The 72,089-nt window shown below is 39.2% G+C and overlaps 1 pseudogene; it reads right to left on the bottom strand.

Moving 5' to 3' along the window:
- Nucleotides 1-31,718: 31,718 nt before the first annotated feature.
- LOC145095870 (uncharacterized) lies at nt 31,719-52,484 on the bottom strand (annotated as a pseudogene).
- Between the last annotated feature and the right edge of the window lie 19,605 nt (nt 52,485-72,089).

The following is a 72,089-nucleotide window of genomic DNA, read 5'->3' as shown; positions in this document are numbered from 1 at the left end:
ACCTTCGTTTTGATATTTGATGAGTTAAGTTGTTATGTGATTTTCTTGTATGGTGACTTGGAAAACTGCGAGACAATACTTGGGACGAGTATGAGTAGGTGTGAATGGTAGTAGAGGCCTATACTACCGGAAGCACAGGAATCACACTTGGATCAAGGAAAGTCACAAGGTTACCAAGAAGCTAGTAATTGATTTCGTTTTATTCAAGTATGAAGTTACCATTGTTTTGGTAATGACTAAGAAAAATTGTTGTTATCCCGACCCTAGTGGTCATATCACACTAAGTCCGACTACGGTGAGTAGGTTACGTGGTTTAGAGAACCAAATTTGATGTAGCGTCCGACTTAAACCAAACGATTGAAATCAAAGCGATCAACAGAAGTATCGCGTTCGTTGTTAAAGAAGTTGGTAGCTAGAAATGCTACATGTTAAAGTGTGATTATATCACATTAGACCATGAAGGAAGGCATAGTTTGTTTTAGAAATTAACTCTAAGAGACCGGAGTCTAAATGTGCATCACATGATGATAGGTCATAATTTGGAGTCTAACCTGAGGTAGAGAGCAGGTGCACGATCGAGTACTGCTTACAGTCAATAAGTCTAAGAGATAGACTTGAAGGAATATAGAAGTTATAATTATCACCTAGGAGGAAGAGATGACGTATGGAGTCATTATACGAACCCTGTTTCGTTGATGATTCTGGGACGTAATCATCCTAAGGGGGAGATAATTCTAACGCCCGCAGATCTGGGCTAGTTACTTTAGAGGCAATAGGGGTCGAAAACGAATTTTTGACAAAAGATTATTTAGAATAAATAATCTTAACCAAGTTGTAGAATATGTCACAAGGTTTCCATACATATAAGGAACGCCGAAATCCGAGTTATAACGAAGAAGTTATGTAATCTAAGTTTCGCGACGGAACCGGCACGATACCGGGAAGCGTAAATAGTGAATTTATGATAGAGTGAGATTTGGCCTTAGCACCCTAAACAAAAGTCATAGAATATGTTCAACTAAGAACATCGATAAAAGAACACCCAAATCTGACTTCGTATGACGAAGTTGTGATTTTTTGAAGTTTCGGATTAGCATTGTACAGCCCAAAATTTGAATATTAGATTGAGCGGTTTTTAGCCGACCCGACCTGAACGAGAATCGATGATCTCGTTAAGAGTAGCGTAACGAGAAAAAAAGATGGGCGAAAACGGACGTTGGATGAAGAAATTATGAGAATTTAACGGACCAATCCTGTCCGGGCCTGTTAATAATATAAATTTTAAAATCGAGTCAACATTAGCCGACGGAGTCTAAACGAATGTTGTAGAGTACGTTCCCACCTTCGCGTGGATATAAAAAAACGTCGAAAACGGAGCTCGTATGCGAAAGTTATGATTTTTAGAAGTCGAGAATACAATTTGCGAAATCTGTTGCTCGATCGATGACGTGGCTCAATCCTGACCGTCGCTTGCTGATCACAGCTCGCTTCAGATGAAGGACATGTCGCCTCGCATTACCCCTAGCGTCCGAAATCTATACGCCACACGTACCCTCTCCCTTATACGTCCGAGACCGAGTGCGAGCCAGCTAGATCCACCTGTAGCCTTATCCGAACTACGCCCTGCGTAGTGTTGCTGTACGCCCAACGTATGACCGAGGGCTCGCACCTATAAATAGGCTGCGAGGGCTGCCGAAGAAAAACGCACAAAATCCTTTCTCTCTCTAGTTTATTTCTCTCTCTAGCCCCTTTTAAGTCCCCTAAACCCTAGATAAATCCCCTAGCACCCGAGGGATGCCCCGAGGCTCCCGGAGTCTCGACAAAAAGAGTCTTTCGGTTTCGAAACGCTGCTCCAAATAAAGTTCCGGTTTTCGTAAAAATCTGCTGTAAGTGAGCTACACTTACGCAATTTTTAATATAGCTTTCAAATAATTATAGTAATGTTATTAGGTCCTTAAAATAATTATTTGCGCTATTATTATGAGTTATATTGAGTGTTATTTAACGCTTATATAATAATAATAATAGTCAGACTATTAATTTGTCGCGGTTATCGTTAGACTAAACCCTAGTGGTATTGGTCCTAGGTTTGATCGAAGGAAATTGTTTTGAGAGTATCGAAGCACTGTCCGAGTGCTGAGTCACCACCTTTCAGGTGAGTGCATGGTCCCTTTCACCTTACACATAGATAGGAAGTATTTTGTATAAATTACGTGCTATGTGTGCATATTATCTGAATACTTGTTATCTATGTTGGAAGAATGATTTTATACACGTTTTAAATGATTTAAACTGTATAAGTATTTTATATCTATGAAAATGTTGGGATAAGACATGGATAGATGTAATAGATGAAATATGAGTTGGATGATGAGTTGAGAGGTGAAATAGACCGTGAGGTGAGGGTAAGAGGTGGACGACGTGAGAAGCCTTTTTCCCAAATGATGGCCCCGTCATTCAGCAGAGTATGGATGACAACCACGGACTATTCTAGACAGTCCAGTGGAACACTAGCAGGCTCTTAACCTGTAGGTGTTGTGAACGACGTGTTCACCTGTGTACTCTAAAAACCCATTAATATGTATTGCGAGTGGACTCTCGAAAACGATACTGTCAATAAAACCCGGCAGATGTGCCTAAAAGACTCTACCGGTAGAAGCGCCTAATAGAAAACCTCATAACCCCGACATATACGCCTAAAGGACTATTTCGGCAGATGCGCCCCATAAAGAATGTCATAATTTTGGCAGCTACGCCCTAGTGACAGAACTAGCAGTTGTGCTTGACAGATGCGTCATTCACAACGATGGAATTTGTACCTATTCCTTAGGAATAAATGAACAAGGAATAGCTGATTCTTAGGGCAGATTCTTAAGAATAAAGAAGATAATGGGGATGGGTAATTGGGATGATTGTTTAACTGTTTAAACATAATAATTATATTATTGTGGGTTGAAAACCCTATGTACTCACCAGGTTTCCCAACCTGACCCACTCAGTTTATTTATATCACAGGTGTCGATATGAAGTCACATTACACTGAGAGATTAAAGAGATGCAGATGACTAGTGTAAATAAATGTAAGTTCCGTTTATGCTTATGTTCCTGTATTGACAATGATATCCCAAACGTTTTAAAATGAATAAAATACGTTTCTTCGAAAATGTTTTGATAACGTATTTATCATATTTTTCTGGGAACAAATTCCGCAACATTTTAATTTAAAGAAGTACTCTGATTTTTATAAAGCATAAACAAAATCGGTCTTCTCTGGGCATGAAAATGGGGATGTCACAACATCTTCTAGAATACATCTATATAAATTAGCCTGGAGGTTTTCTTAATCCATGTTAACCTAACAAAATGTGTAGTAATTAAGATCTACTTGTGGATATAAAGCATACATCTCAATGTTGTAATCATTATTTTAATATGAAGCCATAAGGTATGCTTTTATATCAAAATGAATATAATATGTATGTTTACTAAGAACTAGTGGGAGCATAGTGACATTCCAACTCATGTATGAGTGAGACATACTTAATCATACGAAATTACATTCTGTCCATGCCAGGCTTTTTCACCTTGACTCGAAATGTATTTCTAAAATGAAAGACTTAGGAAGGATAACATACATTCTTGGAATCTAAAATCTATAGAGATAGATAAAATGAATGTAAAAAGTTTTATATCCTTTTGCATATACTGACAAAATCTTGAAAGAGATCAATATGGAAGATTCCTTTGGAGGAACCTTTACATTGTCACATGGCACCAATTTTGAGCCAACCGCAAAAGGAAGTAGCTCATAGGTTTAAACTAGCTGAAATAATTTATATTCGATTTACTTGGAAAATGAATCCATCATTTATGCCATATTATGCATAAGACCTAGTGTACAAACATGTTATGAACATATCATAATCCACCAATTGATTTGGATTTATTATTTGGATATTGGAATATTGTAAGAACAACTATTATATAATGTTTTGATATACTGGCATATGATCATAACATCGATACATGTTGTGTTTTATATTAACATGTTTAATCCATGAATAATCTTATTATTCTAAAGGTTCGTAGTCAGTTATAATTGTGGGAACACTTATGAAGTAAGACTAATATGAAATGGATTGGTTGACTTTCTTCGGATGAAGGTAGGCAATGGGTTGTAACCTAGTTTCATAGGTACTTGTTAGAGAACTGGTACTAAACTGGCCCGCATCAAGATCATCTCATGGATCGTTATCGTGAATGATACTTGATTAAAAGGTACTATCTTTGTATCCTTAACACCTGAGATACATAGTGGGACTTAAGTGTAAGGAGTGATATGCTTAGATATGGTCAAACGCTGGTCCTTAATCGGGCAGTTATAAAAGGCATTTTCAGGTATGGTATGAACTATGCAAGAGGCTTATGTAGTCAAGATCGGATTTGTTCCTCTTATATGTTGAGAGTTAGACATCTAAGGCGCCTTACCAAAATTTGAACACCATATGAGATTGATTGCGATCTATATCTCATGTTTGACATGATGTCTGCGACAAATGGATAGCTGATAAACATACATTATATACACCAATTGTAGCTTTAAGCTTTTTGGGAATTGGGCATTGACAGAATGGCATAAAGTTGTATGTTGATGGGGGAAGTGAAATGTTGCTAGACGTTCACCATTGTCTATATCAGTCTAATATGAATCTTGCACAAGTGGGAGATTGAAAGATCTAGTGTGCTCAAGAATCATATTAAAATGATATTGCTAATTAACATATGATACTAAATGGTCACACTAACAACAAATTGATATGATTGACTATTTATTAGAAATTGATTTTACTAAGTATTCAAGAAACTCTTATAATTAAATTATAAATTATTTATTTCTAGCAAATAATGGTATTCATTAGCAGGTAACATTATATATACTTCATATGGTATGAATGAATAAGTCATACACAACATTTTGGACTAGATAAGTTTTTTATCTTTTACCAAAAAGTTAAAGTTTATATCTCATAAACTTGATTTATAAAATATAAAAGGTTTTTGTCTTATTTTTCCTTCATATTTAGAAATATGTCTAGAAAAAAGAGAGTATGAGTTTTTCATTTGTTAAGGGAAAAGAACACTCCTCAAAAAGGACAAGCATGGAAAATATGATGAAAATAAGAAGTGGTGGTCTTTTGATTAATTTATTCAAATGAAAGGCATGGCATGAAGCATAGGGAACACATAGGCTTTAGGGGCATGGGTTCTTAAAGTGTTAAGAACTTATGCAGGGCCGGTCCAAAGCTATGGTGGGCCCAGGGTGAAGAGAAAAAATGGGCCCCTTGTAGTCGTAAATACAATAAAAATTATTTCGAAATAGAATGTTATAAAATTCACTATTAATATTAAAATTAACAAATATGGTCACAACATTACAAAAAAAAACTAATTTAAAGGAAAATACTTCTCCTAGCCTTTCTAGATGCAAAATCATTAATAATACTATCCAAATCAATTTTAGCTAACATGTCTTTCTCTATACATAACATTGCCAATCCGTTCAACCTTTCTTGCGACATTGACAATCTTAGATAATTATGACATACACGTTTTGAAATCATGTTTTAAGTAAATAATATTATGAAATATTATGTGAATTTGAATGTTGAGTTCTAACAGATAGTTTTTACTAGAATTGAAGTAAAACTATGCTTAGAATCATTCAGAAAGTATTGGAAGTCTTATGAGATTCCAGTCAAGTGTCAAATAGTTAAATTTAACGAAAATATAAAATTTGGGATAAGTAAAATTTTATTATTGAAAGTTGTAGATAATCTCGTTAGAAACATTTAGGCGAAAACCTCGTCGAAATCCGAGTTATAACGAAGAAGTTATGACCAATCGAAGATCCGCAACAAAACCGGCACGTCATCAAATGACGTAAAAAGTGAGTTTTTGATAAATTACTTTTTAGCCTTAGTAATGTAAATGAAATTCGTAGTATTCGGTAAACCGAGAAGTTCGATAAAAAGAACGCCAAAATCTGACTTCATATGAGGAAGTTCTGATTTTTCGAAGTTTCAGCTTAGCAGTAGACAACTAAAAACTCGAATTTTAGATCGAGTGATTTTTAGCCGACACAACCTCAATGAGAATTGAAGGTCTCGTCATTGGTAGTACAACGGTAAAAAGTCTGACGAAAACGAATGTTGGATGAAGAAGTTATGAATTTTTAACAGATTTTCCTGTCTCGGTCTATTAAAATAATAATATTAAAAATAAAGTCAAAATTAGCCAACGAAATCTTAACGAAAGTTGTAGAATATAATCCCGCCTACGCGTGCATATAAAGAACGTCAAAAATGGATTCCATATGCGGAAATTATGAATTTCGGAAGATTTTGGTTCAATTTCCGAGGAATTTCGCATAAATAGTAGTCATCTCATCCGGAAGCGCCACGTGTCGCGACCTGATTTGACTGAACCGCTGTCCACTAGCAGTCCGACGTGCCTCGCACTGTAGCTCCGTGTCACGCGTCCGAGCTCGACCCGTGTCCTCTTCTAATTAGACCGAACCTCGCATCGCGGCTTCCAACCTCGGCTCCGTGGCCCTCGCAGCTGCTGCCACCGAGCTGCTTCGCTGCTGACTCACCCTCCCCCTTCGTGTGTCTCTCTCCCTCGCTGCCATCTGTCTCACTGATTCCTCCTTCTCGGACCGACCCTCGCATTCTCGGCCTATAAATGGGAGGCCTACGAGCCTTCCCAAGTAGTTTTGAGATTTTGACACTTTTTCACCCTAAATTCATATTTTAGCTATTTTGACTTCCCCTGAAGCCCCGGTATCAATTTTAGAAACCGAAACACATCTCTAAGTTCCCGATAAGCCCGGAAAATTTATCTTTTCAGTTTTGAAGCCCAACCTTCGCAGAGCCCGGTTTTCAATTAAGCTGTCACACCCCAAAACCTAGAACGGCGGAAACGTTATGGGGCGGAGGACATCATGTAGAGTATCACAACACAATAAAAGTAAACAAGCAAAAAACATCATCCATTGCATTAAATATATAATTTTAATACAAGCGTGTTCTGTACAGTTATAGACACCAAATATATAATGTGAATCAAAATAATAAGATGAGTCCTGGATGCGCTCCATCTTCTCAAAAGCTGGCCTCGGTACCTGTCTACTGATGACCTGAGAATACAAGTTATTTTGAAAGAGTTTATCAGCATTAAGCTGGTGAGTTCATAAGTATTTTAGTGTCGATGTTTGTTATCAAAACGTTTGAACATGTCTCAATTGTAAGTTTGTAAAATGTATGTAAAAGTTTGTAAATGTTTGCAAAAGTTTGAATCTCTCAAAAAAACCTATATTTTCTATTAAAGTAGCCTTTTACCAAGGCTTAACTGTTTTGTATGATCGTTTGTTGTAAAAGTGTGTAATTTCCCAAGTGTAACTATTACTTAGCAAAATATAGTTGGTACCTTAATGTTTAAGTGAAATAATCACTAAATATATGTAATGGGTAAATTATTGTAGTACTGTAGTGTTGTATTATAGGAACTACTGCTGTACTAACTACCTTAAACCGGATTTATATTAAGGTATCATGTGATTAATTGCACCATACTATCGACTGGTAACAACGACATACGAATGGTCGTAAAAACGGAATGACGTTTGGCACCCGCAGACCTGCAGGTCCGGCTATAGCTAGCAGCAAGGTGTAGGATAGTCAATCCAGTATAGATCTATACGCAAACTCACGCTCTCCTTCCTAGAGAGTTCTGGCTACAACTCGGGCAATGACATTTAAGGCATGCTCCGATACAATGGATCACAATTGTTAACGTATTCATGTATATGTAATGTAATGTTATTTGTTCTAGTATCGTTGTGTACGTTCTCTTCCTAGTATAGTTGTATATGTTCTTCTTCTAGTATAGTTGTATATGTACTCTTTCTAGTATAGTTCTATATGTACTCATAGTAATGTAACGTATATGTTCTCATAGTAATAAGTATTGACTCATGAATGAACTGACTCATTGATCTAGAAATTTTAGTAGTATGATCCTGTGTTACCCTAATGGTGACTTACTAATGATGTAACTAATATGCATGAATATGGGAGTCTTTTATGTCTATATATGCATATATGATATATAATTAATATTGAAACGACCCTCGGATGGCTACCCGACATCCCACCAGACCACATCCAAATCGAGGAAAAGGAAATAGGGCGGATGGCCTTCCTAGGCCCTTTAAACATTTCTTATATATCTATACATATACGGGCATGCAATTTATAAGAAGTATAACAAAGTTTAAATAAAAGTATTTGGTAAGAAAAGAGTTTGTAAAACATTTTGAAGTAAAGCAGTTTGATAAACAGTTTGAACAGTAATAAAATCATTGGTTTTGTAGTTATTAATCACATGTGATTGATGTAATAACTATAAGTATTTAACTTGTATTCCCCCCCCCCCCACATAAAAGCATTTAAAACATTAAAAGTATTTCAAAGGTTAATTAAAGGGGTATGAACTCACTTGTGGTGAGTGGATTAGATTGAAGTGTCAGATACTGTGCTAGGTGGCAAACGGAGACTTGTTCACACGCACTAGCCTAGTTATCATATAATGAGCATATATATAACTAATTAGCCAAATAATAACTAATGAAATAAGTTGGGACACTCTAGAACATGTAAACGCTTTGCATAAGTGTTATAGGTCCTAATGGTTGCATCTAAGTTGTTGTGGGACAAGGCTAAAGGGGTTTAATGTACCAAAGGGCCTTATATATGTGTTAACATTCAATAAACTCCCCACAAGGAGTGTACGGTCGTAAACCCTTGAGTTTACGGCCGTGAACTCCCAACTTGGTGGTACATGGTGTTTTGAAGTGCTATTTGATTTCTAGAATAAGTCTTACTTCGTGGTTTAATCCTTTGGGTAGTTTAGGGCATTAATACACTCCTTTAAGGAGTTTTCGGCCAAAAGACCATTTCTTTTGGAGTTTACAACTGTAAACTGTCATGGGATGGGTATTTTTATTCTTTCAAGTCCCAAGCACAAGTAGGATAATTTATAGGCATTTGTTTAAGGCTAATGAGGACCCTAGGCACACTTTGGTGCCCTTGTTTGGTGTTTACGACCTATGAGTATTCCCTTGGAATAAATGGGGGTTAATGTCTAAAGCTTTAGGAGTGATTAGGGCACATTTTGGCCCTTGAATTTGGAGTTCACGGTCCAAGAAGTTCTTGGGTCGTGAAAACCCTAAGCTTGGTGTTTTTGATTGTTTTCTAGTCTCAGATTTACATACCTATAATCCTAAGCTAGTTACTTAACAAGGAAATGGGACTAGGAAGCATTTATGCCTCATTTTGGAGTTTACTCCCCAAGAACATTCTTGGGCGGTAGACTCCCGAATCTCACATATTTGACATGTAATCTCTATTATTAAGCATATAATAAGCATTATAAAACAACTAGAGAAGTGTACTCACTATTTAGGATGAAAACTCGAAGATCCGTGAGAGAGAAAATGGCTTTTCTCTAGTTGGAATTGCGAATAATCAATGAATTTGGTTCAGAAATCTATTTATAGTCCTGAGATATTTTCGACAGAAAATATTTTTATTCCTGAAATGATCTCTAATATAACAGAGTGTTGGAATAACAGTGTTGCAAAAAACCAAGATGCATCCACTCTCCTGATATTTACTGAAGTGCAAATCCCGAATTACTCAAACTTATACGAAAAAGTCTGAAAATTGACTATGATTGTTATAACTTGTATCGAAGAGATATTGTTTGTACATAATGGAAATTTCGGATTGTCACATCATCCCCCCGTTAGAAGGAATTTCGTCCCGAAATTAGAATTTAAGCAATTAAGAAGTTACAAATAACTAAGCGAAAAGATGAGGGTATTTCAGTTTCATCTGATCCTTGCGTTCCCAAGTGAATTCCAATCCTCGCTTGGCGTTCCAGCAAACCTTCACGATCGGGATACGGCTTTGCTTCGTCTGCTTGACCTCACGGTCCATGATCTCTACCGGTTCTTCCACGAAGTTGAGGCTCTCGTTGATCTCGATCTCGTCGAGTGGGATTACAAGAGTCTCGTCGGACAGACACTTTTTCAAGTTAGATACGTGGAATGTAGAATGTACGTTACGAAGTGTGTCGGGTAGGTCGAGTTTGTAAGCTACGGGGCCGACTCTTGCGAGAATCTCGAAAGGCCCTATGTACCTCGGATTAAGCTTCCCACGCTTTCCGAAGCGTATCAAGCCTTTCCAGGGTGAGACTTTGAGAAGGACTCGGTCTCCCACCTGAAATTCCAAAGGTTTTCTTCGTTTATCAGCGTAGCTCTTCTGTCGGTCTCTAGAGGCTTTCAATCGTTCACGGATCTGAACTTCCCGATTGATCTCCGGACCGGTGAGAGTACTATCGGAAGCTTGCCCCCTGGCTAATTGGGTATCACCCACCTCATCCCAGCACAGAGGGGATCTGCACTTTCAGCCGTAGAGGGATTCAAATGGAGCAGCCTTGATGCTCGTGTGATAACTGTTATTATAGGAAAACTCGATAAGGGGTAAATGAGTATCCCATGCCTTTCCAAAGTCAATCACACAGGCTCTCAACATATCTTCCACCCGTTTTCTTGGTCAATCTATCGACGATGACCCATATGGTATCAACTCCACCCGTTTTCTTGGGCAACTTGGTTATGAAATCCATAGTGATCCGCTCCCACTTCCATTCTGGAATCTCTGGTTGTTGTAGTAAACCAGAGGGCTTCTGGTACTCGACCTTAACCTTTGCGCAAGTAAGGCATTTACTTACGAAGGTAGCAATCTCTGCTTTCATATTAGGCCACCAGTATAGCTTTTTAAGATCCAAATACATCTTATCTGAACCTGGGTGAACGGAATACCGAGTGTTGTGCGCCTCGGTCATGACCAAGTCTCGGAAACCACCATGTTTCGTTGTCAAGATCCGGTTCATGAAAAATAAGGCTCCGTAACCCTTGGCTTCTAAATTCTTGTCCATTCCTCTAAGGGATTCACTCGTCACATTTTCAGGTTTCATGGCTTCCAGTTGGGCTGCCTGAATTTGCTTAGACAAGTATGAATGGATGGTTATTGATAATGAATTGACTCTGCGACCAGAATATTCCTTCCGACTTAGGGCGTCTGCTACTACGTTGGCTTTACCTGGATGATAACGAATATCGCATTCGTAGTCACTGAGTAGCTCGACCCACCGTCGTTGTCTCATGTTGAGCTCCTTCTGATCGAAAATGTGTTGTAAACTCTTGTGGTCAGTAAAGATAGTGCTTTTCGTTCCGTACAAGTAATGTCTCCAGATCTTCAGAGCAAATACCACGGCTCCTAGTTCAAGATCGTGGGTCGTGTAGTTAACTTCGTGTGTCTTCAACTGTCTGGAGGCGTAGGCGATGACCTTTCCTCGCTGCATCAGAACACACCCGAGCCCTTGATTCGATGCATCGCAATAGACTACGAAGTCTTCTATTCCTTCGGGGAGGGATAGTATTGGCGCGGTGCACAAGGCTCGCTTGAGCGTTTGGAATGCTCTCTCTTGTTTCTCTTCCCAGTCAAAGGCCATGCCTTTCTGGGTCAGGGTTGTAAGAGGTTTTGCTATTCGGGAGAAGTTTTGTATGAACCTGCGATAGTAGCCAGCGAGACCTAGAAATTGACGAATTTCTGTAGGCGTCTTCGGTGCTGACCAGTTCTCAATGGCTTTAATTTTGGAGGGGTCCACGTGGATTCCCTCTTCGCTTACCACGTGTCCTAAGAATTCGACTCTTCGGATCCAAAATTCACATTTAGAGAACTTTGCATAGAGCTTCTCCGCTCGTAAAGTTCCTAGAACTTGTCGTAGATGATCGCCATACTCTTCCTTACTTCTGGAGTAGATCAGGATGTCATCAATGAATACAATGACAAACTGATCCAAGTAAGGTCGGCATACTCTATTCATCAGATCCATGAAGACTGCGGGCGCATTTTTCAATCCGAATGGCATCACCACGAACTCGTAGTGTCCGTAACGAGTTCGAAAGGCTGTCTTCGGAACATCCTCCTCCAGCACTCGTAACTGGTGATATCCGGATCTCAGATCAATTTTGGAGAAGTAGTTCGCCCCTTGTAGTTGGTCAAATAGATCGTCTATGCAAGGCAGAGGGTAACGATTCTTGACCGTCAGTTTGTTGAGTTCTCTGTAGTCGATACACATACGGAATGATCCGTCTTTCTTCTTAACGAACAAGACTGGTGCTCCCCAAGGTGAGAAACTTGGTCTTATAAAGCCCTTGCTGAGCAGTTCGTTAAGTTGACCAGAGAGTTCCTGCATCTCAGCTGGTGCTAAACGGTAGGGTGACTTGGATACTGGGGTAGCTCCTGGGACTAAGTCGATTCTGAACTCGACCTGTCGTTGTGGAGGTTATCCAGGTAGCTCTTCTGGGAAAATGTCGAGGAAGTCGCTCACTACTGGAATGCTCTTTAGTTCCTTCATCTCGAGGCTCGTATCGGCGACGTGAGCAAGGAATGCATGGTATTCTTTATGCATATACTTATGTGCTTGAATACTTGATATAATACGAAGACTCGCACCGGGTTTGTCATCGTAGATGATAAGAGTTTTGTTAGACGGAAGGTTTAGACGGACTTCTTTCTCATAGCACATGATGTCGGCGCGATGAAGACCTAACCGATCCATGCCAATGATAACGTCGAAGCTTTTTATTGAGACCGACATGAGGTCGATTGGGAATGAATGGTTATCTAGAGTTAGGGTACAACCTAAGTATATGCTATTCGTACTTTCAGTTTTTCCATTAGCCATTTCTACTGTGAATTGTTCCTTAAGTGTGTGTGGTTGTTGCTTAAGCATGCGAGCAAATTTATGGTTCACGAAGCTTCGCTCCGCTCCACTATCGAATAGAATGCATGCATAGGAGTTATCGAGGACGAACATACCAGTCACCACTGTCGGGTTAGCAACCGCTTCCCCATGGCCTATTGCTAGTACCCTCCCTGCTCCTCCAGCATTCTTCGCTTTGGGGCAGTCCCTCTTATAGTGGCCTGCTTCACCACATCCATAGCAGGTCGGGCTCGCGCCAGAGCCGGGGACTTGGGTGATCAGCCTTGCCAGGGATTTACAAAAACGGACGGTGTGTCCTTTCCTGTTGCAGTTAGAGCACTGCATTTCACGGCAGGGGCCGTTGTGGTGGAAGTTGCATTTGTTGCACTTAGGCAAACTTCCAGCATACTGTCTCACCGGAGCAGTATCAACAGCAGGGGTTATCGCGGCATGTACAGCCACAACTTGCTGCTTTTTAGCAGCTCGCTGTTTCTTCTTGTCTTCCCAGAACTTCCGCTTAGTGTCAGCGGGTTTGGAGGGTTCCGGGATGGCTAGGGTGGTTGTTGTTGCAGGGGTTTTGACTCCATGGTCAATGAGTCGCTGTGCCAGTAGCTTGGCACTGTCGAAGGTAGCGGGGTTTGATGATAGGACATTCCCCTGATACGGAGGCACTAGCCCCCATATGTACCTTTTGATCTTTTTCCCCTCAGTGGGAACCATATTGGGGCAAAGGGCCACCAGTTCGCTGAATCTGGTGGTATAAGCGACCACGTTGGTGCCCTTCATGGTCAGGCTCCAAAGCTCCTGTTCTAATTTCTGGATTTCGCCCCTTGGACAGTATTCCTCAATCATGAGGTCTTTCATCGTTTCCCAGCCCATGTCGTTGGCTACGAAGAGGGTTAGAGCTTTAACGTGGCCGTTCCACCACGTCATGGCCTTTCCTTCAAAGGTGCATGCGGCATATTTGACTTTGCTCGCAGCAAGGCATGAATAGATTTCGAAGACTGATTCAGTCTTCTCGAACCATTGCGAGAGGGAAATGACTCCACCGGTCCCATGAAAGGACTTCGGCTTGCAGTTGGTGAAATCCTTGTAGGAGCACTCTCTCGAGCGCACAGGGGTTTCAACCGGAATTGATTCAACATGGGTTCCACCTCTGCTGGCATCAGAAGAGTGATACTGAGCCATGGCAGTTGCCACTGCTGCAGCTACGACAACATTCAGGGCTGCAATATCGATGGCAGGAGGCGGAGGAGGCGGTGGAGGTGCAGGATTATTCCGGGGAGATTTGCGAGGAGGCATCTTTCAGCTATAAGTTTATAAAGATAAGCAAAGTGGTAAGAATCAATTTATAAGTAAGGTGAGAGTGACACATGGACTAACTAACCATAGCCCCATAGTTTGAATGAGTGTTTGAGATCACAACAAAGAATATTAGTAGGAAAACACAAGTGTACAGATTTTTCCCACAGATTAGATAGACGTCAATAATACTGGTATTACCGATGTAATAAGTTCATGGAAAATCGACCTAACAGTAGGTCTTACATCATACCATACGGAAAAGTTTGACAGTTCTTAGATTCCTAAATAGAGTACTGAAAGTTAGGAATATTTACAGACAAGTGCTACTTAGAGCACAGATGTTAAAGGCTATTCCTTAACCAAAAGACAGAGATGTACTAGACATCATCTAACGGCGATGGGAATTCCTCGGGCGAGCCCTGAGGTTTGACACTTGACAAAACACCTCTTGAAGGTGTCGCTCCTAAGCCCTCTGGCGGGCTCGAAGTTCCAAGACTTTAGCTCGGGAGGTAGCCAGCTGTTGCTGCAAGGTTTCATTGGTTCTCCGGGTCCGTTCCATGTCTTCTTCAAGACGGCGGATGCGGACTGTGTTGACACCAGAGTTGGCATCAATCTCCATGACCCGGTCGATGGCTGCTCGACCTTGCTCAAGATTACGAGCTATTCTGCGGGTAATGACGGGCAGAGCTCGGTCAGCAGATCCACCTTCACTGACGTTGTAAAAGCTTCGGTCCCCAAAGTAAGGTAAGGGTTGACCCTGTTCGTCACTCTAGCGATTCAAGTTGGTTGCCCACAAGGGAGTAGGACCTGGAAAAGCTGGTCCGGGGTTGTTGTTCGGGGCTTGACCTACTAGCGGTAGGTTGTTGACTTCAGGCTCGGAGTCGGATCCATCAAAAAAGCCTTCTGCGAGGTGATCATCCAAAGGGATTGGATGCTCATCTTCGGGCTCTTCTTCGATCCACCATGCATTTCCTTCATTTGGAAAGTACGGGTCGCCGTGATGGAATCCAGCCATTTAAATCTATGCGAGAAGAGAGGTATAAGAATATAGTATATATGTAGCTAGTAGTACAAAATACACCTATAGTATTTTAAGTTTAGGTTCTACTGATCTTCTTGTGGTATTGTTGGTAAGTTTTTAGACTTGTTAACATATCATAACCATTCTAGGGCATATGCTAATCACTCCTCGGACCAGCATAGTTGATCAGGCTATGCCATTCCCAGGACTGACCATACATCCCCGAGCTCACTTGTGATATTTAACAATCGTAATACTTTTGTTCTTGTCATTGTGACACTGATTTTAGTATGAATGCAGACTAGTATACTTAATTAAATATTTTAATATTTAAAGTACAGACTCTTGGTCAGAGTGCTTTAATCCATAATGGGTTTATAGTTTAGTATATCTTTTATGGGTTGATATACTTGATTCACTATAAACAATGCTCTGATACCAATCTTTCACACCCCAAAACCTAGAACGGCGGAAACGTTCTGGGGCGGAGGACGTCATGTAGAGTATCACAACACAGTAAAAGTAAACAAGCAAACAACATCATCCATTGCATTAAATATATAATTTTAATACAAGCGTGTTCTGTACAGTTATAGACACCAAAAATATAATGTGAATCAAAATAATAAGATGAGTCCTGGATGCGCTCCATCTTCTCAAAAGCTGGCCTCGGTACCTGTCTACTGATGACCTGAGAATACAAGTTATTTTGAAAGAGTTTATCAGCATTAAGCTGGTGAGTTCATAAGTATTTTAGTGTCGATGTTTGTTATCAAAACGTTTGAACATGTCTCAATTGTAAGTTTGTAAAATGTATGTAAAAGTTTGTTAGTGTTTGCAAAAGTTTGAATCTCTCAGAAAAACCTATATTTTCTATTAAAGTAGCCTTCTACCAAGGCTTAACTGTTTTGTATGATCGTTTGTTGTAAAATTGTGTAATTTCCCAAGTGTAACTATTATTTAACAAAATATAGTTGGTACCTTACTGTTTAAGTGAAATAATCACTAAATATATGCAATGGGTAAATTATTGTAGTACTGTAGTGTTGTATTATAGGAACTACTGCTGTACTAACTACCTTAAACCGGATTTATATTAAGGTATCATGTGATTAATTGCACCATACTATCGACTGGTAACAACGACATACGAATGGTCGTAAAAACAGAATGACGTTTGGCACCCACAGACTTGCAGGTCCGGCTGTAGCTAGCAGCAAGGTCTAGGATAGTCAATCCAGTATAGATCTATATGCAAACTCACGCTCTCCCTCCAAGAGAATTCTGGCTACAACTCGGGCCATGACATTTAAGGCATGCTCCGATACAGTGGATCATAATTGTTAACGTATTCATGTATATGTAATGTAATGTTACTTCTTCTAGTATCATTGTATACGTTCTCTTCCTAGTATAGTTGTATATGTTCTTCTTCTAGTATAGTTGTATATGTACTCTTTCTAGTATAGTTCTATATGTACTCATAGTAATGTAATGTATATGTTCTCATAGTAATAAGTATTGACTCATGAATGAACTGACTCATTGATCTAGAAATTTTAGTAGTATGATCTTGTGTTACCCCGATGGTAACTTACTAATGATGTAACTAATACGCATGAATATGGGAGACTTTTATGTCTATATATGCATATATGATATATAATTAATATTGAAACGACCCTCGGACGGCTACCCGACATCCCACCAGACCACATCCAAATCGAGGAAAAGGAAATAGGGCGGATGGCCTTCCTAAGCCCTTTAAACATTTCTTATATATCTATACATATACGGGCATGCAATTTATAAGAAGTATAACAAAGTTTAAAGAAAAGTACTTGGTAAGAAAAGAGTTTGTAAAACATTTTGAAGTAAAGCAATTTGATAAACAATTTGAACAGTAATAAAATCATTGGTTTTGTAGTTATTAATCACATGTGATTGATGTAATAACTATAAGTATTTAACTTGTATTCCCCCCCCCCATAAAAGCATTTAAAACATTAAAAGTATTTCAAAGGTTAATTAAAGGGGTATGAACTCACTTGTGGTGAGTGGATTGGATTGAAGTGTCAGATATTGTGCTAGGTGGCAAACGGAGACTTGTTCACACGCACAAGCCTAGTTATCATATAATGAGCATATATATATATATATATATATATATATATATATATATAACTAATTAGCCAAATAATAACTAATGAAATAAGTTGGGACACTCTAGAACATGTAAGAACTTTGCATAAGTGTTATAGGCCCTAATGGTTGCATCTAAGTTGTTGTGGGACAAGGCTAAAGGGGTTTAATGTACCAAAGTGTCACAACCCAAAACCGGAACGGCGGAAACGTTCTGGGGTGGATGACGTCATGTCAAGTATCACAACACATGCATATAGTAATCAAAGTACAACAAAACATTGCATTAATAATAATAGTTTTACATGGTTACATTACAATACATCAAAGTAATACAGACAAATGTAATAAGTACAGCATGGTACTAAGCTATCTTCATCAACAGCTCTTGGGATGTACCTGTCTAATGCTAACCTGAGAATACAAGTTATTTGAAAAGCAAGTATCAACATTTTTACAAATGTTGGTGAGTTCATAAGCATTTAGTGTCATTTAGTCAAATAACTTTATAAAGTAGTAGTTTAAGTGTTTACAGTGCATTAGAGTTCTTTCCAGAAAATCCTATATTTTCTTTAATTAAAGCAGCCTTCTACCAAGACTGGTCAGTGTTATGTGGAAAAAAAGTAGTTTCTCTTAATTGCTATCATTATCAAAATACTGAATTTTGATTATTAAATAAGCAAGAGACAACAGGGAAATAACATATGCCTCAGCAGTGAGGACTGCTGACTAAGGCAAAGGAATCATAGACTCCAGGAGAGTATTGAACAAACAACATGCCTGGTTCAGTCTAACAAACAGAGACACATACCCCAGAAGGTACCAAATGAAAGGTACAGCTGATAAGGTCCAAAATAGTGAATACAGACCGCAGACAATATCAAATGAAAGATACGTCTAGCAAGGTCTAAAATAGTGACTACTGTGAATACAATGGATACTGTGAATACAGACACCAGACAGCCTCAAATCAGAGATACATCTTGTAAGGTCAAAACAGAGGAGACAGAACCCAGACAGTATCAAATGAAAGATACGTCTTGTAAGGTCAAAACAGAGTGACTCTGAAAATGAATTACCAGCATACAGTGTAAATTGCTGGCGAAATACCGTTACCTCAAAGCCATGAATTATAAAGTAACCCAGGATACTCGTAACCATATTGACTAGAGTTCCAGACGCCCTACAAGCGTCTATAAGATGTGACTTTGTCACCCGTTGGCTTGGTAGGTCGGGACTGTAGCTAGCAGTCTGGGTGCGGGGTTGTCAGTCCCGTATAGATCTATACACACAATGTCCGCTCTCCCTACAGGAGACTTTGGTTACAAACTAGACGACGGAGAAGGCCGTGTCCTGAAGATGCATCCCAAATAGTGGGTAGAGACTTCCAACTAGTGGGTTTCTAATGTAAGTGTTGAACTAGAGGTAGAGACTCTTAACTGAATTGACTGAAGTAAACCCGTATGTCTATGCTTGTGTACATAATATATAACTAATGAATCAAACGACCTTCGGATGGATATCCGATCCCACCAGACCACATCTCAACGAAGAAAAGGAAATACGGCGGACAAGCCTTCCTAAGTCCTTCAATCATTATTTATATGCATCTATACAAGCACAAACATACATCTAACTACGCTTGAGTGTGTATCAAGTGGAATCATATTGTAAAGTATAAGTGTACATTGTGGAATAACCGACTTGTGAAGTATAAGCGTACAGTGAAATATCAGAGTCGTGAAGTATAATCGTATAGTGGAATATCCGATTCATGAAGTATAAGCGTACAGAGTGGGATAATCGAATCGTGAAGTATAAGTGTACCAAGTATAAGTGTATCACGAGGTAGAGACGACAATAAGTGAAGTAAGAGCGTCTATCAGGTATAAGCGACTACTAGTATAAGTGAAATAGAGACAATAACAGGTATAAACGCATCACGAAGTAAAAGCGTTATCGAGTAGGAGTTTAAAATGAATGAAAGCGAAGCGGCAGTAACTAACAAGTAAAAGTATACATGAAAACCTTGGAACAAAACCTTTATACTTAGGAAAATCGCATTTTGTATTCTTTGGTAAAATGAGTGTGAAAGCCTTTAGAAATCTTTGGAACCTTTATAAACCAGTTTGAAATGTTTTTGAATAAAACAGCATAAGTAAGAGTTTGAAACAGTTTGAAAACCTTTTTGAAAGTCATCATAGTATCCTACTCGGTAAAACAGTGTAACGTGTGGTAAAATCTTATGCATGCGGGCTATCAATCACATGTTATTGATATGATAACTAGCATGTTTAACTTGTATTCCCCCCTATAAAACATGTAAAAACATTTAAAAGGTTCATTCAGGGGTATGAACTCACCTGGTGTAAGTAGGCCCGACGAAGGTGCCGTTTGGGCGTTCGGTGTCACGCAAGGACTTGAACACACACAGTGACCTATTTAACATATGATAACATATGTTCACATACAATTAGTATATTTAATACTAATGAAACAAATATACGCGCTCAAAGGAGGAGAAAACACTTTGGATAAGTGTTTGGGTGACTCGGGTAGCGTCTAAAGGTGTGTATGGCTAAGGAATGGAGTTTACTCTCTGAGAGTAAACCCCCTTATATGATGTTTACGGCCCAGGGACTACTCACCATGAGTTTACGGCTGTAAACTCATGGTGGAGGGTTCTATGGTGTTTAAGGCTTCTAGCTTGTTCATGGGATTTTTCTAAGTACTTTTCCAAAAAGGCATGAGTGAGTTTAAGGCTTCTAAGGGCTTCATTAGGGAGTTTACGGCCTAGGGACTCTCCTAAGGGAGTTTACGGCCGTAAACTCTCATTCTTTGAGTTTTGTGACGTTTAAAGCCCCTAATACCTTGCTAGCAATTTATAATGAAGTGTTATGCCATTTTGGGGGATTAAAACCATCATATTGGCACATTTAGAGGTGTTTACGGCCTTGGTACCTACCTGGGCCGTAAACTCCTTTTTCCCCTTCATTTTGATGTGTTTAATTGATCCAAACCCAAAGGACAAGCCCCAAATTTATGTCTTAATCCTTGGTATGAATTTAGGGCACCCTTTAACATGTTTTTATGAGTTTACGGCCGTGGAACTATTTCTTGGGAAGCTTTGGCCGTAAACTCCTAAATGGAGGGTATTTGACATGTTTAAGGTCCCCAAACTATTTTTAGATGATCCTAGGATTTATTCCAAGGCTATTGGTGGAGTTATATGGCTTTTAGACATGTAAAAGTGAGTTTACACCCCATGTTTGAGGGGTTTACGGCCCAAGCACATTCCTTGGCTGTAAACTCCTATTTGCTCCTCAAAATTTATGATTAGGGTGTTCTAAGTCCGGATTTGCAAGCCATAAGGTTGTATCTAAGTCCCAATGTTGGTTTGGAGGGGTTAAATTGCTTTAAAACCCAATAATTAAGTGTTTACGGCCCAAGCATGCTCCTTGGCCGTAAACACATGTTCTAAGTCCAATTCTATGCTATAAACACGAATCATAATGTTTAGAGTAGGCTAAGGTAAGCGGACTTACAATTTGGAAGCGTTTGGTTGCGGATTCGGGGCGAAAACGAGTCTAGAGAGAGAGTATAGAGAGAGAGTGTTTAGGGAGTGTAAAAAGTCTCCAATGGACTCCACTCACCTTTATATAGGGGTTCGATTCGGGGCTCAGTGGAATTCTACCCGATACTGCCGTCAAACGGGGCTTTTGGTCACACCCGATTTAGGGGTCGTAATAATAAAACTTAACACTTTCCAAATAAATTGAAATGTGTGATGTGTGCTTTTATTCCCTTTTATCGCGACTTAACGGCCTATTAAATAATAAACAAATGAAATGTTTATTTAATTGACGACCTCTAATTAACGGAACCTTTATAAACTGGAATATTCCGTTAACGGTAACGGGGAAAATGTAACGGGACAACTTGGGTTGTCACATCATCCCCCCGTTAGAGGGAATTTCGTCCCGAAATTCAGGTCTAGGCAAGGAAGTAGGTATGAATGGCCAAGTAGAGGTAAGAGAGTACTTCCTATACGGTTGTCCTCGCATTCCTAAGTGAACTCTAGTCTGTGTTTGTCATTCCAACGGACCCTCACGTACGGGATGCGGATTCCGTCTTGTGTAGCTAGTGGGTTCCGACTGGTGTATCTATGAAGTCAGGGTTCTCAATGGTTCCTATCAAGATGATTGAGGTACGAAGAGTAATGTTTGGAGATCACATATTAAGTCTAAGAAGTGGATCGATCGGATGTGAATCTTGTGGTATATCCGAAGGTAGTAGCGGCCTGAAAAGGGTTGGACCAAGTCTCCATGGGGATTCCCATATGGTCCTTAGCTCTCAGAATGGTAGAGCTTTTCAGTACTCAGAACGTAGTGTACTTCTATGGCAAGATCATCACTGACGTGATCGCCACTCCGAAGTTCCTATCATTCTCTCCCGTACTGGTAGTGTACTCCTTCAGGTTGGTTCTTAGAAATCTCGAGTGGTCTTTGGTTTCATGTTTTCTGTCAACTGGCTGATAGAGACTTTCTAGGTCGTCGAGTGGGTTGCGTGACTATGGTTATCGGTTTGCTGTAGAGTGTCTATCTCAAGCTTGTGCGAAATGAATCTGCACTTAAAGGCTCTCGAGATACAGAAACCCTGAGGGTCGGGGAGATAGGGTTTCACCAGACGAGTGTTGGACTATCTCAGGAGGTGGTTCTACTATCTCTGCGTGAGATGGTATTCGTGGAACACCTAATAGTCCAATGAATCTCTAAGACTTTGGTTGGATCTAGTGTGGAAAGCGCATGATCTTGCATAATCCCTCGACTAACACCAAGGCTAGTGTCAAGTCTTATAATCTCTTCGGAATCCGGGACATGAGGCTTAGCGCAACTACTTTTGCACTTTGATCGAGTATTCTTGGCTGCGGAGGTTATCCTGTGGTTCTCGGTATCCTAGTGTTCACTTCGGAGAATGTAATTCATCGTCTAAAGGGCGACGACGATTTCCTCCTTGCGAGAGGGTGAAGGATGATAAGCACCACTTGTCTATAACTGGGTGGACGAGGTGCCTGAGTAATGCGAGCACCTACTGCAACTACTCTTCCAAAGGTTCTGAGTTTCCTCGGTCTAGGTCAAATCTAGTGAGTATAGAGTTTCATCACTCGGTACTTTGATAGCTCAACCCGTAGTGATTCTCTTGACTCCGGCTCCTATGTTATGGAATAGGGTGAAGGGCTTTTCTAAGAAGTTCGTGGTAGAGGTCATGTCTAGTCTAACCTCAATACTGGGTGTATGCAGGCAGTATACAATTAAGGTCGGCAGGATGTTCAGCTGTGCGACTCCACCTCACCCACAACCCAACGAGGAACAGGGAATAGGGAGGAAACACACACCTTAAATCTTTTTTATCACAATTATATGCCACCTTTATGCATATATCTAGTTATAGTGGTTAGTCTCATGAGTTCGTTTCTCTGGGTTCACGAACCGGATGTGCGAGGTGCGAAGGGTCTTTCCGGGGAATCTACGAAGTATGCTTCGGTTGGTTGTCGTCTACTGGAGTTTCTATAGTGTCCTTCGTTTCGGTGTTCATCTGGCTACGAGGGGTCGGTCGACGGCGCGTGGTACCCTCTCTTGGGTACTTCGGAAGGTTTGAGATAAGAGGGACGACTGTCGGATCGCATTAGGTTTGATTATTTGTGTTAGGTTTAGGTTCGGGAGAACCTTTATTTGCCGACATGGCTATGGAGAAAGTTCTTTTACACAGCACTAAAGATGAACACATGGTTGAACGAAGTCAAACCATGATCGATAGGGTCGTCGAAGTTGGCACACTCTGACATGATATAAAGTGAAGATCGATAGAGTCATGTGCCGAACAGGCACACCAGTTCTAGGCATCTCGGGTTTCGTCCTATGTATCACTACCACGGATACTTGGACCGATAGAGTCGACGCGTAACTATAGAGAGTTCTAAGTGTTTCTGAGTAGAGTATCTTTTCATGAATGGATTCTCACAAGGCATTTCTATAATCGCCTCACATATACTAGTCATGTATATTTAAGGTGGGGAGGACTGTTGACTGAGCGACCCCGCCCTAAATCCACAACCAAACGAGGAACAAGAAATGAGGCGGCATTCGCTCACTCTCGGTCTGTCCATCTTAAATATACATGGCCGTAATGTATATGTTTAGCCATTATAGTTTTACCTGATGAATTTTTAAATCTTATAACAGTGCTGCGACTTTCGCCTTACTGGGAAGAATTTACATTTTGAATTAATCTTTTATTGTTTTCAGTTTAGTTATCCGAGATCTAGAGATGTACCAAAAATTTACCTAGTGTCTTGGTGCTTCTTCCTAAGCAGTAGAGTTAGACTCCTTTTGTGTCTTTGTTGTTTCCTTCAGTTGGGCAATCCCTCTTGAAGTGTCCCATTTCACCACATAGGTGGCAAACTGTACGGGTCGCCACATTGGTGGTTGATGTAATGAACTCAACCGGGGTTCTGCAGACGCGAGAAGTATGCCCCAATATGTGGCACCTAGCACAATAGAGCTCCCGACAGGCACCATGATGATGGTAGCTGCACTTGCTTCAATAGGGAAGGTCTCCTAGGTATGGTCTTCTTGAGATCGGGAGGGAAGGATTTACAGGAGCATTGGCCGTCTCAGCCCATTGCCCTTCGGAAGGTCCTTGAGCCGAGGTACTTCCCTCCTCAATCGTGAGTTTTCTCTTTAGTGGGTTCAGTGGAGGTTCTTGGGTGGCTGAGCATGAAAGTGTTGGTTGCTGCTGTCCATCGCCAGGATTAGAAATCCCGATAGGGCCCTTGCTAACATTGGCGGTGTTAGCATTCAGATGAGCCATGACAGCTGCTACGGCTGCTGAGACTGCAGCTTGGAACGTAGCTTCATTGAATAAGAGAGCAGGTTTCTTGCTTGTGGACTGGTTATGCTTCTTCGGTGGAATGGTTTTCCTACACGGACAGGAATACAAGGTAATGAGAGACGATGGTTAACCCTGGACATTTCTGTCCCGAACGTATTAGGCATAAATTTTCCCGTGCCTTGGGTACTGGTCGTCTGAGTGTCGACCTACATCCCTATGATGTAGTCCGGGAAATCAAGGTAGGAGTGTGTGATTATCGGAAAAAGGCCATAGGATGTGAGTCATTCCTACTAAGTTACCTTGATACTGGGAAAGGTTTCACCCTCCGACCTGGAGAGATTTGAGAACAGTTCGGAATGAAACTGTAGAAAGAGAGGCTCACAAGGGCAAATGACTAAATTCTCTCAATAGAGATGTGGGGATCCGCCCTAATCGTGTATCTGGCAACGGGAAACGACGATTTACCTAACACATAGCATGAGTAGTGTAACCACTAATTCACTAAATTGTATTATTTTAAGGGTGTATTAGCATGACGAACACGAGGAAAAGACAATTCCCGGGTTCCATGTACTGGCTCCCTCGGTCTGCCTCGTATCTTTGACTGGAATCGGCGTTGGTTTCCTTCGGGTAGTTTCCTAGGGTTCTCTTCTCGTATGGACATATTGAATTTCTACTCCGCCTTCCTTCTGATTCCGACTATGGGTGTCACCACTTCATGATGGATGACTGGGAATCTCCTAAGTTTAGGCAAATTTCTCACCGATGTCCCTAAAAGATATGGGCACTTGGTGAATTCAATAGTCTCGACCTAGTTCATTCGTTTCCTGGCTGGAAATCATCTCAATGAACCTTTTCTGAGTCTGCGTCAACTCATATGCCGAGCACTGAAGTGGTTAGGGTTGTCTACAGGGTTCGTGTGAGAATGGAAATGTCTAAAGAATCCTAAGAGATTATTAACATTTCACTGGATGATCCATATCGAGTCCTGCTACGATTACACAGGGTATACAAATCATATATAGCTTAGATCCTATAGGGCTTCGAATATGTGATACTACTCTATATCCACATCCCAACGAGGAAAAGGAAGTAGAGCGAAACCACACATTCTTAGCCTATGGGATCCTTATTATATATAACCTTGGGAGTATACCCTCTGTAGTTGTAGGTATATCAATAAGGATCTTTTTAGTTCTTCACACAAGGTTAGTTATGGATCCTAAAATACCCCTATGGTATTTTAATTTCTTGTTTAGTTCTTATCTTCTGAGTATGATTCTGGGATTAGTGTGAATCTTTTAGCGTTCTAAAATACTCCTATAGTATTTTAACTTTATGTTTGGCTCTAACAATCCTAGTTGGTAAGTTTCAGACCTGTTGCAACACCACTATCACTCCCAAGCACACGTTCATCGCATCTCGAATAAATGTAGTTGATCAGGTTACATTTATTCCAGCTTACGATTACATAACTGCCCAAGTTTGACTGTAGTGCTCAACATCCGAAGACTTTTATTATTGTTCTTCTTGTGATACTTTTGTTCGAGTGTTTAGATTCAGGATGTTATTATACTTTGGTAAAATATGGTTATATTTTAAAGTATAATTCTTGGTCAGAGTGTTTTATCCCATTGTGTTTATAGGTTGTATATCTTTTATGAATTGATATACTTAGCTCACTATAAACAATGCTCTGATACCAATCTGTCACACCCCAAAACCGGAACGGCGGAAACGTTCTGGGGTGGATGACGTCATGTCAACTATCACAACACATGCATATAGTAATCAAAGTACAACAAAACATTGCATTAATAATAATAGTTTTACATGGTTACATTACAATACATCAAAGTAATATAGAAAAATGTAATAAGTACAACATGGTACTAAGCTATCTTCATCAACAGCTCATGGGATGCACCTGCCTAATGCCAACCTAAGAATACAAGTTATTTGAAAAGCGAGTATCAGCATTTTTACAAATGCTAGTGAGTTCATAAGCATTTAGTGTCATTTAGTCAAATAACTTTATAAAGTAGTAGTTTAAGTGTTTACAGTGCATTAGAGTTCTTTCCAGAAAATCCTATATTTTCTTTAATTAAAGCAACCTTCTACCAAGACTGGTCAGTGTTATGTGGAAAAAAAAAGTAGTTTCTCTTAATTGCTATCATTATCAAAATACTGAATTTGATTATTAAAGAAGCAAGAGACAATAGGGAAATAACATATGCCTCAGCAGTGAGGACTGCTGACTAAGGCAAAGGAATCATAGACTCCAGGAGAGTATCGAACGAACGACATGCCTGGTTCAGTCTAACAAATAGAGACATAGACCCTAGAAGGTACCAAATGAAAGGTACAACTGATAAGGTCCAAAATAGTGAATACAGACCGCAAACAATATCAAATGAAAGATACGTCTAGCAAGGTCTAAAACAGTGAATACAGTGAATATAGTGGATACTGTGAATACAGTGAATACAGACCCCAGACAGCCTCAAATGAGAGATACGTCTTGTAAGGCCAAAACAGAGGAGACAGACCCCATACAGTATCAAATGAAAGATATGTCTTGTAAGGTCAAAACAAAGTGACTCTGAAAATGAATTACCAGCATACAGTGTAAATTGCTGGCGAAATACCGTTACCTCAAAGCCATGAATTATAAGGTAACCTGGGGTACTTGTAACCATACTGACTAGAGTTCCAGACGCCCTACAAGCTTCTATAAGATATGACATTTGTCACCCATTGGCCTGGTAGGCCGGGACTGTAGCTAGCAGTCTGGGTGCGGGGTTGTCAATCCCATATAGATCTATACACACAATGCCCGCTCTCCCTACAGGAGACTCTGGTTACCAACTAGACGACGGAGAAGGTCGTGTCCTGAAGATGCATCCCAAATAGTGGGTAGAGACTTCCAACTAGTGGGTTTCTAATGTAAGTGCTAAACTAGAGGTAGACACTCTTAACTGAACTGACTGAAGTAAACCCGTATGTATATGCTTGTGTACATAATATATAACTAATGAATCAAACGACCTTCGGATGGACATCCGATCCCACCAGACCACATCTCATCGAAGAAAAGGAAATAGGGTGGACAAGCCTTCCTAAGTCCTTCAATCATTATTTATATGCATCTATACAAGCACAGACATACATCTAACTACGCTTGAGTGTGTATCAAGTGGAATCATATTGTAAAGTATAAGTGTACAGTGTGGAATAACCGACTTGTGAAGTATAAGCGTACAGTGAAATATCCGAGTCGTGAAGTATAAGCGTACAGTGGAATATCCGAGTCGTGAAGTATAAGCGTACAGAGTGGGATAATCGAATCGTGAAGTATAAGTGTATCACGAGGTAGAGACGAAAATAAGTGAAGTAAGAGCGTCTATCAGGTATAAGCGACTACATGTATAAGTGAAATAGAGACAATAACAGATATAAACGCATCACGAAGTGCAAGCGTTATCGAGTAGGAGTTTAAAATGAATGAAAACGAAGCGGCAGTAACTAACAAGTAAAAGTATACATGAAAACCTTGGAAAAAAACCTTTATACTTAGGAAAATCGCATTTTGTATTCTTTGGTAAAATGAGTGTGAAAGCCTTTAGAAATCTTTGGAACCTTTATAAACCAGTTTGAAATGTTTTTGAATAAAACAACATAAGTAAGAGTTGGAAACAGTTTGAAAACCTTTTTGAAAGTCATCATAGTATCCTACTCGGTAAAACAGTGTAAAGTGTGGTAAAATCTTATGCATGCGGGTTATCAATCACATGTGATTGATATGATAACTGGGATGTTTAACTTGTATTCCCCCCCTATAAAACATGTAAAAACATTTAAAAGGTTCATTCAAGGGTATGAACTCACCTGGTGTAAGTAGGCCCGACGAAGGTGCCGTTTGGGCGTTCGGTGTCACGCAAGGACTTGAACACACACAATGACCTATTTAACATATGATAACATATGTTCACATACAATTAGTATATTTAATAATAATTAAACAAATATACACGCTCAAAGGAGCGGAAAACACTTTGGATAAGTGTTTGGGTGACCCGGGTAGCGTCTAAAGGTGTGTATGGATAAGGAATGGAGTTTACTCTCCGAGAGTAAACCCCCTTATATGATGTTTACGGCCCAGGGACTATTCACCATGAGTTTACGGCCCAGGGATTTTTCTAAGTACTTTACCAAAAAGGCATGAGTGAGTTTAAGGCTTCTAAGGCCTTCATTAGGGAGTTTACGGCCTAGGGACTCTCCTAATGGAGTTTACAGCCGTAAACTCTCATTCTTTGATTTTTGTGACGTTTAAAGCCCCTAATACCTTGCTAGCAATTTATAATGAAGTGTTATGCCATTTTGGGGGATTAAAACCATCATATTGGCACATTTAGAGGTGTTTACGGCCTTGGTACCTACTTTGGCCGTAAACTCCTTTTTCCCCTTCATTTTGATGTGTTTAATTGATCCAAACCCAAAGGACAAGCTCGTAATTTATGTCTTAAGCCTTGGTATGAATTTAGGGCACCCTTTAACATGTTTTTATGAGTTTACGGCCCTGGAACTATTTCTTGGGAAGCTTTGGCCGTAAACTCCTAAATGGAGGGTATTTGACATGTTTAAGGTCCCCAAACTATTTTTAGATGATCCTAGGATTTATTCCAAGGCTATTGGTGGAGTTATATGGCTTTTAGACATGTAAAAGTGAGTTTACACCCCATGTTTGAGGGGTTTACGGCCCAAGCACATTCCTTGGCTGTAAACTCCTATTTTCTCCTCAAAATTTATGATTAGGGTGTTCTAAGTCCGGATTTGCAAGCCATAAGGTTGTATCTAATTCCCAATGTTGGTTTGGAGGGGTTAAATTGCTTAAAAACCCACTAATTAAGTGTTTACGGCCCAAGCATGCTCCTTGGCCGTAAACACATGTTCTAAGTCCAATTCTATGCTATAAACACGAATCATAATGTTTAGAGTAGGCTAGGGTAAGCGGACTTACAATTTGGAAGCGTTTGGTTGCGGATTCGGGGCGAAAACGAGTCTAGAGAGAGAGTATAGAGAGAGAGTGTTTAGGGAGTGTAAAAAGTCTCCAATGGACTCCACTCACCTTTATATAGGGGTTCGAGTCGGGGCTCAGTGGAATTCTACCCGATACTGCCGTCAAACGGGGCTTTTGGTCGCACCCGATTTAGGGGTCGTAATAATAAAACTTAACACTTTCCAAATAAATGGAAATGTGTGATGTGTGTTTTTATTCCCTTTTATCACGACTTAATGGCCTATTAAATAATAAACAAATGAAATGTTTATTTAATTGACGACCTCTAATTAACGGAACCTTTATAAACTGAAATATTTCATTAACGGTAACGGGGAAAATGTAACGGGACAACTTGGGTTGTCACACAAAGGGCCTTATATATGTGTTTAACATTCAATAAACTCCACACAAGGAGTTTATGGTCATAAACCCTTGAGTTTACGGCCGTGAACTCTCAACTTGGTGGTACATGGTGTTTTGAAGTGCTATTTAATTTCTAGAATAAGTCTTACTTGGTGGTTTAATCCTTTGGGTAGTTTAGGGCATTAATACACTCCTTTAAGGAGTTTTCAGCCAAAAGACCATTTATTTTGGAGTTTACAACCGTAAACTCTCATGGGATGGGTATTTTTATTCTTTCAAGTCCCAAGCACAAGTAGGATAATTTCTAGGCATTTGTTTAAGGCTAATGAGGACCCTAGGCACACTTTGGTGCCCTTGTTTGGTGTTTACGGCCTATGAGTATTCCCTTGGCCGTAAACTCACTTTAAGGGGGTGCTTTTGATGTTTTAAAGTCCACAATTTAGCTAGGAATAAATGGGGGTTAATGTCTAAAGCTTTAGGAGTGATTAGGGCACATTTTGGCCCTTGAATTTGGAGTTCACAGTCCAAGAAGTTCATGGGCCGTGAACACCCTAAGCTTGGTGTTTTTGATTGTTTTCTAGTCTCAAATTTACATACCTATAATCCTAAACTAGTTACTTAACAAGGAAATGGGACTAGGAAGCATTTATGCCTCATTTTGGAGTTTACTCCCCAAGAACATTCTTGGGCGGTAGACTCCCGAATCTCACATATTTGACATGTAATCTCTATTATTAAGCATATAATAAGCATTATAAAACAACTAGAGAAGTGTACTCACGATTTGGGATGAAAACCCGAAGATCCGTGAGAGAGAAAATGGCTTTTCTCTAGTTGGAATTGCGAATAATGAATGAATTTGGTTCAGAAATCTATTTATAGTCCTGAGATATTTTCAACAGAAAATATTTTTATTCCTGAAATGATATCTAATATAACATAGTGTTGGAATAACAGTGTTGCACAAAACCAAGATGCATCCACTCTCGTGATATTTACTGAAGTGCAAATCCCAAATTACTCAAACTTATACGAAAAAGTCTGAAAATTGACTATGACTGTTATAACTTCTATTGAAGTGATATTGTTTGTACAGAATGGAAATTTCGGGTTGTCACATAGGCTCCTGGTTTTCAACATAGAAAGTCATATTTAAAGCCGAAGTGCTGCCCAAACTACTATTTTGACCCCCGGTTAATTCAAGGTGAGTTCAATATATAGGAACAATTGTATGTCATGTGTTATATGTGCTATGTGCTTTTCAGTATTATTATTCCAGGTTATTTTCCCGTGTTATTTTATTCGCTATTTTTATAGAAAAAGTAATACCTTTAACCATGTGATCAATGAAAGGACTTAGATTCACATTGGTACTGGTACGTAGCCTCTGGTCATGTAGAGCATGTCTCCATAAGAGAATGACTTCTATTCTATGGCATTGGCAAATGGTTAGACAGGGCTATAAGCCTTAAATCTACCAAGATGTTAATCAGAAATCTTATGTCTTCTGTGCCATTTGGGCCGAAGCTTTATTGATGTATATCAAGTATGGAAATTGTTATGTCTCATTGATTGTATACCTTTGAAACAAGTCATTGATTGATATGGAAAGCTTAACACATGATTCACATATGCCTGTGTTGCTCCTTGTTTCTCTTTGCTTCTGCCATATTGAAGTATATATATGGCATAACGTTATATTGTATCTATTATTGAACTCACTAAGCGTCACCGCTTACCATATCAATGTTTAACAATTGCAGGTGATAAGTAACCAATATGATCATATACTATTGAAAGATTTAGAATAGTTTGTAATAATACTTTTGTACTTCAGCCTATGTTTGTATAAATTACAATATCCTGGGTAGTTATGTATTATATAACACTTTGTAATAGTCGGTTTGTATCCAGTAGTTTGTAACCTCTTTATCAATGTAAAATATTTCTTTTATGAATATGAAAGTAGCATGTTTTGGAGTAATAATATTGTGAAGTATGAAAGTTTGGGTCTTTCAGAAATACAAAAGTTGGGGTCTGTCAATAATTCTTCAATAACTTTATCTTTGAAAAACTTCTCTCTGCAGATGCAACAGTGACAAGAATGGTTAACAAAATGCTATATCTAATAAAAGTATTTGGGTAACAATCAATAGCTTTAACAAAGTCCAAAATATCAACAGCTGAAATTATATCATTAGGTAAAGTCATTTTCAACAATTTCAAATCTGAAAAAAGTTCACTTGAATCCACATCAAAAACATTTTCTTTAGAAAAAGTAGTAGCAAACTTTATACAACTTTCTTTAAGTTCACTTTCACTTAATGAATTTAGTTTCTTTGAATCATTTAAAAACCCAAAAATACTTTCAAAGTATTTTAATTGTTCAAATCTGTTTTTTAATGAAACAATTGCCATATCCACAACAACCAAAAAATAATTAACTTTTAAATACTCTTCAACCGATTGTGTTTCTTCTTCATGATCACTTTCATCAACTTGTTTTTTTCTAACAATACGATGTTTTGATGGAAATGTAGGCTCTACACTCATATCAAGTGCAATAGTTTTAGCAATATTAATACTTCATGTAAAACCTTCATTTCTATAATTTTTAAAAACTTCATAATATTATCTATTTGGTTAATAGTAGTATCAATACGAATAGATTTAGATTGCAACTTTTTACTTACAATATTAATTGCAAATGAAACTTCATACCAAATAACCATACCAACTAAAAATTCAAATTTCCCAAAAGATTTAAGTAAGCTTTTCGCTTCACTTTTTAACTTTGTGTCATCACCTGATTTCTTTGATTTCTTTGTGAAATATGTTGAACTATTGAAGTGCAATAGTTCTTTGTGAAATGTAGGCTCTACACTCATATCAAGTGCAATAGTTTTAGCAATATTAATACTTCATGTAAAACCTTCATTTCTATAATTTTTAAAAACTTCATAATATTATCTATTTGGTTAATAGTAGTATCAATACGAATAGATTTAGATTGCAACTTTTTACTTACAATATTAATTGCAAATAAAACTTCATACCAAATAACCATACCAACTAAAAATTCAAATTTCCCAAAAGATTTAAGTAAGCTTTTCGCTTCACTTTTTGACTTTGTGTCATCACCTGATTTCTTTGATTTCTTTGTGAAATATGTTGAACTATTGAAGCCTAATATCAAAACAAGTTGTAAAAATCAATAACTAAAAACATTAATATCATAACTAAAATAATATAAAAAATAAAATAACCAATACATCATATTACAATGTTACCTTGTCAATTACTCAAGCAAGATATCTAATAGTGTAGAAATACTTTGAAGGTTTGAACTTTAAAGCTAAAATTCTGAAAGAATAAAGTCACAAGCAAAACATTAGAAAATTTGATGGTAGAAACATTTATTTTCACTAATTTAGAAATATGATACAGTAAAAGAATAGAACAAATTGCCAAAGCAAATATCGAAAATATCCAAAGCAAATAATAATATCATGGATTTCATATATAGGTTTGTTAGTTTTATGAAAAATCAACAATAAAAATACAGAGCATAATATGGGAAATTAAGGCACTACTCAATATCAAAATCTGGTGAATTGATAAAGCATCCAAAAGAATAATATTGAGATTTGACAATTGAAACTGAATTACTAAGCAAAATGCTAGAAATTAAAATGAAAAACTATATATTCAATTGAATTGAATCAATTTGATACAAAAACAAAATTTAACTAAATTAGTGAAACAAAAATCTGCTTCCCTAATACTTCATATTCCTTTTACTTGAATCTAATGGAACAAACTAATTGAATGTCAATTAAGAAACCGAAATCGATGATTACCTAGTGTCAATATCGGTATATTTACAGCCTTCCACCTTCGCCCTTGCCCCTTTTACAACTGAAATCAATTAGAAATTGAATCTAATTGTCGATTTTCAGCCTTCTGCAATGAACTCTTGCAGGTTGCACTGTAGCAGCCGAAGATGTGAAATTCTACCGATTGTCAATCAGTTTATGATTATCCGATAGAGCAAAGACTAGAGAGATACGTGAGACTGTGAGCGACAAAGTAAGAATTGAGATTTGAGAATTGCGAAACCGGAAATGAGATGTATTATATCTATAGAATCCATACGATTAGCCGTTACATATTAAAGATCGTGAGAGAAAAAATCGACGATTCATTATCAAGGCGTGACTTCGTGAGACATCGGTTCATATGTTAATCTCGATTTCCCATGTTCCCAGCTAGGCCGCTACTTTATTGTTCCTAATTGATAATTGATATTAACTGAAATTGGAATGATGGAATCATGTTCAGCACTTAAGTGACATCAAGATTCAACGGCCCATTTTATCAACTTGTTTGTGTAATTGGGTTAATATGAATATGTGATTTTGGACTAACCTTTTGGGCCCCTAATTAAATATATATATATATATATATATATATATATATATATATATATATATATATATATATATTCTAGAATTTTTGGGCCCCCTCGAGTCGTAGGCCCTGGGCGGTCGCCCGGGTCGCCCAACGTCTGGACCGACCCTGAACTTATGGACTAAATATTTCCTATATAAAGTGATGCTTTCATATCTCTTTCACCACCGATGAAAAAAACGTAACTATATATGTATGTGTGTTTCTCTCTAGTTTTAGTTGAAGACTTGATGATCACACTCTTGCTTATGCTCTCTTTATGTTGTTATTTTGATAAGAACATAAAGCTTAAGAGTCTTAAGAGTTTTATACAAAAGAACTAGCATTCTACATCAAGTTGATTCATTATTGGTGTCTCTAACTACATTCTTTATCAACTTCCAAGCCTCCCAAGAGGAAAGGTTGTAATTTTCTCCATATTCTTCTTTGGTGCTTGTTTTCTTTCCAAACTTTTAAAGAATATCATTGGAGGTTATAAACTTGTTTTATGTTATTCAAATTATCAAGTCTTCCATTGCCTAAATCTTATGTTTTTTAACATAGTTTTTGAATAAAAACCCAACACCCCAACCCTATATATATATATATATATATATATATATATATATATATATATATATATATATATGATGAGATTAAAACTTAATCTTGTAGATCGATTAGATCTTAAACAGGTAAATAAATATTAAACAACAAGAACACGAAAATAAAGAACAAGTCAAGAATGAATCAAACGAGTCGAATGATTAAAAAATAACCCTCAGAAGAGCTCGATCAAGAACATCAACTGTAGAGGGTTAGTAGGTTTACAAGAACGATAAAGAAAATCAAAGCTATCGTAATTCTCTATCTTGTAATCTAGATCGTTAACCTAATATGCATATACTTATATGATAAACCTAACAGGCTCTCGGTTGGACAGGCCCAAACCGGAGTACAAAATAAACGGACTAACAGTCGAGCCCAATGACACAATCCTTTAGCAAATCTTCAACCCAACAATCTCCCCCTTTGCATCAATTGGAGCGAGATCTTCACTTGTTACTTGGGCCAGCAGCAGTAGCAGGTACCTTCTTCTTCACAGTCTGAAACAGACGAGAGATCAGAGCAAGTATCGTCTGCCTGAATCTGATGTACCATTAGATCATGTCGTTGAAGTACTTAACATCATCCGTTGCATTCTCTTTACACCTTCGGATGATCGACAACACGTGCTCTAGACAAGCAGTGGTGTAAAGATGTTTGTCAGCTAAAGCAAAGAGACATTTCTGTCCTTCTGCTCTAGTGAACATGACCGAATTGCGTCTCGGGTCGATCTTGCCCATTTTCATTTGATTGAGATCACTGGCCGATCCCACAGGAGCTATCTTCGGCTTCTTCTTCAAGACAGTGGCTACCTCTTGATCCATTAAGGCTACCTCCATGATGTAACAGACTAACATCCTTTTGAGATGGTCTATAATCGGACCATATTCAGCTTCATTTGTCAAGAGGATGTTATGCAAAATGATCCAATCATGAGGATTTAGGTTCGGTAGATCTGCCAGGGATATAAGATGTTCAGTTCTTGCAGACCCTCGAATCACCCTGAACCGAACATTGATGAATCTTCCTTCGGTATAAAGCTTCAAAACCCGAACATTCACTATCTTCTGGCGCTCCATGTTTGATACTAAGGACGAGCAGCCTTCAGATAGAATTCGATCAGCTCCCTATCAACCTCAGAGTTCGGATGAGGGACTTCAAAAATATTGGAGAAGGCGTGGAAGATAAACGCCTTTCGAGTCAACGGCATGTCGAACTGCGAATCGACAGAATTATAGCAGTCGAAGGAGATCACCGGCTCGAGCCATAGGATGCTAGGAGTATCTATGGCCTCCTTAATCATTCGCTCCCGAGTCCAGGCAGGGAAGAGAGTCTTCCTGCTCTCAAGGAGATCGTGGGCTTCTTTCCTCTTGCGTTCGGCTTCTTCAGCCTCTCGCGCCACACGATTGATATCATCATCAACATTGCGACTGTTTTTACATTTCAACATGTCCGCAATGGTTTCTTCATCTTCATCTTCATCTTCTTCCTCAGCTATGTTCTTCCCTTTATCCTTCACACCCAAACCCGAAGTTTGACCAGTCGGAGGTGGTTCGGTTGTGTGAGTAGTTTTGGAGGAAGGAGGTGGTTTCGATCCGGACTTCACTTCTCCCCCTTGTTTCGCATCGGACACGAAACTAGGTAAGCCTTCGATTTTGCTGAGAAGGTCCATGGCAGGAGCAAGTTTTTCAGCAAGGGTTCGCCTCACCGAATGGTTGAGAATCGGATCGTGTGCTTCCAGGATGTTAGATAGGGCAGCGTGTACATCCGAAACACATGTTTTTATGACCTCCCGTTCGGATCGAAGAGCTTCAAGCTGTTGTTGAGAGTTTGAAAGCTGAGTGCTCTTGACCTTAAGGGCGGTGGTTTTGCTTGCCAGAACGTCCATTAACGAATTTTCAGCTGCGAGATCCTCTTGTAGCTTAGCGAGGCGCTCGTCAATGGAGGCACGAAGGGCCGAGTTGTCATCGCTAATGGATTGGCGAAGGTTAGCGAATGACTGTAACTCCGTTGAGACGAACTTGGCCAATTGCTGAACGATTGGTTCCAAAGTTGTCTTGGTGGCATCAGCGCTCTCCTGTAAGGACTTCAAGAGGGAAGAGGCGTCTGAGAATAGTTTATCGACTTTTGCAGTCGCAGCCTCACAGGCTTTTGTAGAGGCGTCTATGGCGGTTGTGGCTGAAGCTACAGAATCATGCTGAGCCCTGGAGAAGGCATCAACAATCTTCTGAAGAGCGGTTGCAGAGAGAGAGGATTGAGTGTTTGTGGATGACGCAAGAAGCAAATCAACCTTCTCGTTTAGCTCCTTTAGATGTTTCTTTGTTACTGGAGCATCATCCTCTTCGTCACTTTGAACCTGAAACGGACTAAAGTAGACCGAATCGAAGGTCATGTTTTCACCGCCAAGGAACGGGTTATCTCCATCAGAGGCATGATCTGGAGATGGTGGGGGTGGTGAAGCTGGGGGTGTGGTGGTTTTTGTAGGTTCAGGTTGAGTGTTGGTTGGGGTAGTTTCGGGTGGTGGTTGAGTGTGGGTAGGTTCGGTTGTATGTTGGGTTTCGGTTTGAGGTGGTTCGGTTACGGGTGGGGTTTCAGTTAATGGTGGTGTTTCGGTTGCAGTCGTGAAAATGGGTGGTGGTATAGGGAAAGAGGTTGGAGGAATAGTGGTAGTGGGGGTTATGGTGGGAATGGAAGTAGGGATTGTTTGAGTGGGTGAAGGAATGGGTGAATTATGGATTTCCATGTCTGGGGTAGGTGATCGGGGTGGGGTGTTGCCTCTTGGAGGGGTTTCGCCTCATTGAGAGCCGTCCGAATCCGAACTCTCGCCTTCTGAGTCAATCGAAGAGGAAGGGATGACAAGCTTTCGCTTTGGTTGAGTCTTCCTTCTCTTCGGTTGCGGTGACTAGGCAGGTTTTATTTGTTTCCTCTTCCTGCGAGAAGGACCTTTAGGAGCTTTGGTCACTTGCTTCCCTTTTTCCGCCTTTTTGCCCCTGTTAACCGGTTTGTCAGCATCATGGATGGACTTTAGCATTTCCAGTGTAAGTTGCCTAGGTCCAGTTGCTTTGAACTCCTTAATCGTCCGGATGAGCCTGCTGTCAGAGGGAACATTGCCATACATTGTCTCCGGAATAGAGCCAATGAACGAAAACATAGATGCATCAGAGACGATGATCTTCGTGGTATGGAAAGTACCGACCGAAGACATCGATGGACCAGCAGCAGTGGGAATATCCAACTTATCCATCGCCCATTTGGTGATAAGAATCCAGAACCGGGCAAACGACACCTCAGAATGTCGTGATGAAGAAGAAAGGCTCTGGATGAGCTGTTGCCAGAGGACCAACCCAAAGTCTAGGTTGACTCCGTTGTAAATTGCATACATAATCGATAGGAACAGTCGACTTGAACCATCGGATCCTGAGCTCCTTTCAGATAAGCCCTTGAAGAGGACTGTAAACATGCCGTTCCACTATGGCGGCAAGCAGGATTTCTTGAACTTCGCAACGGAGGTGAGCACCTCCGTGTACCCCATATTATAGAACATGTTGTAAAGATAGCCCACCGGAATCGTCTCCGGATTAATTCTCGATGGGTCAGTAGCCAAACCTAGCAAAGTACCAAATCGTTGTCGAGAAATGGAGGTCTTGTGATCAGCAACCTCGAAGAAGACCCACTCAACTGCTTTGTCGTAATAGGCAGTCGCATACACCTGTGAGAGAATCTCCATGGGCACAGACTCAATCCTGGAGAGAGCAGCAGCGATTTGGGAGTACTTCAGGCACTCGATGATCGGTGACATATAAGAGTCGTACGCCAGAGGGTTTAGATCGATCACCAAGCATTGTTGTGGACGAATAGGAAGGATGTGTGAGGTAGCATGGACTGAGGATGATTCTGCCATTGTTGAAGGTAGGAAGAAGAAGATGAACAGGAAAGCTTTAGTGAAATTTTTGCTCTCTTGGAAATCCGGATGCAGTAAAGAGGTAAATGGGAGTGGAGACTGCCTTTTATAGTGATTGTAAGGAGAGAGAAAAATATGTTCAAATCTTCTATGGAAATACGAAAAAGTTTCCTGGAATGACAGATGCGTGACAGTTAAGGCATGCGATGATCACGTAGGAGAGATAGTGTCAGATTCCTAGGAACACGCCGCCCAACAAGCGTCGTTGCAGAACAAACCGTTTCAAATCCTCACGCGTCTTTAAGTGCCAGAGAGGAATCGCTTGAAATTCGCACACGCATCCATGATGTCAGTAAAAGAGTGGGCGTTTCAAATTCACACGCGCCTCGTTTTACCACCGGTTGAAATTCAATCCTTTTATTTCCCGTCTGAGTCAGCAACCCTTCGTCTTATCTTTTGAATCGCATCTTTTGAATAAATTGCCCACGTGGATGATTTTTGACCACAGCTTGATAATGAACCACCAAAGCAATAATACATCCTGTAATAATTAGTAACGGAATTTTGGAAAATCAAAGATTTTCGTGCGAAGAGTGTAAAAAGAAAAGAAATAAAGCAACTCTTTTTAGGAATGACTGTGATGTCAATAATGACATGAAACAAATGATCCCGGGCACGAATCTCTTCCTTCAAGATCAAGAGAGACCACAAAGTGTTAATGTAGATTCCCGTTGAATTACGATCAAACACTTATTAATAAATGTTGAAAGGCTTCTTTTAATTAGGCTACTTCAGGGTGGCTTTCGCTTTGATGCAACAATTCTAATCTTGAAATAAGAAAGAAAGTGATCAAAGTACTTGTGAGACCGGTGTAGTCTGTTGAACAAGTAGGTAGGAATTAAGTTTAAATTGGCTTGGAAAATATAAAATCTCGAAAGAAAAAAAATTAAAAACTGGATCCCAAGGGAAGAAATGTTATGGTGTTTAACAATTTCATAGGAATCACACAAAATAAAATTTGAGATTTTAGCTAGGTACATCCGTCAATTCTTTTGGTGAAAACTTGAGCAAATTAATTGTTCACCGTCAATTCAGATTTGGTGTTGAATTTTGGGTTTCACTCAGCTCGTAGTGGCACGAAACTAAGATCATAAACACAGCTGTTGTGTAACCATAAACCTCAGTGGTAATTTCTGAGAGTCTCAAGGGTTACGTTGATGAAACGAATGTAATGGAGAAATGTAATGGAGATGGTGTAAGAAATTAAAGTACCTCTGCTGCAAAAATAAGGACCAAGCAGAAAACTCTTAACTCATGTGAGAAGAGAGTGAGGTACCTCACGATTAGAATAAATGTGGTAGCCTTATTGGGAAGACAAGGTTTGTTTATACCAGGTCATGAAGGCTATTATTCAAAATCTTATGAGGCTTGGGACACATACAGCAGCATGCTTCTAGGGACACTTAAGTAATCCAACAATTTTATCCCCATAAACGAACGAGCACAAATAAAATTAAAAGAGAAAAATATTTTTGGAGTTTTTGAAATAGATAATAAATAAAAAAAATAAAAAGAAAAAAAATAAAAGATAAAAAAACAAAGAAAATAAGACTTGGAAAGAGTAAAAAAAACTTTTAGAAAACTTTGAAAAACCGAACCCGAACGTTCGGTTGGTTTCGGTTGGGAGAAATTTGAAAAAAAAAAACCGAACCCGAGCGTTCGGTTGGTTTCGGTTCAAGAAAATTTTGAAAAACCGAACCCGAACCTTCGGTTGGTTTCGGTTTTGGAAAATTTTAGAAAACCAAGGAATTTAGACATGGAATCAGAAAATACTTTTAACAATAAGATAAACAACTTTGTACAAGAAATATACAACCAAGAAAACTACCTTAGAGATGATGAGCGAGTCAGATGATTTAACCGAACCCGAACATTCGGTTAATTTCGCTTCTTACGTTTGAGGTTGAGAGGTAGTGTGAGGTACTGACTCTGATTCCATCATACCTAGCCCTTGCAATATTCTGTTGAATGATGCTTCAGGAAGAGCTTTGGTAAAGACGTCAGCCAGTTGATCAGTGATTCGAACAAAGTGTACTTCTACGTTTCCATCTTCCACATGATCTTTGATGAAGTGATACCTCAGTGCTATGTGTTTGGTTTTAGAGTGTTGCACTGGGTTATGACAGATCCTAATTGCACTTTCAGAGTCACAGTATAATGGGATCTTCTTCATATTGAGTCCATAGTCTCGAAGTTGACTCTGGATCCAAATCACTTGAGAGGTGCAAGATGCAGCGGCTATGTATTCTGCTTCGGCAGTAGACAACGACACGCACGTTTGTTTCTTGGATTGCCAGCTAACCAACTTCCCGTCAAGGAATTGACAGCCACCAGTGGTGCTTTTTCTGTCGAGTCCACATCCTCCAAGGTCAGCATCTGAATAGGCTTGAACGAAGAAGCCTGAGTTGGAAGGATACCATAGACCTAAGGTGGTGGTTCGCTTGAGATAGCGTAAAATGTTCTTCACTGCAAGCATGTGAGGTTCGTGTGGGTTTGCTTGAAATCGAGCACAATAACACACAGAAAACATGATGTCAGGCCTGCTAGCAGTAAGATACATTAGTGAGCCTATCATTTGACGATAGAGCGTGATATCAACAGCCGGTTTGTTTAGAGATGGAGTTAGCTTGGTGCCGAATGCCATTGGGACTTTGACTTTGGAGTCTCCCATCATACCAAACTTTGCTAGGAGAGTCTTCGTGTAAGCTTCCTGATTGATAAAGATGCCTTCGGGTCCCTGTCTAATATTTAAACCAAGGAAAAAGTTAATAGGACCCATTGAGCTCATTTCAAGTTTAGTCTCCATCAGCTTTCTGAATTCAGCTGTTAGGCTGGGATTCGTAGAGCCAAAGATGATGTCATCGACATAAATTTGAACTATCATAAGGTGGTTACCTTCCTTTTTGCGAAAGAAGGTTGGGTCAACCGAACCTTGTTTGAATTTAGACATCATTAAGAATTTAGTTAGCGTTTCGTACCAGGCTCTCGGAGCTTGTTTGAGGCCATACACAGCTTTATCCAGAATGTAGCAATGATTTGGATTTTTTTCGTTCACGAACCCAGGAGGTTGCTCCACATACACGGTTTCTTCGAGTTCTCCATTAAGAAATGCACACTTGACGTCCATTTGGAAAACTTCAAAGTTTTTGTGGGCAGCGTAAGCAAGAAATATTCTAACGGATTCCAGCCTAGCTACGGGAGCGAAAGTCTCTTCATAATCAATCCCTTCCTCCTGACAATATCCCTTTACTACCAGACGAGCTTTGTTCCTTATAACATTCCCTTCCTTGTCCATTTTATTCCTAAAGACCCATTTGAGACCAACAACCGAGGCATCTAGAGGAGTTGGAATGAGGCACCAGACTTTGTTCCTTTCAAATTCGTTCAGTTCGTCTTGCATTGCTTGAACCCAATCGAAGTGATCGAGAGTAGTGTTAACTGTCTTCGGTTCAACTTTTGATACGAATGAGTTAAACATACAAAACTCAACCTTTGAAAATAAGGATGTCTGTTTTGCCTTCAGTTGTGATCGGGTCATAACCTTTTCGGAGAAATCACCAACCACTTGAGAGATAGGATGATCTCTGGTCCATTTGGTAAGAGGAGGATAGTTTGGATCAAATGTTGGGTTTAGTTCAGCATTGATCATTTCTTCTGGCTCGGATTGGCTTTCGTAGTCAAGTGACATATCACCATGCTCCCCCTCGATTGATGAGCTATGAGAAACTTGAGGTTCAAAGGTTTCTTGTGGTGCTGGACTTTCAGGCGTTGATGCACCTTCGGTTGGAGAAGCACTTTCGGTAGCAGTTGTAGAGCTTGGCTCCTCCTCAACATGTGAGCTTGGCTCCCCCTCGACTTGTGAGCTTGGCTCCCCCTCGACTGAAGCATCGTTGGATGGAGGTTCATCAGAATTCGATCCTCCTTCATTCATTCTTTTGGCAGCTTCTTCGACAATTTGCTTCATGTGGTCTACCTTGTTGTCTGCTGCGCCTGCTTCTGAGAGAGTAGCTTTCTCTGGTTCGTCAAATAGCTCCAGAAACTTCTCGTATAGATTAGCGATCGAGACTGTGACTTGGCCAGTTTGAGGAAAGATTTCCCCAGCGGTGTCTTCTTTGGCTTGTAGCTTTTTGACATTGATATCGTCAAATGTCACGTAATAGGTCTCTTCGATTTTTCTCGAACGCTTGTTTAGGACTCTGTATGCCTTGGAAGTGAGAGAGTAACCCAGAAAGATTCCCTCATCGGCTTTGACATCGAACTTGTTGCGGTGTTCTTTAGAGTTAAAGATGAAACACCGTGAGCCGAACACATGGAAAAATTTCACATTGGGCTTTCTGTTGTTGAGAATCTCGTATGGTGTGAGCGTGAATCGTTTGTTGAGATAAGACCTGTTCTATGTAAAACAAGCATCAGAAATTGCATCAGCCCAAAAATAAAGAGGTAAGGAAGCGAAACTTAGCATAGTTCGGGCAGCTTCACACAAAGATCGGTTTCGTCTTTCGACAATTCCGTTCTGTTGAGGTGTGTAGGGGGCTGAGAAGTTGTGACTTATTCCCTTTTCTGCTAGAAATTCTTCAAATTCCCTGTTCTTAAATTCCAGTCCATTGTCGCTTCTGATGTTGCGAACGACCTTCTTGAGCTGTACTTCAATCTGCTTGATGAACACTTTCAGCTTATGAGTCGCTTCAGATTTGAGCTTTGGAAAGAACACCCATGTAAATCGTGAAAAGTCATCAACAATAACAAGAATATACTTGCTACCACCGATGCTTTCGATAGATGATGGACCACACAAATCAATATGAAGTCATTCGAGTGGTTCAACAACTTTTGTGTTAATTATAGATGGATGACTTTGACGACTCTGCTTCCCCATTTCGCATGCAGCACACAAATGATCTCTGTCGAACTTGAGCAATGGAAGGCCTCGAACATGACCTCCAGTGACAAGTCTGTTGATATCTTTAAAGTTGAGATGAGAGAGTCTTCGGTGCCACAACCAGCTTTCGTCAGATTGAGCTTTTGATAACAAGCATATAGCTGGGTTTCCTTTGATGGGTTTAAGGTTTAGAGGAAACATTTCACCCTTACGCTCCGACTTGAGAATTACTTTCTTTGTCTTCTTCTCAATAATTTCAGAACCTTCATCGTCGAATGAGACTTTGAGACCTGTACCTCCAACAAGCTTTGATACACTGATGAGGTTGTGTTGTAGTCCTTCCACATAAGCCACCTTCCTTATAGTAAAATCACCATTAGTTATCATTCCGTATCCCTTAATGGTGCCGAAAGAATTGTTTCCAAACTTGACGTTGCCACCATTTGAAAGAGACCTGTATTCCCTGAGCTCTTCTTTCCTTCCTGTCATGTGACGCGAGCAGCCACTATCTATGTACCATTCTTCGTCGAACTGCTCGTCACTTATAACCTGCAAAAATTAAGCATATTTAGGAACCCAAAGTTTCTTGGGTCCACGTGAGCTTTTCATAGGAACAGGAATGGTAAGAGAGATGTCAACAAGATATGTTCGTTTTATAAGTGTTGTTTCATCTTTCTTTTTAATGGTAAAAACTTTGATTTTATTAGGATTAGGTGCATTTGGTTTAGACTCTGGTTTGGATGCATTAACCTTCTGTTTGCCTTTTTGTTCAGCTGACGAATGAGATTTTTGAGAACGAACAGAATGAGATTTAGAGCAAGATGGAGATGAATTGGAAGAATTAGAAGAATTAGATGAATGAGAAGAAGTGGGATTAGATTGAGATGACTTCTTAGCTGGAGACTCTAGGTGACCCTTTTGCTTTTGATCATTGGTGGGACTGACCTTAGAGTTTTGATCTCTTTTGACTTCAGAAACGAACCTTTGCTTTCGGTTGGAGCAGTTCTCTGAACCGAACCTATGCTTTCGGTTGGAGTCATTCTCAGAACCGAACCTTTGCTTTCGGTTGGTATTCTCTTCCGAACTGAACCTTGGCTTTCGGTTGTTGTGGCTCTCATGCTTTTTGACAGGATTGTTCTCAAACTTCAGATTCTTGTCTTGATGTGAGAAATATGCATTCTGGGATTGCCAGAATTGTTTCCTTTCAGAGAGATTCTTCATGTATCTCTGGTTCCTTTCACGTTTCTTATTCCTCATCTGCTTCGGTTGATGATGAATATTGGCTTTCATTTTCGGTTTCTCTTTGGCTGGTTCACTTTGAACTGTGGGAGTTTCACTTTGAACTGAGGAACTAGAGGGAATGTCTTTTTTTGCCGAACTTCCATTCTCCTGAGGAATATGTTTCGTACCACTGATGCTTGGCTCATTGAAATTATCTGGCTTATTCAAGGGTTCTGGTATGTATCTACCTTTACTCATCCATGAGATAAGCCTACCGTTTCGTTTGCATTATCTATTGGAGCTGACCAGAAGTACTCATCGCATCCACCAGCATTGTCTTCGTTTACAATAGCTGTGAGTTCAGCGGTCTGATGTTCGGTTACTCCAGTGACCTTGTACACTTGATTTGGAGTGGTCCTGACCTTTTGATATACAACCGCTTTCTCTGCTAAGATCGGGGACTTTTGTTGGGACAATCGAGCGAACTCCACTGAATTTTCAGAAATTAGATTCTTGTGGTTTTCAGGTTTGCTTTTTACAAATTCTGAGCAGTCAACCGTGTCCCCTACAGAAATTTCACTCATGTTGTCGTCCTCATTAAGCTCAGATGCATGTTCAACATCAATTTTGTTTTCTGAGCTCAAGTTGGCGTTTAAAGAGTCAAACTTTTGTATGGTTTCGGTTCTCAGTTTAAGTCTATCATTTTCATCCAAAAGGTTTTTAAGCATGTCCTTGTGGTCCTTGGATTTAATGAAGGATTCAATTTTGTCCAGTCCATACATGTAGGTCGGATTAATGTCATCAGATGATATCACACTCTCACAATTATAAGCTTCAACATCGATTTCATCCTCCTTAAACTCAAGGAAGGGCAAAATCATGCGATGGATCTTTTGGCCTATTTCACAGTCCAAGTGAAGCTGAGTAATATTAGATAAAGACGTTTTGCAATTAAACAAAAAACATTCCGCTGTTTTAACAACTTTAAATTGTCTCTTTGTAAATAAATGTTTTCGTCTTTTATTTTAACTAATTCAGACTCCTTCAACTCGATCCACATGCACCGCTCCTCACTCTTCGAAGACACCCTGCTTAATTGATCAGTTAGGTTAGAATTGGTGACTCGAGTTTGAGTTAAGCTACTATCTAGATGAGAAATTCTTGTATTAACATTTTTTAGTTCTTTCTCATATGAGGATTGTGATACTTTAAATGAAACGAAAACCGATTGTACCTTCTTGATTAGTTCATCGAGCTCGTTGAACTGCACGCTGAGCGGTTTGGCCGTAAAGCACATATCCTGCTGCTCCTTCGGTTCATTGCTTCCACCATCAGTGTTGTATCCCCTCATCTGAGATACATCGGACACCATGAAGCACCTTCCTCCACTGCTCTCCTCCTTTGCCACACAAGCCTTTCCATGAGAAGGCTTCCTCACTTCATCGTCTTCTGAGTCGGTTGACCAAACTTCCACGCTACCAAACTCGTCATCAGCAACGGAACCCTGCACAATTAGAGCATTCATGGAAGGGTTAGCGGTAGATTTCTTCTTTCTCATCTCATCAAGCCTTTTCTGCAACAAGGCTTCCTCATCCTTTTCAGCCATCTTTTTGAGGACACAATCCTTAGCATAGTGGTTTTTCCCACCACAGTAGTAACAACTTACTCCAGAATCACCATCTGCCTTCGGTTCCTTCTTGGGCTCTTCAACCTTCGGTTCATTGTTAACCTTTTCTGAACTATAACTCCCCTGCCAGTTTCGGTTTTTGTTGCTGGGGAATCTCTTCTTAATGAACCTCTTGGGGTTAGACACCATCATAGCATAATCCTCAGACGTGAGGTCATACTCCTCCAAGTTGAGGTCTTTATCCTCCATCACAGCTTTACTTTTTGACTGGAGAGCCAGTGAACCTAGGCTTAAAATAACGTTCTTTTCCTGCAGCACAATTTTCTCCTGGGACTTGAGAATACCCACCAGTTTCGCCAAAGAGTATGATTTAAACTGCTCATGGGCTTTAACTGTTGACACCACTGCTCTCCATTCTGACCTTAGACCATTTAAGAACGTAACCTTCTGCTCGATAAGCTTCCTTTCGATGTCATGTTTGATCATCCTGCTGAGAAGATGATTGAAGCGATCGAACGTCTGGGTCACAGTTTCTTCGGCTCCTTGCCTAAATTCTCCAAACTCAGATAAGAGCAAGGTTTGGATAGAATGTTCAAGATCCTCGTCTGTAGAGTACAGTTCACGAAGTCTATCCCAAACTTCCTTTTCCGTCGTGCATGAGCTTACCAACCTGAAAGTGTCGGACTGAAGGGCGAATCTGATCAATCTTAACGCCTTGATATTGCACTGGAATTTATCCTTTTCATCTTGCGCAATATCTTTAACATCCTTCAGCAGATCATTGTACTCCTTTTGAGTTTTGATAATCCTCGACGTTGCAGAGTAAGAAAACGGTCCATTGATAATTGCTTCCCATATGAGGTATCCATTATCCTCAGATCCTATAACATAGTCTTCAAAGTGATGCGCCCAAACTTCAGAATCATGGGTATATAAGATGGGAATCTTCGTGGTAGAACCAATGCTGTTGGAAATATTGATGGGATTCGATTGCGACTCATCCATAATGATCGAATAACATGTTTAAAGATCAGACTTGTAATAAATCAGATTAGGGCAAAACAATAAATATCAAGATACGTCAATAATGAGATGACGGCTCAATAAATATCAGTAATTGCGGAAAAACCCTAATTGAAACCTTTTCACAAAAAAGATGTGTATTGATTACACAACCTCCTGCTCTGATACCAATTGATGAGATTAAAACTTAATCTTGAAGATCGATTAGATCTTAAACAGGTAAATAAATATTAAACAGCAAGAACATGAAAATAAAGAACAAGTCAAGAATGAATCAAACGAGTCGAATGATTAAAAAATAACCCTCAGAAGAGCTCGATCAAGAACATCAACTGTAGAGGGTTAGTAGGTTTACAAGAACGATAAAGAAAATCAAAGCTATCGTAATTCTCTATCTTGTAATCTAGATCGTTAACCTAATATGCATGCAATCATATACTTATATAATAAACCTAACAGGCTCTCGGTTAGACAGGCCCAAACCGGAGTACAAAATAAACGGACTAACAGTCGAGCCCAATGACGCAATCCTTTAGCAAATCTTCAACCCAACAATATATATATATATATATATATATATATATATATATATATATATATATATATAGTAACGGGGCCCCTATGTGGGTTTGGGGATGGGACCACTAACTCCGGCCCACACCCCAGAAATTAAAACTGGGGTTAACCATACCCCCATATGGAACGGGGTCTCCAAAGAATCGGGGTACCACGAGACTTTTTGACATCCCTACAAAGATTTCATTGTTGTTTCAAAAAAATATCAAAGATATTTAATTTCTAAGCCAACATTTCTTTTAAATCAATAAAATGTAAGGATAAATGAAAAGTCCCTCTACCCAAAAAGATTAGAAAAATACATAATTTTATATAATTTGAAATTTGAATAAATTAAATTACTATTAATTTGTTTTGAACCAAATGCATGAAAGATTACAAAAATTCAACTCCCTAGTTAACTTATTAATTCTTTAACTATCAGGATCTGAAGTCTCATCTAATCAACTAATCTGATTTTTAAACCTCCTCACAATAACACATTAATAAAATAACACAAATATGTGTTCAAAAGAGAGTGTCGTCTAAATAAAACAACACATTCTTATACATCAAAATTATAACAAGTAATAACTACTAATTTTGATAAAAAAAAATCTCATCTATTGTGAAATAAAATTAAAATTTACAAATTATTACCTTTACTATATGGAATACAAATCTATCAAGACCAAGACAACTACAACCATGATTGCATGACCTTCATGATCCATTCCTCCTTAGTATCTAAAGCATAAGTAACCATAAATAACATTGTACTTTGTGTATATTCTAGAGTATAAACATAAACTTTTGAAAATAAGATTATAAAAAAGTCAATACGTACTTACACACTCTTTATTTTTGATACTCCAAAACGATTTATAGAACTAAGCTTTAACAAGCTATATAGACTCGAGTGATTACTTTAAGGATCATGTCTATAATTTATGAGACCAATATAGTTGTTTGTTACACTAAGAAGTGGAAGTGATTCATCTTAAAATTCAAGAAAGAAACAATATATATTATATGATAGTATAGATATAGATAGCATAAATACATCAAAAACTTTTGAAGCTTTATTCAATATACATTACAAAGTATAAATTATTATTCGCTCTAACACATATTCTATATTCGAATTCATTTTTTTCATGATTAAATAAAGAGAAATCTCTAGAAAAATCATACTATTTTAGAAAAATTAATGATTAAGTCCCACAAAAATTATAAAAAAGCTCATGAAACTAGAATTTTTTTCACTTTAGCCCACTTTTGACATGTTCAACAAGTAATGAGATCAAATCGTTAATTTTTCCAAAATAATAAGGTTTTTCTACAGTTTTGCATAAAATTTTTATATAACGTATAAAAGTATTTTTATGCATTTACATGTATTTTCAAGTATGTTTACCTATTTTTATATATTTTTTACGTATTATGTATTTTTAAGTTTTTTTATACAGTTTTTCTTATATTTTTTATGTTTTTTAAATATATTACTATTTTTTTATGTATTTAAATGAATTGGTAACTATTTTTATGTACATATATTTATTTTGGGATAGTTTTTCATATATTTATGTATAGGAGGATCATATAAATGTTACATGATTGTAAATATTGAATAATTCACATAGGGGATAGTCATGAAACTTGGACAAACATAGCAAAACGCTTTCCATTTGGTTTCCAAAAATTGGATGAACATAAGTGAAACAAGAACCTTGATAAATGAATTTCATAATACATAAAGCAAAAAACAAGTTATAATTTATATCGATTCATCGTAACAACTTTTTTGATTCATGTGTTACATGAAGTTGATGTCACTTTAATGGTGTTTAATGTCATAGTGAAGACAAAGATTGATCATATAATTTAACAAAAGTTCAAGACATATTTTTAACAATCTAATTAAGGTACAACATCTTACTTATAAAAAACTAAACTCATTGGCCAAGTATAAAGTAAATAGTTTTGGATTATAATTAAGTTAGTCCTAATTTAGGAATAAATCATCATCCATATAAATCTTGTCAACATATTTTATTCTATCATGTTAAATACCATAAATGTAAAACCTTTTACACAAAAAGATCTCATAAATGGTCAGCTTATGTCATCATGAACAAAATATGAGTAATTATCATTATCCTTCATACAAATTTAAACTACTACAAAAAAAACAAAAAAAAATACCTTACCTTCTCCACTATAGCTATATCTTATTCTCTTCATCATTTCCAATCTTCTCCTTCACACCATCATTCTTAATGGTGTGTTGAATAAATTCAGAAGGTGTAGCAGCTGGATCGAGTCGAAGGCAACATTTTGGACAATTTTGCCCCTCTGTCCTAGTCAAGACAGACTTGGGGAGTTGATGTGAAAATCGAAACATTTCTTCTTTAAATTACTTAAAAATACATATAAATACATAAAAAAAAATATGATTATCCATTTATAATATATATAAATATATAAAAAAAACTATATAAAAAACTTAAAAAATACGTAAATGCATTAAAAATATACCAAAATATATAAAAATACTTAGAAATTCATATAAACATATAAAATCAATGTTTATACATTTAAAATACATAAATTTTTTTTAAAATACATATATATATATATATATATATATATATATATATATATATATAATTTCGTAAAAATACTTAAAAATACATAAAATACATTTATACTTTACATACCATTATTTTGGAAAAAATAATGATTTGATCTCATAACCTGCTGAACAGATCAAAAGGGGGTAAACGGAAGAAATTTGTCCGTTTCTTAGGGCTTTTATATTAAAAAAAATTAAGACTTAATCGTTATATTTTATAAAATAATGAGACTTTTCTAGAGATTTAAATAAATCAACTTATACATTTGCTTCAAGTTCTTTACACTCATTCTTTGTTAGAGTCACATATAACTTTTTAAACCTTCTCACTAACATTCATGACTAAAACATTCATCATCAATCTCTCTTAACAGATCCATAACCAATCTATCTTTCCAAACTTTTGAAAACCCTTTACACAACCCTCTCAAAACAATCAAATCAGGCCGAATAGGCCTCTCTAACATCTCTCCAAAAACACTAAACACACCATCATAATCATTAGTTTGCAAGAATGATAAAATCAACATCTTCACGTAATCTTCATTTAGACAACAATTACTCTTCACCATGCTTTTATAAAGTTGAAAAGCACGATCAGGGTTCTTTCAAACACATTGGGCTTTAATTATGACATAAAAAGTCGAAGAATTTGGTACTAATTTCTTTTTATCAAGTTCTTTAACCAAATAAGTAATTTTCTTGGTTTTTTCCTATGTTACAAAGTCCCAACAACAATGCGTTGTCAAAATATAAGGTTTGATTCCATTTCTTATCATCTCTTCAAAAATCTGATTACTCTTTTCAATTTTACCTGATTCAGAACATGCAGTGATTAATGTGTTGCATGTTACAGTATTAGGAGCCACATTTAACCTTTCCATTTCATGGAAAATCTTAAAAGAATAGTTTCTCATCTTTATAGAATCCATGGATTATTATGTTGTTAGTGATAAAATTTGGGTTGATTCCATTCTTCTCCATTGTAAGTTTCAAGTTGATGCCGACTGTTAGTGGCCCTTGGTTGATGTATGCAGTTATCAATGTATTGTAGGAGGAGACAAAAGGGTTTAGCCCAATGGTGTCATCGAATACTTGGACTGCATTCTCTAGCCTCCCTAATTGAACATAATCATTCATCACCATATTGAGAGTTATCACATTGATTGTGATCTTGGATCTTCTCATTTGGTTGTAAAATGGTAACATGATGTCTACTTAATTGAAAATGAGCAATGAACTCATATACATGTTACATGATTCAATGGTGGGAAGAAATATGTATTCCTTCATTTTACAAAATGTATTTGTTACATCCTTGAATTGTTTCACCTGTACATACATTTTAACAAGTGCATCGAAGACACGAAGAGTGGAATCACAAATTCGATAACAGTGAAGAAGAGAATCAAAGAGCTTAGAATAGGGTTTATATCAAAAGAACAAATGATCTTCTTTAAAATGGATTCAGTTGACAAAAATTTACGATTCCTGGTGAGGATGTGGAGGACGATGGAATTTGTTTCGAGGGTGAGTAAATTAGGGTTGTGAAGTTCAATCCATTTGAAGAATTTGAGGGAAATGGCGTAATCGTTTTGAAGCTTTCAGAGAATGTCCTTCACTTCAAATGAATTTGATTCGGTTAATAGTTTATCTAGCTTAGCCCAATCAGAGTGAAGAAGATGACTGTAAGCTATGTTTATGTAATCAAGATCTTGACCTTTGGGTTCTTGGATTATTCTATGGGGTATTGTAATAGGACTCCATTTAGTTCTAAGGATAGAAGAATTAGGGTTTTTCGTGGCTGAATCAATAAGAGTTTAAATTCGACGAATTTGTATAGAATTCATGTTATGTGTCTTAATGTTCTTGATTGCCAGATGTATCTTTTTGATTCGTGTCAACAAATTTAAACAAATACATCTCAGTTTTTATAGCATATCACTTAAAACATTTAAATTTTTTTATAGCTAATTAGCATCCATTAATCAGATCTTAAGGAGTTCGGCTATAGGTGTTATTAACCAACCAACTTTCAGGATTTAGTGAGAAAGGAAAGAAGCCTATAGAAAATCTACTAATAAAAACCCATATCAACATCTTAGACTACACGGAGCGGGTAATGCCATTAGGCGTTTTTCTGAAATGGAATACAAACAACGACGTTATGACGCCTTCAACACCACCCCCTATTGCGTTTTTGTGTGTTATGAAAAGACGCGTTACCATGGTAACGGAAGGTAACAAGCTCTTTTTGAGCTCTTTTAGACTGGAACGGTCATACTTTCGACCGTTTGCAAACAGTCACAATTTAAAAAAAAAAATCCCTATTATTATAAATACATAAAAATTTACCTTCATTTTACCTTCATATTTTCAACAAACTCTTTCAACAATCCCCATTTCTTTCAATTTCAAAATTTTCATTTTACCTTAATACTTTATTTAATAAAAAAAAATGGAACCTTTTGATCCATTCCATCCATACAACCATGATATCGACGAGGATGATACGTTCATAGGTATGATGTATCAATATGTTACCGGCATGATACCGCCAAAGCCAACTCCACTACTGACCAAACGTGCGTCGTTGAACAGAGATCGTGAAGAAGGGCATAGACGTCTAGTACATGATTATTTTGTGGATAATTATGTCTACCAACCAAGCGATTTTAAAATAAGGTTTCGTTTGCAGAAAAATGTGTTTCAACGGATAACCATTGCAATAAAAAATAGGTACCGTAATTATAGTTGTTTCAAAAATTTAATATATGTTCTTTAGATTATTAAATAATTGTTTTGAAATTTTATTATATGTTAATTTGATTATTAAATAATTGTTTTAAAAATTTAATATATGTTCTTTAGATTATTAAATAATTGTTTTAAAATTTTAATATAAGTTATTTAGATTATTAAATAATTGTTTTAAAAATTTATTATATGTCTAGGTATGCATATTTCCATCCGAGGTGTGATACGAGAGGTAAACGAGGTTTTACAGGGTTGCAAAAATGTGTTGCTGCAATCAAGCTTATGGCTTTGGGGGAATCATCTGATTCTATTGATGACAATATACGAATGTCAAAGCGAACTGCACGAGAAAGTTTGTATAAATTGGCGAGAGGTGTTCGGTGACAAATACTTGCGCAAACCTTCATTGAATGACATGCAACAACTATATGCGGTGCATGAAGAATGACATGGTTTTCCGGGAATGCTTGGAAGCATTAATTGCACAAAGTGGATATGAAGAAATTATCCTATGGCGTGAAAAGGTCAATACAAAAGTGGTCATCTTGGATCGCATTCGTTAGTATTAGAGGTTGTTGCGTCACAAGACTTATGGATTTGACATGCTTTTTTCGGAGTTGCGAGTTCTAACAACAATGTAAACGTTCTTGATCAGTCACCAATATTTCAGGACCTTTTGATAGGAGAGGCATTGGATGCTTCTTTTACAGTAAATGTCCATGAGTATAAGTTCGGGTATTACCTCACGAATGGAATATACCCACTATATTCCACGTTTGTGAAGACGTTTCGACACCCTATAGAACCAAGAGAAAACTTTTTCAAGAGAAGACAAGAAGGAGCACGTAAGGACGTGGAACGTGCTTTCGTAGTTATGAAAGCAAAATGACACATAGTTAAACATGCGGCACAAGCATATGAATTGGACACTCTACGAGATATTATGTATGCATATATCATTATGCATAACATGGCGAGTGAAGATAAAGGACGAAACATTGCAGAGTATTCGCCTACGGAACCTGGACACATTCAATTTCAACCGGAGACAACATAATACTTACATAGAGTTGTTAATATTCAAGACCAACGAGAACACAAACAACTTCGAGAAGACTTGGCAGATCATATCTACGATGACACTGAAATTGATTTAGATCGAAATGTAATTTGTTTCGTCTTTTTTTTTTTGGATTTTAGGTTTTTAAATGTGTTTTTATCCTTAGTTGTAATTTTTTTATGTTGTTTTTAGTTTAGGATTTAAATTTTTATTTTTACTTTTTAAATGTTATTTTTAATTTATGATTTAATTTATACTATAAACAAATATTATGACATAAATAAAGAAAAGAAATTCGAAATATAAATACTAAAAACATAAAAAAAAAAAAAAATAAGGGGTGCTATTACATGTTGTTTGGAGTTGTCTATTTCTACTTTGGGTGTTATAACACTCATCTATGACTAGGATGATGATGTGACACCTTTTGGATGTGGTAACATACAATAACATGTTGTCCACACCCAGCAGCTTTAGCAAAGGCTCCATAGACAAAGAGACCGCGGACCTTCTATTTTTTATTTTTTATTTTTTTATTTATTTTAATAATATTTTTTTTTTTTTTGTATTTGGACAATCCGTCACAAACACCCCCTATAGCCGGCATGATGTAATATTATTAAACATCAAAAACGCGATTTTGGTACTCTTTCCTATATGATTTATATAGATGATAATTTTTTATAAGAGGACATGTTAATTTTGTTTAAGCTCTAATGGGTATAGGTTTTATTTGGGCCCAAATTTGATCCAAAGAACTCTTGGTAATTAGCTCGAACTTGTCAATCCGTTATGATGTTCCAAGAACCGATTCAAAGATTTATTGTTTAATTAATGGAAGTTATTTATTGCTTAAATCTTCCATTGATATTTGTTTCTAGGATTTTTGATGGTTTCGATTGAGGTTTTCAAATTTTGGGATTTCTGTTTATTGGCTTAAGTCCGACTAATTTGTTTTTTGATAGCTAGTCATTCTCTCACATGCCTTTTTGATAAGTATTATTATTATTATTATTATTATTATTATTATTATTATTATTATTATTTTGCATTGGAATTTGTATCATACCGACAATTAACTTCATTTTATATGTTATACATGATAAGATCTATATCTTTTTTCTTATTTTGAACCGACTATTATATTAAAACGGTGACCCTAGCAAGATGCTAGGGACCGAAAACTTACAGCATACGTGGGAAGCATAAACAGAAAAGATAGGACACCAATTATATACAACTAATAGCTGACATACACCACTTATCCCAATCGACCCCATCACCTATATGCTTCCTATATTTGTCCAAAGTAAAGACCATAGTTTTAATAGAGTCCAATATCTTCGCCAGTTTCGAAGTCACGCCTCTAAATACCCGATCATTTCTCTCCTTCCAGAGGCTCCATAAAATTCCATATAAAATACAAGCTAACATCTCTTTCTTTTTTGGGCAATGACCCCAGCTCCGGGTAAAAATCTAAAACTTCAGTAACTCCTGAAAACTGTTTGTCTAGAAGGCTACACCAACTGAGCACCATGTTTATCGTGTCACTCACAAAGGAACAAGATGTGAGGATATAGTTTGTCGTTTCCACAATGTTCCTGCACAGTCCACACATTGGGGAAAGTACCGGGATGTTCCTTTTTTGTTGCTCGTCTGCAGAAAGAATCCCTCCCTGAGTCGCACGCCATATATAACTCACTACATTTTTCGGGGCTAAATGTAACCACCAAAACTCCCCATCACTAATTGGATGTGACGCTTTATCCAGTTGACTCTGGAGTTTTGCCACATTAAAGATCCCATCCACCACGAAATATGATCTCCATGTCATTCCACCATCATTTGAGTATAAGATATCCTGCGCCTCCATATTTAGTTTCCATAATCTGTTCTTCACCCTATCGATGCCTGCCCAAACCCCACTCACCTTACATTTTAAGAAACAATACCAAGGTCGGTTTGTGTGATTATGAATCCCCCTAATGATTTGATGTAACAACCCGATATTTTAACTCTTTGTAATGACCTAAAAAGTCAAGTATTGTAACCACTTTTGAGTTATAAAATTAACTTTGATAATAAAATGTCCAAAAAGTTCTATTTAAATTCCCTCTATGTTTAAATGTCATTAAACCATGATCGTACGTAAAAAGAACGCCCAAATCCGGCTTCGTATATTGAAGTTAAAAATTTTCCAAGTTCGGCTTAGCAGCAGACAACTAAAAACTCGAATCGGAGATCGAGCGACTTTTGGCCGGAATGACCTAAACGAGAATCGAAGGTCTCGTCAGTGGTATTTCAGCGGTAAAAAGTCTGGCAACAACCGACGTCAGATAAAGAAGTTATGAATTTTTAAAGAAATTCCTTAATCACGTCATTTTAATAAATCAATAATAAAAATAATTTCATAATTTGCCAACGGAATCTAAACGAAAGTTATAGATCTTAGTCTCACCTACGCGTGGATATAAAGAACGTCGAAAACGGAGTTCGTATGAAGAAGATATGATTTTTTTTGAAGTTTATTAAATAAATTATATATAAATTTATATCAAAATCCGGTAATATCCGAAGGAGGAGTCAGCGTCCTCATCCGGGTTATGCGCTGCGTACCCTCGTACGCCCCGCGTACCCGAAGGCCTTGGTCTCGGTCCGTCCATGTCACCCCTATGCGAAGCTACCGACCCGTCGCCCCGTCCGACCTGTCGCCCCGTCCGACCCGCCGTCCCATCCGACCCGCCGTCCCATCCGAAGCCGAGGCAGTCGAGGACTTGCTCATGCATGACGTACGCGTACGCGCTGCGTACAAGCGTACGCCCTGCGTACCGAGGCTTCTCAGACCCCCTATAAAAGGGATGCGAGGGTCTCCGGAAAAATTGCTCATTTCTTCTCACTTCTCTTGCGTTTTGCCTCGTTTTCCATGCCCGTTCAAACCCGAAGCCCTGGTCAATTTTGCTCAAGTCCCGAAGGTCGATTTTACTCCCGAGATTCCCGAGAATCCCGAGAAAAATCCGCTTCCCGAGACGAAACTCTGCCCGGTTTTCCATCTCGCTATCTTCAAACTTACAAGTGAGTTCATTCCCTTACAAACACTCTTTAAATACATTTTTAAATGTTTTCTATACTCTTTAAGGGGGGAATACAAGTAAACATACGGTTATTATTGTGTATTTCATAGAATTTCACTTTACTCGTTTTTATCAAATGAATCACTTGTGATTTAGTACTACTATGTGAAAACTCTTGTTATACTTTGCATGCAATAGATTTATACAAAGTATTTAGTAATTCCAAAGTATTCTTCGTTGCTAAACCGTTTTATACATTCTAAAAACTTATGATTTATGCTTTGTCAAACATTGTGAAAAAAAAGGATAAACTTTGCATACAAAACTACTACTTTAATACAGACTTAGTTGAGAATCCATGAGACGTGTACATCTTCAAACACTGCCTTTTTGATAAAAGGTATCGCTACAAGTCCTGTCTATAACCAGAGTCTCCCGTACGGAGAACGTGTCAAATGTGTATAGATCTATACGGGAAGTCATGATCCCGCGCCCTGACTGTTAGCTACAGTCCGTCTTTTGGGGTGACAGTTGTCATAACGTTACGACGCCTGAAGAACGTCGCTACAGGCATATTATGTTTAGTATGGTTATAAAACTCATCGGATATACAATTATTATGGTATTATGCTTTTATGAACGAGTAGCTATTAAAACTATTCTTCATCTAACAAGTGCGATCTTCGTATAGCTTTATTATATAAAACTATGCCACAACTTTTAAGCACGTCGGTTGCTTGCGATTTTCGGTCATAGAGACTACCAGTTATGTTAGGAAAATAAGGGTTTTTCCTGCATCTAAAACAAACAACTAATAGGAAAATAAGGGATTTTCTGGGTGCAACTATTTACAACTTCTAACACGAACACTCACATGCATTTCATACTTTTATAAGAAAATAAGGGTTTTTCTTGGAAAGCACAACAAATCACATCTCAACTATTAGGGAAAATATGGGATTTTTTGGATCTAATACATTCATTTTCAACCCAACGAATCATAACTCTTTTCATTTAAAAATACCGCGTCTTCTGGAAAACATACATGAACTTTCGAATGGCGTATATTTTCTCAAAACACTACTTATGAACTCACCAACTTAATTGTTGATACTTTTTCTTTGAAATAACTTGTATTCTCAGGGAACCGCTAAGTAGGTTTGGAAATCAACTTTTGAGGATTAACGTGCTGACGTTAATTACTTCTTTTGAAAGATGTTTCTGTATTTATCTTTTGAACATGTAACGAATACAATTATGTAAACATTTTGGAAACCTTAATATGTATGGTGGTGTATACTTTCCTTTCTATGAACTGCTATGATACTTAATATGACGTCCTACGCCCCCGAACGTTTCCGCCGTTCTGGTTTGGGGGTGTGACAGATTGGTATCAGAGCATCGTTTATAGTGAATTAAGTATATCAAAACCATTTTTTGGTATACAACTATAAACTCAACTGGGCAAAAACACTCTGAGAAGAGTCATACTTTTGAAATTAAATTTATTTAGTTTTTGTAAAGTAAGCATACATTCATTTCGTACTAATAACAGTTTCACATCGGACCATTTTAGAAGTATTATAAATAAGTTGTGCAGTGCAGGTACGCCTTGGGACATGTAATCGGAACTGGGAAGGATATAACCTGATCAACTATATTTGTCCAAGAGCCGACTAACGTATGCCAAGGAGTGTCTGCAATGGACAACAAATTTAAAACTTACCAAAAGCACATCATTACATAATTCTAAAGGAGTCTTGGTGTTGTCATCAGCTATTAAACTTAAGGGTAAATTTCATGTACTCTAGCTTATAGTCAATTCTTAACCCTATTCTCGTATAGACTAAATGGCTGGATTCCATCACCCCAATGACCCCTACTTTCCCAACCAAGGCAATGGAGGATGGATCGAAGATGATCCCGAAGAAGACGAAGAGCCGATAGAATTGGATGGGGGAGATGACTCTGGTACAGATTCAGAGCCAGAGGTTATCAATCCACCGGCCCCACAACCTCCTGTCCATGTGAGGAACTTCCAAGGACCCACTCCTGTGTGGGGAAGTCACCTCCACCACTGGAGCCGACAACAAAGCTTACGCCCTCCCTACGGCATGTGCCGAGACTTTTATGATGTCAGAGGCGGAGGATCGGCAGACCGGGAACTTCCGGTCATGGTTAGCAAACTAGCCAACCAATGCTATCAATCCGGAGTTCAAGCCAATCGGATCCGCGAGATCAACGTAGAAGTGCAGGTCCACACTTCTGACATCCGTAGGCTGGATGGAATTCAGGACCATGTCCAACTCCAACCTGAGGCATTTCAGGCACAGATGATTGCAGCCCTAGCCGAGTTAAGGGAGCAACAAGCCGCTTTTGATAGGCGTCTAATGGAATCGAAGCAATCAGATGCGGAGTCAAGCTCCAAGCGCAACTTGCGTCGCAAATAGTGCTTGCCAGGATTTCAAATTTTGTTATAAATTAGGACTTCGGATAAGAATATAATTTTCTTTAAAATTTTCTGTAATCGGAGACCTTTAGAAAGGTCAAAAAGTTTTGTCTAAACCCGAATGTAACACAACTATATGTTTAATATATATAGGACACATCTCTTTTTTGTTTTAATTATGTGTAGTCCGTTCAATTCATAAATACATCTATTCAAATGTTATTTATGAATCAAGCTCAAAACCCTCTGTTGGCCAAACCAAATTCTTAATCTATTAAAGGGAGTTAACTCAATATCATTCAACTCGCAACCACCGAAACTTATAATATCTCATTTTCTTTTTTGGCAGCGCAATGCCTCCTCGTAGATCAGCACGTACAAACGCAACCCCACCACCACCTCCACCACTACCATATGATCCGGCAATGGTCCAGGCTGCTATCACAGCAGTAGTAGCAACAGCCCTCTCTCAAATAAACTCCAATGCAAATGGAGGTATAGGAAGCAGCACGAATCATCCCAATCGTGGTACCGGCCAGGGCCATGTAAGGGAATGTACTTACAAGGAGTTCTCCAACTCAAAACCAAAGACTTTTAATGGTAGTGGAGGAGTCATTGCACTAATGCAATGGTTCGAAAAGACCGAAACAGTCTTCGAGATCTGCTCGTGCCAAGAAACAAGCAAGGTTAAGTTCGCTGCTTGCACTTTCATAGATCGAGCCCTCACTTGGTGGAAAAGCCATGTGAATTTAGTGACGCTCACTGTCGCTAACACCATGAGTTGGGAAGAACTGAAGGTTCTACTACTGGAAGAATACTGCCCAAGGGGCGAAGTGCAAAAGCTTGAGCAGGAGATCTGGAATTTGAAAATGGTTGGATCTAATCTAGTCGCCTACACAGCTAGGTTCAACGATCTCGCTGCTTTGTGCCCTACCATGGTCAACCCAGAATCAAAGAAGGTCGAAAGGTACATTTGGGGGTTGTCACCCCAGATTCAAGGGCATGTCCTAGCTTCCAACCCTATCACCTACAACAGCGCTAAACGCCTGGCTCAACGCCTCATCGACCATGGAGTGAAACAGAGTACCATTGCAGCAACCACAAATCCACCTAGGGAGGCTCAGGGCCAGAGTAAGCCTTGGAACAAGAGGAGGGGACAAACCCTCCAGGAGAACCCCAAGAAACAACAAGTGGTAGTGACCCACGCTACTACTGTACCTACCAACTCTGCCCCCACAAGTTCATACAATGGAAAACTACCGAAATGTAACCAGTGCAACTTCCACCACCACGGTCTCTGCCGTGACTTTCAATGCACCAGGTGCAATAAGAAGGGTCATATAGCCCGCTATTGCAAAGAGCCAACCCAACAATCCGCCCCCACTGCTAATACCAGAATAAGCCGCGCCTGCTTTGAGTGCGGAGGCACAGGGCACTACCGCAGGGACTGCCCGAAGGCAAACAACAGGAATACCGGCGGAAGGGGCCGAGTTTTCGCAATGGGACAAGATGAGGCCATTGCGGACCCTACTGTTGTTATGGGTACGTTTCTTCTCAATAACTCGTATGCATGCATTTTGTTTGATAGTGGAACGGAAAGGAGTTTTGTGAGTCACGACTTTAAAAGCATGCTAAAACCAATACCACAATCATTAAGTGAACCATTCATAGTAGAAATGGCCAGCGGGAAAACCGAAGGTACTAAGGAGATATATTTAAACTGCATCCTAACTCTAAACGATAATCTCTTTCAAATCAACCTCATGCTAGTCTCGATTAAGAGTTTCGATGTCATCATTGGCATGGATTGGCTGAGTTTACATCGTGCGGACATTTTATGTTACGATAAGGCCGTTCGCCTTAATCTGCCAACCGGCGAAACCTTCCTTGTCTTGGGCGACAAACCTAGTACCACTCTTAGTATCATCTCCAGTATCCAAGCTCAGAAGTACCTACGCAAGGAGTGTCACGCGTTTTTAGCACATGTTGTAGATGTGAAACGCGAAGTCCAGGACGTCAAGGAGGTGCCCGACGTATGCGATTTTCCCGACGTGTTTCCCGAGGACCTTCCAGGAATACCACCCGCAAGGCAAGTCGAATTCAGAATCGATCTGTTTCCCGGAGCTACCCCAGTAGCCAAAGCACCCTATCGATTAGCCCCGACAGAGATGTAGGAGCTATCCAGCCAACTGAATGAACTACTTGGAAAAGGATTCATCAGACCGAGCTTCTCGCCATGGGGAGCACCCGTGTTGTTCGTGAAAAAGAAAGATGGATCGTTCAGGATGTGCATCGACTACCGAGAACTCAACAAACTTACCATCAAGAACCGATACCCCCTACCCCGAATTGACGACTTATTCGATCAGCTCCAAGGAGCCAACTATTTTTCCAAGATCGATCTAAGGTCGGGATATCACCAGCTGCGAGTCCTAGAGAGTGATGTTCCCAAGACGGCCTTCCGAACGAGATACGGACATTATGAGTTCGTAGTGATGCCATTCGGACTAACCAATGCCCCGGCCGTATTCATGGGTCTAATGAATCGGGTATGTCGTCCATTCTTGGATAAATTTGTGATAGTATTCATAGACGATATACTCATCTATTCAAAGAATAAAGAGGAACATAGTCAACACCTGAGACAAGTCTTAGAGACGTTACGAACTGAGAGACTTTATGCAAAATTCTCAAAATGTGAATTTTGGATTAGAAAGGTGGACTTCCTCGGTCACGTGGTCAGCAAGGAAGGAATCCATGTGGACCCCTCAAAGATCAAGGCTATCGAAAACTGGTCTGCGCCAACCACACCAACCGAAATTTGCCAGTTTCTAGGTCTTGATGGATATTATCGAAGGTTCATCCAGAATATCTCCAGCATCGCAAAGCTTCTTACCGCTTTAACCCAGAAAGGTGTGACCTACAAATGGGGAGAAAAGCAAGATGTTGCATTTCCAACTTTGAAACAAGCCCTCTGCAGTGCACCTATCCTTTCTCTTCCGGAAGGGACGGAAGATTTTGTGGTGTATTGCGACGCTTCGAAGCAAGGGCTGGGCTGTGTGCTAATGCAGAGGGGAAAGGTTATTGCATATGCCTCACGACAACTGAAAACGCATGAGGTCAATTACACCACTCATGACTTAGAACTTGGAGCAGTGGTCTTCGCTCTTAAAATCTGGAGGCACTACCTTTACGGTACCAAGTGCACTGTCTTTACAGACCACAAGAGTCTCCAACACATCTTCGACCAGAAGGAGTTAAAAATGAGACAACGAAGTTGGGTCGAATTGATCAATGACTACGAATGTGAGATTCGCTATCATCCGGGAAAGGCAAACGTCGTAGCCGATGCCCTTAGTCGAAAGGAGTACTCTGGCCGAAGAGTGAAGTCATTAGCCATGTCGATCCATTCGCACCTGTCAGCGCAAGTCAAGGAAGCTCAAATAGAGGCCTTGAAACCCGAAAACGTGACAGGTGAGGCCCTTAGGGGAATGGACAAGAACTTAGAAATCAAGAGTGACGGAGCACGCTACCTCATGAACCGGATCTGGACACCCAAGTTTGGTGGGTTCAGAGAGGTAGTTATGAGCGAGGCACACAGGACCCCATACTCCGTACACCCAGGGTCAGACAAGATGTATCTAGATCTCAAACAACTCTACTGGTGGCCAAACATGAAAGCGGAGATTGCTACTTATGTGAGCAAGTGTTTAACCTGCGCCAAAATAAAAATAGAACACCAGAAACCCTCAGGTCTACTCCAACAACTTGAAATACCTTAGTGGAAATGGGAGCAGATTTCCATGGACTTCATAACCAAACTGCCCAAAACTCAGAGTGGCCAAGATACTATTTGGGTAATCGTCGACAGATTAAGCAAGTCAGCCCATTTCTTACCGATCAAGGAAACTGATAGGATGGAAAAACTATCAAGAACCTACATCCGGGAGATCGTACGACTTCATGGAGTACCGATGTCCATCATCTCAGATAGAGACAGCAGGTTCACTTCCAGATTCTGGCAATCATTGCAAAAATCCATGGGAACAAGGTTGGACATGAGTACATCATACCACCCACAAACTGACGGACAGAGTGAGAGGACGATCCAAACCTTAGAAGACATGTTGCGAGCATGTGTAATCGACTTTGGTAAGGAATGGGATGTTCACTTACCTTTGGTCGTGTTCTCTTATAACAATAGTTACCATACTAGTATCAAGACCGCTCCATTCGAAGCCCTTTACGGCCGTAAGTGCAGGTCACCTCTGTGCTGGACGGAAGTGGGCGACATGCAATTGGCAAAAGGCCTAGTCCCTAATAGCACCCTCACTGGTCCGGAGATCATCAGGGAAACGACTGAAAAGATCGTGCAAATACGAGAACGACTGAAGTCCTCAAGGGACAGGCAAAAGGGCTATGCCGACAAGAGACGTAAACCCTTGGAATTTCAGATTGGTGACCGTGTACTACTAAAGGTCTCACCCTGGAAGGGCATGGTACGCTTTGGAAAGCGTGGAAAGCTAAATCCAAGATACATTGGACCCTTCGAAATCATTTCGAGAGTTGGTCCAGTGGCCTACAAACTCCAACTTCCAATCGAGCTTAACAAGGTACATCCAGTATTCCACGTATCGAACCTGAAAAAGTGCTTGTCCGACGAAACACTTGTAATTCCACTCGATGAAATCGAGCTAAATGAAAATCTTAACTTTGTGGAAGAACCCGTCGAAATCATGGATAGGGAAGTTAAACGAACTAAACAGAGTCGCATTCCAACAGTAAAGGTTCGATGGAATGCTAAGAGAGGACCCGAGTTCACATGGGAACGGGAAGACCAAATGCAACAGAAGTATCCACACCTCTTCCTCAGTCCCTAAGACTTCTATTCGTATTAAAATTTCGGGACGAAATTCCCTCTAACGGGGGGATGATGTAACAACCCGATATTTCAACTCTTTGTAATGAGCTAAAAAGTCAAGTATTGTAACCATTTTTGAGTTAATAAAATTAACTTTGATAATAAAATGTCCAAAAAGTTCTATTTAAATTCCCTCTATGTTTAAATGTCATTAAACCATGATCGTACGTAAAAAGAATGCCCAAATCCGGCTTCGTATATTGAAGTTAAAAAATTTCCAAGTTCGGCTTAGCAGCAGACAGCTAAAAACTCGAATCGGAGATCGAGCGACTTTTGGCCGAAATGACCTAAACGAGAATCGAAGGTCTCGTCAATGGTATTTCAGCGGTAAAAAGTCTGGCAACAACCGACGTCAGATAAAGAAGTTATGAATTTTTAAAGAAATTCCTTAATCACGTCATTTTAATAAATAAATAATAAAAATAATTTCATAATTTGCCAATGGAATCTAAACGAAAGTTGTAGATCTTAGTCTCACCTACGCGTGGATATAAAGAACGTCGAAAACGGAGTTCATATGAAGAAGATATGATTTTTTTGAAGTTTATTAAATAAATTATATATAAATTTATACCAAAATCCGGTAATATCCGACGGAGGAGTCAGCGTCCTCATCCGGGTTACGCGCTGCGTACCCTCGTACGCCCCGCGTACCCGAAGGCCTTGGTCTCGGTCCGTCCATGTCGCCCCTATGCGAAGCTACCGATCCGTCGCCCCGTCCGACCCGTCGCCCCATCCGACCCGCCGTCCCATCCGAAGCCGAGGCAGTCGAGGACTCGCTCATGCATGATGTACGCGTACGCGCTGCGTACGAGTGTACGCCCCGTGTACCGAGGCTTCTCAGACCCCCTATAGAAGGGATGCGAGGGTCTCCGGAAAAATTGCTCATTTCTTCTCACTTCTCTTGCGTTTTGCCTCGTTTTCCGTGCCCGTTCAAACCCGAAGCCCTGGTCATTTTTGCTCAAGTCCAGAAGGTCGATTTTACTCCCGAGATTCCTGAGAATCCCGAGAAAAATCCACTTCCCGAGACGAAACTCTGCCCGGTTTTCCATCTCGCTATCTTCAAACTTCCAAGTGAGTTCATACCCCTACAAACACTCTTTAAATACATTTTTAAATGTTTTCTATACTCTTTAAGGGGGGGGGGGGGAATACAAGTAAACATACGGTTATTATTGTGTATTTCATAGAATTTCACTTTACTCGTATTTATCAAATGAATCACTTGTGATTTAGTACTACTATGTGAAAACTCTTGTTATACTTTGCATGCAATAGATTTATACAAAGTATTTAGTAATTCCAAAGTATTCTTCGTTGCTAAACCATTTTATACATTCTAAAAACTTATGATTAATGCTTTGTCAAACATTGTGAAAAAAAAGGATAAACTTTGCATACAAAACTACTACTTTAATACAGACTTAGTTGAGAATCCATGAGACGTGTACATCTTCAAACACTGCCTTTTTGATAAAAGGTATCGCTACAAGTCCTGTCTATAACCAGAGTCTCCCGTACGGAGAACGTGTCAAATGTGTATAGATCTATACGGGAAGTCATGATCCCGCGCCCTGACTGTTAGCTACAGTCCGTCTTTTGGGGTGACAGTTGTCATAATGTTACGACGCCTGAAGAACGTCGCTACAGGCATATTATGTTTAGTATGGTTATAAAACTCATCGGATATACAATTATTATGGTATTATGCTTTTATGAACGAGTAGCTATTAAAACTATTCTTCATCTAACAAGTGCGATCTTCGTATAACTTTATTATATAAAACTATGCCACAACTTTTAAGCACGTCGGTTGCTTGCGATTTTCGGTCTTAGAGACTACGAGTTATGTTAGGAAAATAAGGGTTTTTCCTGCATCTAAAACAAACAACTAATAGGAAAATAAGGGATTTTCTGGGTGCAACTATTTAAAACTTATAACACGAACACTCATATGCATTTCATACTATTATAAGAAAATAAGGGTTTTTCTTGGAAATCACAACAAATCACATCTCAACTATAAGGGAAAATATGGGATTTTCTGGATCTAATACATTCATTTTCAACCCAACGAATCATAACTCTTTTCATTTAAAAATACCGCGTCTTCTGGAAAACATACATGAACTTTCGAATGGCATATATTTTCTCAAAATACTACTTATGAACTCACCAACTTAATTGTTGACACTTTTTCTTAGAAATAACTTGTATTCTTAGGGAACCGCTAAGCAGGTTTGGAAATCAACTTTTGAGGATTAACGTGCTGACGTTAATTACTTCTTTTGAAAGATGTTTATGTATTTATCTTTTGAACATGTAACGAATACAATTATGTAAACATTTTGGAAACCTTAATATGTATGGTGGTGTATACTTTCCTTTCTATGAACTGTTATGATACTGAATATGACGTCCTACGCCCCCGAACGTTTCCACCGTTCTGGTTTGGGGGTGTGACATTTGATCCCAAAGAGATTGTGGTCTTGATTTGAACTTCCACCACTATTTTGCTAATAGAGCCAAATTTAGGTTTCTTAGAGAGCCCACACCCGCCCTTCCTACTTCCTTTGGAGCCTTCTGTTTAACCCAAGTAACCCAGTGTACTGTTGCCTTTTCGGATCCTCATCACCAAAGGAATTGTCTTTGAATCTTTTTAATTCTTCAATTACTCCTATTGGGGCTGTGAATAGAGAGAGGTAGAACGTAGGGAGATTTCCAAGGACTGATTTCGCCAAAGTCATTCTTCCACTAAAACTCAAAATCTTAGCCTTCCACCTTGAGAATTTGGAGCAAAATTTATCTATAATCGACTTCCAAGCTTTTTTCCTGTTCATATTTTCTCCAATTGGAACCCCAAGGTAGGTGAATGGAATGGATGATGGGGCATATCCCAATGGAGCCGCCCAACTGTATACCTTCGAGTGTACTACACCAATACCGAATACCTTTGACTTGTTGAGTTTACTTTCAGCCCGGATACAACATGGAAACATCTCAGGATTCTGTCCAGATTGGAGATGTTTTTCATTGAACAATCACCAATAAATAAAGCATCATCTGCATAAAACAAATGAGAAACATAAATGTTAGAGTTGGGAATGGGAACTCCATCACACACCCATTTTTTGTAGCCGCCTTCATCATAACATTTAGTCCTTCCATTGCCATTATAAAGAGGAAAGGTGATAACGAGTCGCCTTGCCTCACCCCTTTAGACATAGAAAACTCCATCGTCAGGCTACCATTAACCAATATCGAGGCTTTAGAGTATTCTAGACACCCCTTTATCCATCTTCTCCAATTTCATCCGAAATTAATTTGTTCAATTACCGTGTTAAGATACTCCCAATTTACCGAGTCAAACGCCTTATGGAAGTCCGCCTTGAATAAGAACATCTTCCGGTCGCATTTTTTTTACCCACGAGCATAATTCATTTACGATCAAAGGACCCTCTAGTATACTCCTTCCTTCCGCAAATGTCGATTGCGCCTCATCAATACAACTACCGATACATTTTTCACCCGGATCACCAAGGCTTTTGTGACAATCTTGTATGGAACACTAATAAGACTTATTGGTCTATAATCATTTAAGGATAGCATGTTCATAATCTTAGCCGCGAGGGATATGAATGACGAGTTTCATACCTTGGAAAAACTCCCCACCTATTCGAAGAATTTAACAAATCTCATAATGTCTTCATTTATAACATTCCAATAAGACTTAAAAAATTGGAACATAAATCCATCTGGTCCCAGGGTATTGTTTGATCCACAATATCATATTTCATGCTTGATCTCCCCAACTATGAAAGGCCTTTCCAGCGAGCAACTCTCCTCCTGTGAAAGTCTTTTAAATATGTTGTTGTGAACCTTTGGTCGGCTCTTTCATTTCTCTTCGAATTTCAGGGAAAAGAAACAAAAAACCTCATTTCTTATGGAAGCACGATTTAGGTCCCAATGGCCATTTATCATCAGTCCATGTATGTGTTTCCTCCTATTTTGATTATTTACATACCCATGGAAAAAAGAGGTATTTTCGTCCCCATCAACCAACTATTTCACTTTCGCCTTTTGCTCATATCCATGGCTCTCGCTTTTTCAATTTTAGTAATTCATCTCACATATTTTGTTCTGTTCCCAATTTCGTGCCCCAACAATGATCCCGATTCCACATTCAAATTAATTTGTGCAAGTTTACTCCTGCACTTAATCAATTCCCCATTTTCTTTGGCAAAATTGGAATCACGCCATTCCTTTATTCCTGCTTTAAGGAATCGGAGCTTAGCAGCCATAAAAGAATCAGCACATCCAATTCCTCTGAATTCAACCCACGCCCTCAACACTACCTCATGAAATCCCATATGGTACATCCAAGAATTAAAAAATCTAAATGGTCTCGGGCCAAAATCCTCACAATCATTTTTCATCACTATTGGACAATGGTCCGACAAGTCCCTAGGGAGGACCGTCACCTAGCTTCCAGGAAAGGTGTAACGACCATAAAATTTCAACCAATTTTATCTTTTCAAAAACAACCCATTTTCTTAATGTTATTACAAAAAGGTTTTCAATACAATTATTATCAGAGTCTTCCCAGAATCACAACATAAAACATAATAATAAGGAGCGGTACGATCACGCCTTTGCCTTGCCACGGTCTCTTGAAGAACTTGAAAAACATTAAACCACCACTGTAATCCCGAAAGCTTAGTGAGATACCGCCAAAATACCAACCACATATACCATATACGCATAACATGCCATATCATAACAGAACACAGAACAACCATGCACTTCGGGTCTACTATGTGACTGGTCCGTCGTGCCGGCCTTCAGTCCACCTGGTCCACCCTCCGAGTCTAGCCATATACATCGAGTCTACAGTGTGATTGGTCCGCCCGCACCAGGCCTTCAACCCACCTGGTCCACTCTCTGAGTCTATAGTATGACTGGTCCGCCCGCACTGGGCCTTCAGTCAGTCTAGTCCACTCACCGAGCCTCGGCACGTCTGGTCCGCCCTCTTGGGGCCTACAGCCTATCCGAACCGCTCGCTGGGCCTTCGGGGCAACCGGTCCGCCCTGGGTATGTTGGCCTATAGCACAAAGCAGGACCCGCCTCAACCCCACCCCAGTCCAACAACCATGTGCACATAAACATTCAATCATATAACAATTCACATTCAATCAAGCCGATCTAGCGGATCATATAACATATCATCATCCTAACCAGGATACCGACCTAACCGGTCACTAGCATAGCATCATCCTAAATACCAGGATACCAACCTTAACCAGGTCTCTAACATATACCATCCTAGCTACCAGGATGCAAACATATCAAAGCAATAACATAACAACAAATACCCGGATCTCAATCCGATAAAGAGTCGGCCTTGGTGCCTTAGAACCTGTTGATATAGTGAGGATAACTCACCTTGCAACTGCCGAACTCTGAACTGAAGAAGCAGATTCCCAAATCACCGCCTTACCGAAAATCCCAAACTATCTGAAGCAGCAACATAATCTTTAGACCAAGCACAATATCCTTCCAAGGGTAAATTGACCAATTTACCCTTAACTCAATCCGGCCCATGACTAAGGCCCACAATCAAAATATGAAAGGCCCAACACTAGATAAGGTCTCAAGCCCACTAATGGCCCAAAGACCAAAAGTCCGAAGCAAAGCCCAATATTGGCCCAATTTACTAAATTGGGCCCACCTCACCAAATGGGCCTAGACCCATGGTCCATAATAATTAGTGAGTCCACAATATTCCATACATAATGTCTAGTCACGGCCCAAGATCTATCAGCCCAATAACAGCCCAATCTCCTAAGGCCCGAAAATGAAAACCCAACAGAGGGAGTACGCGGGGCGTACCCTCCTTGGTACGCTGAGCGTACAACGCTGATTGCGAAAAGGAAACGGGACACAGACCCACTACGCTGGGTGTACTCTCAGTTACGCCGGGCGTAACTCTGCTGAACGACAACTTCCCATAAGATCTTAATGGCTTTAGCTCTTAAGCCCAAACTTCAGATCCATAGACCAAATATGCCTAGGATTCATAAAGTCTCAAACTTTATTACTTGGGACGTCCATAAAGCTCTTAATCCATTAACACCTATCTATAACACATAAGAGACAACGAAAACCCTTGGGACCTCATTTTTCTTACTCAATACCTCTCTTATGGTCTAAAAGGACAGCTAATCTCAACCAACTCGAAACATGCATCAAGATGAGGGTTTTTGGGACAAGAATGATGTCAAAACTCCACAACACAAAGATCTACACAATATGATTGTCAAGCAAGAGACTTTATACCTCAAAAGGGCTCCAGAAGATGATGTTATTCCATATCTAAAAGCTCCAACTTCCCAAGTCCTTCTTTGACAACTCCCTCCTTTCCTCTTCTAAGCTTAAACTTCCAAAATGAGCTTCCCAAGGTCAAGATCTCACAAAAAGGAAGGGAGAGGCGTTCTAGGGTTTCTCTGAGGTTGGGGAGACTGATAATGAGGCTAGGGTTTGAGCCATTATGTTCCTTATATAGTGGCTCACCCGCAAATTAGGGTTTAAAGACCATGGACGTACGTTGGGCGTACATCCAGTAAGCTGGGCGTACGCATCCCACAGACCCGCATTCATTCACCTAAATACGTTGGGCGTAACCCAACCTACATTGGGCGTACTCAGCGTGTCCCATTCTCATACTTGGCCTTCCTTATCAACTTTTCCCATTAAGGGCTATAATCGACAATATCTTCGAAATGCCGCAACTCCTCTATTCTAAACTCGTTCCCGATGAACTCTATATCCACATCAAGGACCGAAACGCCCTTACTCTTGCTCTCGGGGACCCATACATAGATATTTCAAGAAAGGGGCGTTACAATTCTCCCCCACTTAAATTAGGCTTCGTCCTCGAAGCCTGCGGCAGCTCAACTCCAGAACTACTCCTGCAATGCACCACCTGTCATTAATCAGACCAGGTTCCTGAAGACACAACCACCGAAACCCAGAACCCAACCTTCCCTTTCTTGCGGTTTTCTGACTGCCGCTTCAAACCGACCACCGGCCTCATTCTCTGATGACCACACTTATCAACTGAATACCGCTCCATGATACATCACTCGCTCCAAAACACAACAATCTCTCAACTCATACGAGCTAGAAAAATCCATGAAC

The sequence above is a fragment of the Lactuca serriola genome, chromosome 3 (assembly GCF_051521515.1).
Source record: "Lactuca serriola cultivar US96UC23 chromosome 3, Lser_US96UC23_V15, whole genome shotgun sequence".
NCBI classification, from domain to species: Eukaryota; Viridiplantae; Streptophyta; class Magnoliopsida; order Asterales; family Asteraceae; genus Lactuca; species Lactuca serriola.
The sequence above is the reverse complement of the archived record's forward strand: the minus strand, read 5'-3'. Positions and strand labels throughout refer to the sequence as shown.